Below are 72,089 nucleotides of genomic sequence, written 5' to 3'. Positions count from 1 at the left end.
TAAAATATATGAGAATTTTTGCGACTTTTTTTGGTAGATTTGTTTTCTTTCATATTGGATAATATCGCTCAATATAGTTTTTTCCTCTATTTGCAATTTATCTTTTAATGGTCGTCGAAGTGGTTACAACTCAAAAGCAACTCAAAGCGGTTGCATTTTTTACGAGCAAAATAATTGGGTTTTTATTAAAAAAAAAATTTAAAAAGCATTAAAAGAGAGATAACTCTTGTTATTATCGAGGTAGAGTTTAACTAAGAAGACAAATTTCAAATAGAGAACTTTCCATTGTTTCGTAGCATCAGTCCAGCTGTATAGTTAGTTGTTACTATATGCCATATCTAATGTGTGACCATTGCAGCCAAAAGTCACGATCCTTGGTGGACAGATTTTACTAGGTTGATTTACAATTCAGAATTAGGATAAAGAATTTTTAAAGAAACTAACATTTTTCATTAAAAAAAACAAATATATTGTGCATCTTCTTTTGCTTATATAATTTACAATTGTAAAAGGTTATCCATAATATACACATAAAACATTTCAATGTATTCACTTCACTAGAGTTGAATAAAACTTGAAATTGAGAAAGGGAACGGGGAATGGGTCAAAGAGACAACAACCGATCAAAGAGCAGAAAACAGCCCAAGGCCACCAATAGGTCTTCAACACAACAAAAAAATCCCGCACCCGGAGGCGGGCTTCAGCTGGCCCCTAAACCAAAATGTATACTGGTTCAGTTAAAATAGACGTCATACTAAACTCCGAAACATTTTCTGTCTTTTCATAAGGCAGAAACAATTATTTGTATCGCTTGAAAAAAAATTCATAGCGTTCTAAATAGTATCCGCCATGGTCAAGTCTCCGAATACGGGCATGCCATCTCTTTGCATAAGCCAATGGCAAGTTGTAATCTGCAAAAATATAGATTGTAGTAAAGTAGCTACACTTTAAATGATTGCTGTATCTAGTTATGAGAAAACGCTGATATATAGATTTTGGTGACTTATAACTGACCACTGAAGAAAAGTTTAACTTTCAACTTCATAACCGTATGACTCAGAAAAATTTAGAGCTGACTTTTTTTTCAAAATGACCTTTATTTTCTTAGCAAAAATACGTTGGCAATATGTCTGTGATTTTAAACAATTGAATAATGGACATAGTTTTGATATAGTACACTTGCACCAGCGTATGTAAATCGGGAAGAAAAAAATGTACAAGGAAAATGTTAATTTTTAGGTAATTTAATTTATATCCAAAAGAACTAGATACTAGTACGCCGAGAAACCATGACATAATTAAGATAAAACAGTGACCAAAAATCATGACCACATGTTACTGTAACAATTACAATTAAATTTATTTCACTGTTCATTTCTTATTCTGTTTAAAAGAAATGTTCATGACATGCCCTTTTTCTTGATTTGAACTATATTTCCATCAATGAAAGCAAAAACATTGCAAAAATAGAAGATACAAAGGATAAGTATTATTTATACATAGTTCTCTTAAAACAATGATTTCAATTCAAATCTTCATATCAAAATTAACAAGTACAAAAGAAAAATAAGTTCTTTTTTTCATACTGGATATTTGCCTAAATTTTTTTTTTAAAAAGCTGTAAAACTTAAAACTTATAACAACATGAAAAAAAGTTAATGCCACTTAGTAGAAAAATGACATCTCCTGTGCAAATCTTTCTTTAAAGAGGATAATACTGATCCTCTTGTTCTTTACCAAAGAATACTGAATTTAAATTACAAAAGATCATACCAGCAATTGAATGGAAATTAAGCTTCCGTATTACCAGTCTTTAACTTAATAATCAAGGGGAAATATTAAAAATAAAGGACAGCTGGATACATAAAGTGTATAGTAGAACTAAAGCGAATATTTAAAGCAATGATTATTGACAATGAGACAACTATCCATCAAAGAGCAAATGGTGCATACTTTACATATTAAGAAATTTGATGGTTTAAAGGATCGCTGCACGGATAAATATCGAGATTTTGCCGAAGCAAAACAATAATAAAAAACGGGTGCTTTCAACTATATATAATGTCAGTCTTAGTCCTGTTTTGGATTTGAGCGGACCTGATGGAAGTAAATGCCATAAAGCACAACACAATTTCATGTCAACACAAAAGTGCTGACTATACTGGGCTGGTGGAACCTTCGGGGACGAAACGTTTCCCTGCGGTTGCATCGACCAAGTGGTTTTAAAACTCATCAAAGATACCAGGCTTATAATTTTGTACGCCAGATGCGGGTTTTTCTATATAATACGCATCAGTAACGCTTAAATCAAAACAGTTGGAAAGCCAATCAAATACGAATTTGAAGAGCGTTAACAACCAAACATTCCAAAAAAGTTGCGCCAAATAAAATTGAGGCAATATGTACTTGGAGGTAGAAAACCCTTAGTGTTTTGAGTAATTCAACGTTTTATAAACATTAAACGTACAGAAAAATGAACATTTCAATGATATTTCATGTCAACACTAGTGTTGACTACTGGGCTGGTATTACCTTCGGGGACGAAACGTCAACTAGAAGTGGCATACCTTAATATTATTTCATGATCATTACACATAAGAAGGTGTACTATTAACTCAAACAGAGCTCAAATGTGAAATGACGACTCATCCATATACAAGTTCTAAGGTCATCATCATAAATATGTTTCAGTGTTCCGGGTAGCTCGAAACATTAGATAGATTCTCGAATCCACTACCATCTATTATTCAATAATACCGATTTGTTACACAGATGGACGACTTTTAACTAAAATCTATGACAAACGTAATGATTTATATTTTGATCAAATAACCAATTCCCATTTCTAAGCAGTAATTCACTATAACACCATCGTATGGCGTTTACATATCTCAATTGATGCATTTCGCTCGTGCACGTCTACACTATATGAACTTCATTGGCAAGGGTAACCTTCCTACACAAAAACAGATCCTGAAGATTTATGATGAGTTACGACTGCAATCGACACTACATAAGTTTTGCGGTCACCGTCACGAATTGGTTGATCGATACGATATTCTGTTTTTCACCTCAATAGCGTAAGGTATTCACAGTCTAAGATCTTTAGATACCTGACTGTGCGTCTAATCTGTTAACTGATTGTGTCCTCTCTCCAATATGCGACAGTTTGATTGAGTGGTGGATTGTGCATCCGTAGCAGAAGACTGTTACCGCGTCGACGCACTCGGTCTCGCTCCTCTTTCGAGTTCGGTTATGGCTTGTTGCCTCAATTTGTCATCTTAATCGATTCATAAAACTTGAACATCGGTAAACTACTGTTGTATACATTTTCATATACTTTATCCTGAAACTTGCAATATCAACGTATGATATCTATCTCAGCTAGCACGAGTTATAAGTATAAAAGGCTGTTATAAGTCAAGCACGGGAGAAAGATTGGAAAACTATTTACATAATCATATATATTAAGAACATCGAATCCAAAAAAAAAAACATCGTCTGAGGTCAACCTACTTTTATTTTTTTTACTTGCAATTTACGTGGATACTTCACATACTTTAAATACTATATTACTTAAATTGCATTTGGATGAATGGAAGGATGATTGTAGTATTATAGAATTGAGAATGGAAATGGGGAATGAGACAAAGAGACAACAAGCCGACCAAAGAGCAGAAAACAGCCCAAGGCCACCAATTGGTCTTCAACACAGCGAGCAAAATCCTGCACCTGGAGGCGGGCTTCAGCTGCCCCCTAAACAAAAATGTGCACTATTTCAGTGAACATGGACGTCACACTTAACTCCGAAACATATAAATGAACTAAAATTTAAAAAACACACAAGACTAACAAAGGCCAGAGGCTCCTGACTTGGGACAGGCGCAAAAATGCTGCGGGTTAAACATGTTTTGTGAGATCTCAATCTTCCCCCTATACCTCGATACATGTTTAACATTTGATGCTTACCTCATCGAATCACCTGTCTCGGCGATTCAGGGATTTTCATTACAATTATCTCCTCTTTGCATTTGATGATTTAATTGGCTTTATAGGCGTCAAAATACAGAAAGTACAGAAAACGTACATGTACTTCATGTAATTTTAAGGTTGTTTTGGTTGCTGTTTCGTTGCCCTAATAGAATCTCCATTTATACAAATTTGTTTTTCTTCCTTTACATTTCAAAGATACTGAATCAGATTTAATCCCAAATCCATCACAGGAAAAAATAAGGGGAGCAAAACGCCTTTTCCATATTTCCTCAATCGATTTGATGCTCTTAATTGTTTTACGCATCTTTTTTTCCAATCGTTCTCTCGGGCTACCTTATTACGGCTTTTTTTGCTCAGTAGTCAGCACGTCTGTGTTGATATGAAATATTAATGTTACGGTCAATTTCTAAAACATTTCCGTTTACACAATCTTGAATTGTTTGAAAAACTAAGTTTGTTCTACCCTGCAGGCACAGGTGACCCAATATTTGACATATTTTTCGGAATTTTTAATGCTCTACATTTTTGTATATCATTTGATTCGAGAGAGTCACTGATGAGTCTTATGTCGACGAAACGCACGTCTGGTGTAACAAATTATAAGCCTGGCGTTGTGGTAAAAAAACATCGAGCATGATCATCGTACTCAGACTCAAGAATCAACCAATCAAAATATAGATTTGATGGTTGGAGCAAAAATTTGGTACTGATTATAGTTTTATTGCCGAGAGCCTTGGTATTTTTGATGAGCTTTTACGCTATGCAAAGTTTTTTTTAAACACACTGAAAACAGGTAAAATGATTAATACAAAAGCGTGAATTATCTAACGATTCTTTCTTGAGGCATGCTAAAATAAACATTAGAGCACATGTTTTCTGAAGAAAATTATATTTCCATGTAGACAGTTATCTGATGTGAATTTCAAAGGAAACAAACGTGTTGCAAAATATATTTTAATGCAAAATTAAGGACCCAAAAATTCCGAATGATTTTGCAAAATTCAGTCAACAGTATATATTCCTGGTGTAGAAAATCCTTAGGATTTCTAACAATTCACAAATTTGTAGATCGTTTATTAATAAATATGACCATATCAATTATAATTCATGTCAATTGACCTGTTACAGGAGCTTTTTTACTTTTAAAATTTAGTGGTCAATTTTTTTATTCAGAGAAAAAGATAAAAAGTTTATAGGCCGACAGACGAACGCATGACATATATGCCGGCAACAAATGGCAATAGCTCACAATGGTCATAAGTGCCACGAGAGGTAAAACAACGTCTTGATCATCCATTGATACTTGTTCGACTTGAGCAGTCTGTGTTATCTAGAGTGAGTAATATAAAAAAAGGAACAAATTCTTTAAAACAAAATCCTTTGAGATTTCTATAATCTTATTATCTTTAGTATGATTATTTGGTTTCACTCTTACTGGTATTCCCAAAAGTTAAATATCATGATGTAATATTCTTCTAGGTCCAACTTAAGAGTGAAGCTAACTCTATACTAAACATATGCTGTTTTATATTGGTACAGCAGATTTTTAATGCGTTTATGCTGATTCATTTTATTCTTGTTGTCTGTAGCGTTTGACAGCTTTTCACCTGGTTTTTAAAAATATTCAGATATGTAATGCCCCAATTAGAATATTCCCACCATGAGTAAAAGAACAAACTCCAACATCTGAGGAATATAATTAGAATAAATTATTTATAGGCTGATATTATATATTATTTTGAGAGAACAATATCTGTATCCAAGAGAGGTGAAAGATACCAAAGGGACATTCAAACTCATAAGTCGAAAATAGACTGAAAACGCCATGGCAAAAAAATCGAAAATTCCAAAAACAACATATATGATACAATAAATTATAAATACATGTACAATAAGGGGGAACACGTAAATTACCGATTTCCGTGTTTTTAGCTACCTTCAACAATTCCCTCTCGACAAAACAAAATTAGAAAAAAAAGGGAAGATGTCGATTTCCGTCCGCACGACACGGGTTGCTTTAGTTACCTTCACCAGTTCCCTCGCTTCTTTAAATATGGAATGCAAAAATAAGGAAATATATTTGTAAAATGTTGGTGAGCATAAAATCTGAAAGGATAGACATATGTGAATTTAAATTCATGGTTTAACATGACTTTTGTGAAGAGTTATTCTAAGAAAATGTGATTATATTTCAAATAAAAAGTCGTTAGACTTCTACAACTCAACTCCTAAAGAAGCCTACAATGCCTATCTGGTATTTCTACATAATATTCTCACAAATTAAAACGACGCATTTTGCTTAGTCATTTCAAAATACAGTTCACGTAAACGCCCAATCTCTGGCGCAGAGATCATATCTGTTTCGTTTCATACAAGGTAACACTACACTCAATACGCCATCTGCAATACATTTTTGCTCGTATTATTTTAATATTCAGTGAAGTATTGCAAAGTACGTATAGAACGGAAATAAAATATGTGCCGGAGATTAAAAACGCCACCCAAAAGGCATATAGATTGGCATTTTTTAAGTTAGTAAATCAGTTATATACAGTATTGTGGAACCTCAGTTTAGTTCTTCGGGTATATATATTCACCATATCACTCTAAAAAAAAGGAGGCGGAAGACACCAATGGGATATTCATATCTCATAAATTGAAGAGAAACTGACAAACCCATGGCAGAAATGGAAAGAAACTAGTCCTCATAACACTACACGGAAAACTTGAAACTGACCAACACGAATCCCACGGAAAAAACTACATGTACACATACTAGTATACAATATTGGGTATATATTTATATATCGGATGGAAAACTTCTGTTCTAATATTGTCACATATTTAGACGTGTATAATAAAATATAATGCATGGTTAGTAAAATTATAATCCTTTACGACAGACAAAAACATCTGAATCTGCAAGGCATACCATCTACTTGACACTATACATCATGTACTCTGTTACAACACTTGATAAAGCCGACGAGGGAAGCCATTACTCGACTAACGACAACTATATTTTTATATAGCCTGGTCGGCCGAGTGGTCAGGGTGCTGGGCAAAGTTCAGGAGGTGTTGCCCCGATGTTACAGAAGCAAGCGTTCGAAACCAGCTGAGGGTGGAACAAAAATTTGCTAACTCGAATTTGCATATCTAACGTAGCAGGTCTAATTTTCCGAACATATGAATTATAGTGTTATACCTGTATAACTCGTGTGTTATCTGATGGAGAACGTCTGTCGTTCACTTATATTTAGACGTATTTTCATGAAATAACGTATCAGTTGAGATCATTTAAACACCAATGTCTGCATAAATATATTGTTTTTTGTCTATGTAAAAGAGAGAAGAAAGATACCAAAGGGATATTTAAACTCATAAGTCGAAAATAAATTCACAACGCCATGGCAAAAAACGAAAAACGACAAAAAGACAAACAACATCTCACAAAACACAACATAGAAAACTAAATACTGAGCAACATAAACCCCACAAAAAAATGGGGGTGATCTCAGGTGCTCTTGGGTTAGTAAGCAGATCCTGCTCCACATTTGGCACCCGTGGTGATGCTTATGTAAGTACAAACCCAGTATAAGTCTAATGCAGGAGGTCACATTCGAGGAAAAGAGGACGGGGTTGTCGTAACGACAATTTGAACATATTCGGCGTCATCTGTGAAACGGCCAACCAACTTGTGATGGAGCCCGTAAAATCATCGAAGGGATGATTTCAACTTCGACACTTGAAACTTTTGGTTCAATAGCTTCTTGGTAAGCAGCAACCTACTATCAAGGAAAGCACGATAGGCAATGCAAGCTTAGTAATTTCGTATCAACTGGGAGATATATACTCCATATAGAGGCGCTGCTGGAATGTTGCTACATAGAAATTGAAAGTTGACAAAAGGGAAGCTGAAATCATCTCTTTTGTCATAAAATTTTGTTCTCAACTGACCCTCAATGTTAATTTCTAGATGTAAGTCAAGATATGAGGCAGACTAAACTGTACCTGTTGTATCCTTTGATTCAAGTTCGAGTGGATAGATGCGTTCAACATAGTCACTAAACTTCAAATTTTTTTAGTGAGAGGACATCATCTATTTATAGCGGAACGTGAAGTTTAAGGATAATTCTATCTTCTTCGACACTTGAAACTTTTGGTTCAATAGCTTCCTGGTAAGCAGCAACCCTCTATCAAGGAAAGCACGATAGGCAATGCAAGCTTAGTAATATTGTATCAACTGGGAGATATATAATTCATATACAGGTGCTGCTGGAATGTTGCTACATAGAAATTGAAAGTTGACAAAAGGGAAGCTGAAATCATCTCTTTTGTCATAAAGTTTTGTTCTCAAATGACCCTTAATGTTAATTTCTAGATGTAAGCCAAGATATGAGGCAGACTAAACTGTATCTGTTGTATTCTTTGATTCAAGTTCGAGTGGATAGATGCGTTCAACATAGTCACTAAACTTCAATTTTTTTTAGTGAGAGGACATCATCTTAACATAGCGGAACGTGAAGTTTAAGGATAATTCTATCTTCTTTTCATTCTTCATAAGAAGCTCCTGTATGAAGTCATCCTCATTTAAATAAAGGAACAAGTCGCCAAGAAGAACGATTTTTCCCTCCCTATGACAATATACTTGTCTACGTTGGTCGTTTTTTTAAACAAAGCAGGACCAATTTTTTTCAATTTGTCTTTTAATATGAAATTGGAAATGCTTGTGTAAAGGATAGAAAAGTCAAATTATTACAATTGCAAAAGAAAAGAGACTTAGATTGTATATACTCTAACAGATCTTTGGAATTTTTAAGTTTTAAGTATCCATTTCTGTTCACGCCGCCCCTATAAGTAGGTAGTTTCATAATAACTTTGATTGCTAACGAAATTGATGTCAACAATTTAGAGAGAGGTTTCGTGAAGCATTTAGAAGACACAGCAATATAACATTGTTTGTACGGACACTTGTGTAAATTTGATATCAATACAGTGATGGAAGATTTAGATCTTTATCTTTGGTTGAAATTCCAAAGGAACATAGAACAGACCTATGATTATTCAGGATTTCCCGCTTGGTAAGTGTTGTAGGGTATAAGAAAAAAGAAAAAAAAACTCTTGCAGATTTCTTTAATAATATTCATATTTATCGTTTCCTTTTCCCTTACTATGCATTATTAATAAAAAAAAACCAATGGAATAATAAAGGTATTGAAATAAACTACTAGTACACGTGTATGCACAGGTCAAAATAGTCTTACCTTTGTAATGAATTGATTCTATCTTGTATGTAAAGACAACTAATTTATTTGTTCATTCCGGTAACTTTGAAAATATAAAAAGTAGGAATTTTTTTTCACAATCAACAGCCTCTAATCGTTTACCGAAAATAAAGACTTCTAAATTGGTCACAGTAGAAGAAAGTCTCTGTCTTGATCTAAAGATCATAGATCAACATTTATCGGATGTAATTTCATACAATTTTCAGTACACCAGTTTACGACGGTATCGATAAAGGTGCGGATTTAACCCATGTACAACAATACCTTGACTATTCAAAGTAAAATCATATGCATACAAATCTATCACTTAATATACATTTACTTCTTATGTAAAGCTGAGTATTTTTCCTTTTAGCAATCAGCTACTTTGTAGACTTTTCGTCGTTTTTTTAATTTTTTTTAACTTTTTTTGGGGGGAAGGGGGTGATTGCCATGGTATTGTAAGTTTTCCAGATCATTCCTACAGCCTTGACAGTGATTTGCTAATACTTATTTGAATCTGTATGTAAGTTTGCAACGGTATTGTCGTATTGTCCTTTTTTCTTCGACTTTTGATTTTCGATTGTTCCTTTGGTGTTTTCAGTCTCCTTTTCCGCAGACAAGCCCTGAAACCTGAAATATCCAATTAAACGACACAATTGTTCCTCAGAGAAGAAGGGGAAGACTTGGCACAAACTAGAGATGAAAACATAATGTTACCTTATTGAGAAAATTAAAGGGATCAACTCTGGAATAAAAAAATAGTGCAACTGTGCAAATGAAACTTGACCTGCTTTTATGTTAGATAATAAAGGTGTTACTCCGGAACTATTGAGTTAGAAGGTCGAAGCATAATAGAAAGGGTTCTATTAAACTGTATAATTGGCGTTTCGTTTGAGTTTACCACCAATTATGGAGTAATTCAAAAGGGTGATATTCTTACATTTTAGTACAATTCATAAGAGTTGTTTTGGGGTCTGGGTTCCGAGTACTGAACGTGATAAACTATAGATTGTGTATTAAAAGTTGTCGAATGAAGAGAGCTGGTCGACATTGGTGGGGACTGCTTCCAAACGGTTACCTCATAAATGTAAAGGAAGGTTGGTCGTCTGGGCAATACTTAAAATCAAAACAACCATAATTTTAGTTCTATATCTTGCAGTTATAATTTTTACGTCAATCGGCGGATAGTTATCATCAGTAAGAACGTCTATGATAGAACACTACTAGAATAGCAAATATAAGCTGTATCAATGAACTGCTTGACACAATAAATTGTTTGTTTCATAGTCACTTAACAGACTTTCTCAATAAATTTCGACTCATTGACGTTTGTTAAGGTTTGTAACCGAAAGAATTAGAATACACGGGCGAAATATCTGACAAATTCTATAACGGCACCGAGACCTTACACTTCTTCATTTGCTGATTCACAAAAACGTAAACACCTCAAAGAAGGAGGGTAATGCAACAAATTGGTGTCTTTCACCGGTTTCATGCGACGGTACAAGTTTAATGTGTACGGCCATTGTCGCCTATATTAATTTAACTGTCACCAAATGGTGCATATTGAAGTTATATAGATTTTTAAAGTTTTCCCACTTAACTCATTTCAACAGAATTTTCTTAGTCAACTTTCCTTTTTAAAATTTCTGGTTTAGAAATACCTTAAATTATCAGGCTGCAAATACTGGATCTGCAGTTTTTTTTTATCCTATCAGATCAAGCGAGTTTTTATGACAGCCAATCGGAAACCGTAACACAAACATATCGGACTGCAAAGTAGACATTGCCATTACCTAAACGATGCTTAACGTTGAGTGATCATTTAGACATTTTTTTAAAAGAGGCGGAAGATATTGCAGGGAGAATCTAAACTCAAAACTCGAGAGACCGACAAAATGATGGTGGCAGAAATCGACAAAAAGCCAAACAACGGAAATAGTGTTCTGTTTACAAATGGTTATATGATATCACAAGTTTTTTACACCAATACATTTAGCTTCAACTTTCAAATGAAATCTAGCCAAAGAATCAAAAACCAAGTTTAACAGTGTATCATAAAATTACATTTTGATACTGTCATTCGTCATAACAGCAAACACAACTGACTAAACAAACCAACAGCGTACACCTGGAACCTATCATGATGTAAAATTTTTTGCTGCCTCTTAAGTGCAATACAAAACATTATTCAAGCGATCAAAGTCCATCTTTCGAACCATGCCAAGGTCTCTTAAATTTTATATTTAGACATAACTTCCGTTGATATTGATCAAACCAAGATATATCGTGTATGTAACAAGAAAATGATGAATAGTCAGAATTGCGTTATCTTAGGCGTTAAGTAGTGGTCAAGAGCGCTGGAAACAGTTGAAATGATGTCACAGAAACAAGGTGTGAATACTACTGAGGGAAAAACAAACATTTGCTAACGCAAATTTGAAGATCCTACATTGTTGGACTAAATTTCAAACAACATATACATATAGTGTGGTGCTAGCAGAGCGTCTGTCGTAAAATTGTCACATATTTTATTTATTTAAAAGTTTGTGATGAAATGATATTGGTGTGAATGTATGGTGAGTAAAATTGTTATCCTTTACGACAGACACAAACAGCTGATCTGCAAGGTATTCCATCTACTGGTACTTGACACCATTATGTACTGTGTTCAAACCTTATATAAAACCGACGAGGAAAGGAATTACTCGACTAACGAAAGCTTAATTTTATATATCGTAGTTGGCTGGTCTAGGACACTTGACACAGTGCATGCGGTGTTGCTAAGATGTAATAGAAACAGGGGTTTGAATCAGTCAAGGGAGAAATGCGGTTGTCTGAAAACAGGGTTTTTGGTAAATTAATCTCATTTTACATTTACTTTCGGATATTATGTCAGGTACATATATCTCTAACGAAAAATTGTTTAATTTTTGTACCTCAAGGTCATACTTTGTGTAAGTGCCATATGTTGCATTCTCTCAACTTCACGTCAACATCTAAAACCATTTACCAGACGAGTCAGGGAATTTAACGATTCTGCTGACAAGTTTTATATTGGTTTGAAATCTCACATATTGGCTATATTTGATTATCTTTGAGTTCTGTTTAGAGAAGTGGGAACGTCAGCACTTCGAGTGTATTTGACTTGGGCGATGTGTAATAGTTCAATTGCAGATACTCAACCAGCGTGTAAAGTTGGCTTTCGAGGGTTAAAAAGGTTAACAAGCAAACTCTTTCATGATTTGTATGAACTAGAAATTTACGCATATATACATATAAATCATTGAGATGCTTTAAAGCATTTACAGTTGTCAAAACTTTTCTCTCAGTGACGCAACTATTTCTCTTATTTTCATATTTTGTAGTTAAATTTTAAATAACATCACTGATCACTCTTTCTATATATTCTCTTCGTTTATAGACAAGACGTTACCCATTCCTACATAACTTAATAACCTCTATCCTTTAGCATACATAACTTATATTTTCTAAGTGTTCATCAATTTTTTATGAAACAAACAATTCTGTCATCCAGAAAGACAAAATCACCTCCTTGTCGTATTTTCTATTAGTCTTTCAATCATTGTTGGCTATAGAAATAAGGAGATTTGAAATTTTGGGTTCTCAATGCTCACCAACTTCCTACTTTATTTGGCCTTTTTAACATTTTGATTCTAGCGTCACTAATGTGTCTTTTGTAGACGAAACGCGCGTCTGGCGTACACAATTAGAATCCTGGTATCTATGATGAGTTGCAAAGTGTGTGTTTTACTCATCATTAATATAATAACACACTGATAAGAAAGTTAACTTTTTTTAAAATATAAAAATAAGGAGATGTGGTATGATTACCATTGAGACAACTGAGCCCAAAATCCAAAACCTAAATACATGGTTAGATTCAGCATTTCAAAGAACCCCATAATTCAATTTTTGTTGAAATCAAACAAATTTAAATTTTGGACCCTGATTTGGACCAACTTGGAAAGTGGGCCAAAAGTTCAAAATTTAAATACAGGTTTAGATTCAGCATTTCAAAGAACCCTATATATAGTCAATTCATGTGGAAATCAAACACAGTTTAATTTTGGACGCCGATGTGGACCAACTTGAAAACTGGGCCCAAAATCAAAAATCTAAATACATGTTTATTTATAGACAATATAAGCCTAGTTTTTAAAGGAGTTCTCTTCATCAAAAACATTCATTCTGTGAGTATTACCTGGCAATACATAGTCCCCTCCGGGTTAAAAAAGCATTAGACCGGACCAAAATTCGAACTTGATCTGTAACTTGTCGTGATAAAAGTATTTAACAATCATCAAATCAATGTCTTCTAGCATGACAAAAAAAATGCAGAAAACTGATTATTTGAGTGAATTTTCTAAGTTCAAGGACCATAACTCTGCACAAAATCGTCAGACCAGAACAAAATTCGACACAGAAAATTAGTTTATACAGAATAACAAACAAACAAACCTACCACAAAATTCTTCAAACAATTTACCAAAGAAAAGAAAAAAAAATTTCCAATATATCATTTATCATTAATACAATGTCTTTAAAAGATCTATAAAACTTATCTGTAATTATCTTCAAAATATCTAATAATGAACAGTAAATTTCAAACTATATTTATACGTCCTACTGAGCTTATCATCAAAAACATTTAGGACACACAAAATTTTCAAATAAATCTGTCACTCCAATTATAATTGTGTTATTGACAATTACCAGATGGTGTGTTATCTTGATGAAAGGTGAAAATTATTTAAAAACACTTGGTGTAATCAAACTTTATATATATAATTAATACTTCGCAATATTTTTCTTTCATTTGTCACAAACTAATGTCTGCAACTTACCTATCAATGTCAACAAATTTATCTACACAATGTATTGTAATGAAATATATCCTTTAATAAAAATAGATTATCTAAAAATAACATTTTTTCTTATTAAGATTTAACATAACATAATGTATGGCACAATTGTATTTAAAAACTTCACTTACCTTCCACTTCAACATATGGACAAAGGTCTATTTTAATTTCGAAGGGAATTTTCAACCATAAGAAAATATTCAAACATGTTAACAATCTTTAAATAGAACACAATACATACACAATTATCACCACAATTAATATATCTGAATCAGCAAATCTATTTTAAACTATGACTCAATTTAATATCCCAACCCTCCTATTGTGGTATGGAACCTTGTGCTAAAATTTCTTACACATCCATACACTTATACTAAAGTTAATGTCTGTCAACCAATTTATTTTCCATGAACCAGTGATGAAAACCACAAAAACAGTTCTCTAAAATTAGATATGATGTTATATCTATGTCAACTATGACTCAACTTAAGATTTCTGTTAATTGTGCAATAACATCTCTAAATTTAGATTCTGAGCAAATATGTAATTATAGGATAGTTTCTGACACAGAATGAATGTGGTATAAGTTCTTAAATAATTTTAAGTTAGACATTTACCAATTATGGTCCAATATTCAAATTCTTAATACATGGTTGGATTCAGCATATTAAATAACCACATTGTTTCATGTTTTGTAAAATCAAACTAAGTTTTATTTTGGATACTTTGGACATTTATGGGGTCCAGTTTGAAAAACGGGCCAAAAATTTAAAATTTAAAACACTGTTAGATTGCACATTAAAGAACACCAATGATTTAATTCTTGAAGAAATCAAACAAAGTTTAATTTTGGACCCAAATTTGGACCAACTTTGAAAAGTAAGCACAAAATCAAAAAAATAAAAACACTGTTGGATTTACCATATCAAATAACACAAACAATTTAATTTTGGATGAAATCAAACAATATTCGATTTGGACCCCAAATTGGACCATCTTGAATACTATGCCCAAAATCAAAAATCTAAATACACGCTTAGATTCAGCATATCAAAGAACCCAAACCATTTTTTTTTTTAAATCAAACAAATTTTAATTTTTGACACTTTGGACCTTAATGTGGACAGACCATGACCCGAATCAAAAATAAAAAATTAAAAAATACTCTTAGATTCAGCATTTCAAAGAACCCCAAGAATCCCAAGTTGTATTTTGGACCCTTTGGACCTTAATGTGGACCAATTTGAAGACAGGCCTAAAAATTAAAAATCTAAATACACAATTAGATTCAGTATATCAAGGAACACCAATAATTTTATTTTTAAAGAAATCAAACAAAGTTCAATTTTGGACCCTTTGGACCTTAATATGGATCATTTCAAAAACAGACCCTAAAATCCAAATTCTAAATACCAAATTAGATTCAGCATATTAAAGACTGCCAAAAATTCAAGACTTTTGAATTAAACCCCATTGAAATTGCTAGAGAAATAAGCAATTTATACAAAGTATTGGTTTTGGTCCCTTTAGGGTCATGAAATAACACCTAAAATCAATCCCAAACTTTATTTTATGGTATAACACCTTGTGGCACAATTAGAGAGTAATAAATAGACTTATACTCAAGTTATTGTCCAGATATCAGAAAATCCTAGTTTTTGGCCCCTTTTCAGCCCCTTATCATTAAATGGTTTAGACCATGACCCCTAAAATCAATCCCAACTTTCCTTTTGAAGTATTGATCCTTGTAGTAAAATTTCATACAAATCCATACTCTTATACACAAGTTAGTGTCCTGAAACATGAAAAATGCTTGTTTTTGATCCCTTTTTGGCCCTTAATAACTAAACAACTACAACAATAACCCCCAAAATAAATCTCAACCTTCCTATTGTGGTATGGAACCTTGTGCTTACATTTAATAGAGATCTATGCAGTTATACTCAAGTTATTGCCTGTGAACCAGACAAATAATTGTTTTTGTTAGACCCTTTTTGGCCCCTAATTTCTAAACAGCTATGTCAATAACCCCCAAAATAAATCCCAACCTTCCTATTGTGGTGTGGAACGTTGTATTAAAATTTTGACCAAAGAAATATCTCTTATACTCAAGTTATTGTCTTAAAACCAGACAAATAATTACAAAACAGCTAAGACAATAACCCCCAAAACCAATCCGAACCCTCCTATTTGTGGTTTGGAACCTTGTGCTAAAATTTCTTACACATCCATACACTTACACTAATGTTATTGTCTGCGCACCAATTTATTATCCATGAACCAGTAAAACTGACCTTTTTTGGCCCCCAATTACAAAACCGCAAGGACAATAGCCCCATAAACAATCCAAACCATCCTTTACTGGTATGGAACCTTGTGCTAAAATTTCATAGCGATCAATGATCTTATACTAAAGTTATTGTCTGCAAACCAAAATGTTTTCACACGCAGACACAAACAACACCATATAAACATAATACTACCTGCTTTCGTATAAAAACACAGACCGGACGTGGCAGGGTATTATTCCATCCCTCATCCCTAATAACAAAAAAGACACCAAGTACAAGTCTGAGAGTACTCGCAGTTACTAACAGCTAGTTCAAAGCCAATAACAACTAATAAAAAATGTCATGTATCAAAGACTAAAACATCAATCAGTACACATCCAACATCCAATGGATTTAGTGTAAAGACGTCATTAACAGTCAGAGAAAAACTTGATCTTGTGCAATGCCAAAATATAAGTATCGAAAGATTGTAGTACCATGAACATGAAAACATGTTTTCTGACATTAGATATTGTCTTTGAAGGAATTATACTGGAAGAGATAGAATATGTGATTTTCCAAGTAAATTGTTAGCAAGCATCTTAAAGATCTCTGAGGGGTTCTTTTCACATTCTTTCTTCGTGAAAACACTCAAAGAGAACACAAGAAAGAATATGCACACACAAAATTGTGTTTATAAATAAAAAGGTTCTATTAGTTTTTTGCTCCAAAACCTTTCAAGTTTAAATCATATTAGCAAGATGTCATTTATTAAATTTGTTTTTTCATTTATCAGGTATAAGGGTAATGTCTGAGGCATAGCCATATATTCTTCTACATTTCCCAATAATAACAACGAGATAGAAAATATCATAATTTGTCATATGTAAATTAACATTTATACAACCATGGTGGACTTAGGCCAACAGTGCTATTTGACACTCTATGTATACCCCTATGCATGCTCCATTGTTGTACTTGATATACAGAAAGTGGTTATAAAATACAACAGGAAATGCGTGGCAATCTAATTTTCACATTAAATCAAGGCCAGCTTCAAATCTCAAACTATATATATATATTTATACATATAAATATAAGATCCTAAGTCAGGAAAAAAATCCTAAAACGATTCTGTAATAGCAGGTGAACAACTTCATCGTGTGTGCAATCTTTCTGTGAAGTTTCAGGAACCTGGGTTGAAAATCTGTATGAATTGGTGACAGATAACAAGTGCTATATTTTGTAAATTTTGCTACAAAATTACTTAATTCTCAAACCTGAAAAAATGAGGGAAAATTTCTCAACAATTCCATAATAACATGAACCTAACTCCAACATATGTGCAGTCTTTCTGTGAAATTTCAGGGATCTGAGTTGAAAACTGAAGTTGATTACACAAAACAGGTACAGACTGCTCCCGATCTGCCAAACATCACCATACTAATAGTCGGAACCAATTCAATTATATATATCACGTAAAACAGACAGGTATTTCAGAATCTTCAGTTATTTAGTTGAATACAATTATGTGTTTGCCTAATTAATATACACTTACTGGTTTAAAACAAAGCAAAATTATATTGTTCTTTACAAGTTTTTAAGTCCATTTTTTATGTAAATAGGATCACACATTTAGTATGTGCTTATATGGATCTTTATATCAAATGTACCGGGTAGTTATAATATTATACAAAATAGCTGAAAACTAGATGCCCCCGCACTCCACTCTGAAGTAACTGTATTTGAACAGTCAATGTAGGACTTTCTTTGAGATATTATTGTGTCTGGGAGACACAAATGATGTCCCTGCAGATGCAAAGTGTTATTTTAAAATACACAAAGATGAGCATAGGAGCACATGAGCACATAGGTCTATGGTTCACTGTAGAGGGGGTTATCCGGAAACGTTATGCACCTCTTATGCAAGGTATATACCTGGTACTCCAAAAATGACAAAGTTCAATTATCTCCCACAAGAGCAAATATTAATAAAAATCAAAACCCTGACTACATGCACCTCTTATGCAAGTATATACTCCAAAAATGACAAAGTTCAACTATCTCCCAAAAGAGCAAATATCAATAAAAATCAAAACCCTGACTACATGCACACCTTCAATATATGTACAAACAGCCAGCAAAGTGAAAACTTCCTATCATTCAAACTGTAGGAGTTATCTGGAATACCTATGCATCTATAATGGGACGGAAGGACGGACGGAAAGACGGACGGAAGGACAGGGGTAAAACAATATGCCCCCCAACTTTCAGTTGCTGGGGCATAAAATCATGCGATCAAAAAACTAATTTTTTCAAGTGGTCATTGAACCATGAAAATGAGGCCAAGGACAACTGACATATTCTAAACTAAAACCTTAGACCAAATGGCATTTGAATACCAGATATGAATTATCCTGCTCTTCTACCAATAAAAATATGAATCTTTTACAAAGATCAAATGCCACTGCCAGATTAGCTTTTCTATGTCACATATTCTTACACTTGTCACTAGCAAGACAAGAATGTTCTTACTCAAAGTAAATGTGGCACAAAAAAGTCTTACTTCAACTTGAAGTATGCTATCATCCAAAAACCAATAACTTCAGCATTTTTTTTTAACAATTCAAGGTCAAAAGAACAGGAAATCTGAGAGCTCTTTTTATAGTAAATAGCTATGATTCACAGTTATAACTTAGTGTGCAGCAAACATAAATGTTATCCAGAATTTGTTGAGCAAAGTGCTGACTATATAATGGCCCTAATTTTAAAGGAGCAAAAAAGAAATAAATCTAAGTTTTAGTTTATAAAAGTATAAGTTATTTCAAGGATGAACAATGCCAGTGACAAACAGTTAATAATTTATATGTTTTATTATCATTTCAATGTAACATGACCAATTGTAAGAACTGCAGGGTTGGAACAAAGTAAAAAAGTTTAACATATCATACAAAAATAATAGATAATTGCTACCATGCAAAACAATACATCAACCACTTTTTTTTATATATATTTATAACATCATTTTATTGAAAAAATATAAAAATAGTAATTTTATCACTATGAAGATGTGCTGGAAAAGAATTCTTAGGCATAGTGCAGGGTACAAATCCTTTTATCCTTGAAAAAAACAAGAAAAACATTCAGATTTAATTTTATGCACAGTAGGAAATGCAAAGTTGATAAAACAATTACATACAAATCAGTTGGCAACATATTTGTCTACTCTTGACAAAAGTTTTACCAATTTTCTACAGCGTCTTCTTAAAAAGCCATACAAATGAAAATCAAAGCAAAAAAATAAAACCATTCAATTTAAATATTTATTCATTTCAAGAAGAAGTATACATTTAATTAATACAAATTAGTTGTTCACAGGACTTTTTATTTGTTTGCTGCTAATTATTACTAGTGAACCTTTGATGGGGTTGATAAAGCTCAACTTGTAATCAGATAATAACTCATTTCCAGTAATATGCCATCATCTGTTATCTTTTGTTTTCCCCTCATAAATCTACTGATGTAGGTACAGAATTGCAGTATCGATAACAGAATGACGATGTTGATGATAGTTAAGATCAGAAGAATGTTTGTATTGTTGAATGAATGATCAGTATGTATGAGGCTGTATAAATGTTTCTATTGGATGAATCATTGTGGTGAATAAACATTCTTACAATTTCTAACAAAACAACATGATCCAAAAATAACATTTAAAACAAAGACTAACAAACATTCAATTTTACTTGACATGGTCCAATGAACATTTAATCATATAAAAACAAATGTGAGTGGTTTTACTGTAATAAGGACATTAGTAGTCCAGGCTGAGGCAGCACAAAACTGTTTTCTGCATACGTCAATCTAAATATGTGATTATTTTGTTAATTGTGACAATTAATCCAAAATTTTGGAGGAATTCTAAGCATATTTTGTATATTGTTCCCCAATGCAGTCACTAGTAGCATTAAAACTGGATTTTCATTTATTCTAAATCAGGTAAATCTTCATCATCACTGTCACTGGATTCCTTATCATTCTCCTGTAAAACAGAACATCAAAATCATTAAAGAACCTTTGTGAGCACGCTCACATACCCCACGCCCCCACATTGTCACTGGACAAACAAAATCTCACCAGATTCCTAAGTTCAAAGATTCATAACTCTACAAAAGTCAACTGATAAAAATTTTCTTGTGGATATGCACATTAACATATTATATCCTCATTAACTACAAAGTTTCATGGAATTCTGTTGTGTGGTTTCAGAGAAGTTGCAATTACAAACTGTGCAGTAGTATATTGAGGCAAATAAGTTCAAAGGGGCATAACTCCTAGAAAAATAATTGAATCATAATTTCCTGTCGATATGCACATCTACATAGTACGTCCTTATTATCTACAAAGTTTCATGAAATTCTGTAGTGTGGTTTCAGAGGAGTTGCAATGACAAACTGTGCAGTAGTATATTGAGGCCAATAAGTGCAAAGGGGCATAACTCCTAGAAAAAAAATTGAATCATAATTTCCTGTCGATATGCACATCTACATAGTATGTCCTTATTATCTACAAAGTTTCATGAATTTCTGTTGTGTGGTTTCAGAGGAGTTGCGATGACAAGAACAAGACTGACGGACAGGTCAAAAACATTATACCTGACGCAATCCATTGCGTGGGGTATAATAACAGCAAGTTACAGATATAGAGTAGATATATCAGTTAGGGGCATTACTTAAACAAGTTATATATTTTATTTTTAAACACACCGTAACTTGCCCAAACATAGCTCAAATGTTTGTGGAAATGTTGTGAAAACATGGGAATTTTCTTCTGTGCATTCCTGTGTGACAGACATTCTTTAAAACTGATGTTATTCCTGTCTATAATGAGATGAATATCAAGAGTTGCCTCCCATACACCTTGGATTTGACTATTTCAGGACTAAACTAATGGGAGTAAATTTCAGTTGTCTCACATTAAGAATAGTTTGTGTGGTGGTCCAAATTTTGTGTAAGATATATCTTCATACCATAACAGTCAAAATCAGAAAATCAGGTAAATTTCACCCAAGTGCAGAATTACAAAACTATTCATTTCAATACATTGACTGATAAAAAAAAAAAAAAAAAAAGGAGAAAAGGCTTCTTCATTTCAACTGAAAAAAAAAAGGAAAACAGAAAATTGAAACAAAAAATAGTTTCAAAATTTGGCAATGGATACTGTCTTTTGATCATAAAAAGCTTCTGTCCCTGTTTCATGAAATTCAATGAAGGTTTAACAAAGTTAATGATTTCTAAAAAAAACTTAAACCACAGACTTAACCTAAATGTCTATGATGCCATTGGCTATGCTGAATCAAAAATTGATCATTTTCTAGTTTAATATCTATACTAACCATATCACCACCTGCATCCATACCTCCCATGCCTCCCATACCACCCATATTCTGCATCATCTAAAAAATAACACGTTACTGTCAAAAAATTACGGCTGATTCTTGCATTTAATGCATGATGAAACATGTATATCATTGTGTATGCAGATTCTATTCCTTTTGTGTCACTAATTTTAATATTAATTAAGCATTGATGTCTCTTTTTGGGGGGTAAAAGAAAAAGTAGATAATAAAATATCTTTTACTGTTTATATGTGTTTAACGAGTAATGTGCATATAAAAACATATTCAGTTCTTGGCGTTTTCTATGAGAACTTGATCTGTGTTTTATCGTAATAAGCATTGTGTATAAGTTTCATAACATTTGGTTGAGGCAAACTAAAGTTAGAGACTGGAAACGAATTTATGTTGGGGCATAACTCAGGAATGGTAAAAGTGATGCCACATTATTCAGACTTGATCTGTGTTTTGTTGTAATAAGCTTTGTGTATAAGTTTCATAACATTTGGTCACAGGAAACTTAAGTTAGAGAACAGAAACCAATTTGGGACGTACGGACGGATAAAGGTAAATCTTAATCGCTGCAGTGGGGGCATAAAAACTTTTTTTATTTATAGATTTTTTTCTTACTGATCACTTTTGCAATTTTAAGTTTCTCTCTATCCATCATAATTTTCAACCTAATAGGCAAAATAAAAACGGTAAAATCATCATTTAAGGGCAATAACTCCGATAAGGAGTCGTCTGACAGTTTTGGTTAAATCTACAGAGGTTTTAAAGATAATAGAAAAACTTACATTTTACCTCTATATTCTAATTTCAGCCATGTCAACCATATAAGTTGGTAGACAAGATCATCGGACACAATTTTTAACTAGATACCCCAATGATTTCGTGGCTGTCTGGTTCTAATAGGCACAGTAGTTTCAAAGTAGGAATTTTTTGTAAAAAAAAATGGGTTAGTGAGCTTAAAATGAAATGGTCATTTGTAAGATAAAAATAGGTGAGTCTTCCAGATGAACATAAAAAGTGATGAGAATGATGTCAACTAAAGAAAACAGAAATAAGCTACAATTTCACAGTCAGGACCTACAAAAATTCCCATGATGTTATACTTTTTAAGATCAACATGCTTTCTTTTTTCCCTAAATCATCCTCCAAAATTTGTGTAAGGAAAAAAGTTTTGTGTTATGATCTCATGGGGATTCATTTATTTGCATTGATACCAAAGTTCATGGAATGAGGAAAACTTATATTTGTGCCAAAGCCTGTATACAAGCCTTTATTGAACATTCAAATTTGTGGTTTACCTATACCCATGAGATCAGTGAAAATTAGTATCCCAAAAATTATAATGAGAAATAAGAAGATGTGGTATGAGTGCCAATGAGACAACTCTCCATGAATCCACAGTATTCTCCTTATCTGATTAACTTACAGACTCTAAATCCATATCACCGGCCCCTCCTTCTCCTCCTCCTTCATAATCTGAGTCATCTTCATCTTTCCATTTATTAAAATCTGTCTTTAACCAATGTACCTACAATCAGAGATAAACACACTATTAACACATAGTTCTTCATAATTTATTATCAAATATATGTAACCAATGTACCTACAAACAGTGATAATCAAATCTATCAACACATACAGTTCTTCATAATTTGTTTTACAAAAATTTGTTTCTAGGAATTATTCAACTAAAAGTGTCAAATGTGAAAAAAGAACACACTTGGTCTCTTGTGGAGAGTTGTCTCATTGGCATTTATACCACACTTTCTTATTTTTATATATATCAAAAAACATGACAACTTTTGGACATGATTTCTATCAAGAGCTTTCACGAAATAAAAAGGACAAGACCCAGACCCTGGACCTGTGAGACTAAGTATATTTGATTAAAATTTGAAAGTATTGGTAATCAGGAAACAGCTGCAGGGCAGATAAATATTGTTTACACACTTCATCTCAACAGTATCAAGCTGGAGACCAAATATAAAATAATTCCCTTTCCAAGAAGCCAACAAAAATTTGACAAAAGTTTTCAACCCACGGTTTTAATGCCAGATGGAATAGAGCCATTACTAGAACTGCTTTTGTCATTTGCAAACGTAGGAAAATGTGGGTTTTCATTCTTGTTTTTGTGCTATTACACAAAGGAAGGTAGAATTTTGTTGCTTTTGAGAGATAATTTATTTGATTGCAATGCATCTCACCTGTTTAATTGAACACAATTGTTTAAAAGTCTCCCTTTGTAAAATAATGATAAAATCTCAGTTCATTCATTTGGATTTTAACTGGACAGAATCTGTAGAACTAATATTCAAATCAAACACTTACTTTAGTTTTTTCTTTTAATAATCTTGGCCAAAAATGTTCTTCTGTGGCATCTTTCTTTTTTAAAATCAATGATATATGTCTAGGTAAAACTGCATACTTTGATTCCTGCAAGACAAAAAAAAAATACTTGTGAAATATGTAAAATTTGCTCATATATCCTACTCTCTAAAAAAAGGATATACATATAATCCTTACCAAAATTTAATAAACGGCTTCGCTGAGCACAGCTAGATATGCCCGCAGAGGTCCAACCCTGAACAGTTGGGGCAAAAATGGACACAATATTCAAGCTTGATTCAGGTCTGAATTTGGATTGTAATTTAATATTTGACATATTATAGGTTTCTGAATAAATGTAGTCAAAGAACTTGAAATTGGTTATATGAATTGAATTTATATTCAATTAAAGATTTCTTGCTGTTGTGCAATGCTTAGTAAATCTGTTGTCAAACTATAAACAAATAAAGTTCAATTAATTCTCAATGTCATATTAGAAATTTATGAAAATAAAAAGGGAGCTTACATCAATAGATATAAACAATTCACCAAAGTTTCATGAGAATTGGTGACAGCATTTTTGAGTTATTGTCCGAAAACTGAATAAAATGCTCCGCTGGGGCGCAGCTTGATACGACCGCAGAGGTCGAACCCTGAACAGTTGGGGCAAGTATGGACACAACATTCAAGCTTGATACAGCACTGAATTTGGATTGTAATTAAATATTTGACACAGCATAGGTTTCTGACACAGAATGAAAGTGGTCTAAGAACTTAAAAATTTTCAATTTACCTATTCATACATGTGATGGACTGTGAAACTCAGATCAGGAGATTGGGAAATTTTGGTCAGGAGATTAGGACTCAGATCAGGAGGTTTTTAATCGACATTAATTTTGTTGTAAATGTAACCGTGTGCTGTAAAAATGGTCTTTTAAAGTGTGTTTTCTTCAACTTTCCATCCAATTTATTATGTTAATAGAACCCTTGTACTTATAAAGTTTCTCCATCTTTATATTCTACATGTTCAATCTAACATTGTTTTTTTCCAGTATGTTCTTTAAATTTTTTACTTCATATTCTATAAAACAATCATTGCAACCAGAACATTTGTTTAGCTATCTGCAAATAGTTTTTATTTTTTTTTTTTTCTCTTGCAAATAGTTTTTATTTGCAAACTCAGAAAATCATTTTATCTGTAAAATTAGGGTCATAATTATTATATAGATTTCAATTTAAGCCTTGAAAGGAAGTATAGAATCCTCAAATAATTTTCAAATTATTATTTTTTTATTTGTCCTAAGACATTTAAAATCATTTAATAACCATCCTTTTATGATTATTTGTTCAATTTATATTTTATTTATATTCTTTTAAAAATTTTCATTATTAAAAGGAAAGTAACTTAAAACAGGATAAATCAAGGGAAGTAACCCAATAAATACACAGTTTTTGTTACACAACGGCAGTTAGCCTGAGGTAAAAATCGTTGATTACCTGTATGTTTGACACCCAAGCTGACAAGTGAAGCCATATAATTATGCATGTTAATTGATTTACAGGTAAAATATAACTTCAGGTAATGTCAGTTACACCAGATGCCTGAGATGATATGTTGGGCAGAAATTTTTCATTCATGAAAAATTTCATACACGGGATTTCTCCTCTTCAACGGGAGGTCGGGAGGAGACCCCTGAAAACGGGATTATTGTACTCCCGTCGGGAGGTTCACATGTATGCCTATTCAAACCATATCATTATTATTTGCTTTTATATATAAATCAGAAATAACCAATTTAAAATGGAAAATGTTAAAGAAAAAAAAGGGAAAAAAAATCCTCCCCCCAATTTTTTGAACCCCCTTATGCTTCATCACCCCCAAACTCTATCCCAGCTTTCCCTTTGTGGTATGGTACCTTGCAGTACAATTTCAGAGAGATTCATACACTTGAACACAAGTTATTGTCTGGAAACTAGAAAAATGCTTGTTTTTTGGCCCCTTTTTGGCCCCAAATTCCTAAACGTTTAGGGCAATTACCCCCAAACTCAATTCCAGCTTTCCCTTTGTGATATGGAACCTTGCAGTACAATTTCATAAAGATCCATACACTTACACACAAGTTATTGTCCTGAAACTAGAAAAATGCATGTTTTTTTTGCCCTTTTATGGCCCTTAATTACTAAAATTTTGAGGGAAAACCCCCAAAATAAATCCCAGCCTTCCCTTTGTGATATGGAACCTTGTAGTACAATTTCATAAAGATCCATACACTTACAAACAAGTTATTGTCATGAAACTAGAAAAATGCTTGTTTTTTGCCCCTTTTTGGCCCCTAATTCCTAAAATTTGGAGGAAATTACCCCAAAAATCAATCCCAGTATTCCCTTTGTGATATGGAACCTTGTAGTACAATTTCATAAAGATCCATACACTTACAAACAAGATATTGTCATGAAACTAGAAAAATGCTTGTTTTTTGCCCCTTTTTGGCCCCTAATTCCTAAAATTTGGAGGCAATTACCCCCAATATCAATCCCAGCATTCCCTTTGTGATATGGAACCTTGTGGTACAATGTCAGAGAGATCCATACATTTACACACAAGTTATGTCTGGAAGTTACAAAAATGCTTATTTTTGGCCCCTTTTGGCCCCTAATTCCTTAACTGTTAGTACCATAACCCCCAAAATCAATCCCCACCTTCCTTTTGTGGTAGTGAACCTTATGGTAAAATTTCATTGAGATCCATTCACTCAAACTAAAGTTAGAGTGCGAAAACTAATGTGTATTCGGACGACGACGCCGGACGACGACGACGCCGGACGACGACGACGACGACGCCGCCGACGCCAACGTCATACCAATATACGACCACAAAAATTTTTTTGCGGTCGTATAAAAATCACCCCTTTTTTTAATGAATAAAACCCCATAACTCAGAAATGTAAAATGTAAAATTTATAAAATTCTAAAGGGAGCTTACATCAATACATACAAACAATTCACCAAAGTTTCATAAGAATTGCTGAAAGCATTTTTGAGTTTTTGTCCGAAAACTGGAAAATCCCCCCTTTTTTTATGAATAAAACCCTGTAACTCGGAAACGTAAAATCTAAAATTTATAAAAATCGAAAGGGAGCTCATGTCAATAGATATAAACAATTCACCACAATTTCACTTTACCTTGACTAGTAGATTATTCAATAACACCAATAAAATATATCCTTATCTTTGAATGGAACAACCAATGAATGTTTTCCTGTTTCTCCATAAACTATGACACTAGGCACTTTTTCTCCTATGCAGAAATTGTTTAAATAAATGGAGAATGTGTCCCATGATGATGCTCCTGCTTGCAAATAACATTATAAAGGGACATAACTAGAGAACTTGAGTGATGCCACCCAAATTCGAACTTGATCTGTGCCTTATGGTATAAGTATTGTGTATAAGTTTCATAACATTTGGTTGAGACAAACTAAAGTTAGAGAACAGCACCAATTTTGGGACATAAAGACGGACAAGGGTAAAACTTAATGCTCCCTCCTCTGCGGCGGGGGCATAAAAATCTATAATGAAACTGTTTAAATCATGTTAGTTTTGCTAGAACACCAGATTTAACTTAAAGATGCTATAGACTGATATTTTCTTACTTTGCTATCTATTTCTTTGAAAAATTCTATTTTTGCTTCATGTAGTTTATTTTCTGTTCCTCCTTTGCCTCTGAAATAGAAATATGCTACTGTTTATTGACTTGATAAGTACGTATGAAGTACACTTATCAAAACAAAATTTCACACACTAAATGTAAGATGGCTTGCATATTGTTATACCTTTGTACATTAATTATTTCATAGACCAATGATCTCTGAAACTGAGGTCAAGGTACATTTGTAAAGTGAAGCCTTGCACATGTTCATCTACATGTAGTGAATTCACATACAAAATGTTTTTAATTTCTCATGCATTCATACAGACCTAAACCAAAAGCTTAAACCTGATCAATTACAAATGTAACATCACATTGTAACCCAAAACATGAATAAGTCTTTCGCAGGGTTCCAGTAGCCAATTGCTGAGCTACTAAATTTTTCCATATTTTTTATTGATCAAATAACACTGGGCCAACAATTACAATGGCTGGGCTACAACTGGTAAATTTTAATTTCAATCCCTGAAATTGTTTGCTACCACAGAGCTATCAAAATATCCCTGGAAGAACACTGCTTAGTGGGGGTAAAATATATACATGTATATTGAAATCACATCACCAGGAGTTTGTTCTTATCAACTGACTGATTAAGTCCTAAATGAGAGTCACAAAGAAAGTTCACAAAAACTGATTTCAGGAGTAGTTTAATCGTGAAAATACTAACTTGAAGTGTAAACCTGTGTCTGTTATTTCTATGTTTGGTTTTTTACAATCTTCTAAAACAATGGTCAGTAACACCCTATCTTTTCGTTGTGCCCATTCCATGGGTGTATGTAATGCTTGTCTGAAAAAATAAATCATTCAACATTATACATGTACATACACATGAATCACAGAATGTTGACATGGTCATGTTTGTTTTTTTAATGCAATTGTGTCATTGAGTTTCCATCTCATAGTCAAACATACACCAGCTACACATATTACATTATCTTTACAGTTTGGAGCTTGTTATTATCCATGCAATTCATAGTGTTTCAATGGAAACATAATCCTTCTGAAATAGTCCCATCATACCAACACATACATATGTAAGTAATCAAACTTATATGGCAGTACTCAGGTATGGTCAAGTGAACATAATGACAGTCAAGATTCAATTCTGTCACATACTGTACATTTATGACACTGTCATCGGCTTCTGAATATGTTGTAATAGGCAGAGGATAAGAAAAAGGTCCAAGTCCAATAACTCTCAGAATGTTTAAAACCAAAATGATGGTAAACATTGTAGTATGGTCAACTATATAGCTACATGTCATGAAAAACAATCCTAATAATAGAAAATGGGACATGTACCAGGCATTGCATTCACAAGGTCATTGTGTTTACAATAGTATAGTCTTTTCAGTTGTCTCTTGGCAAAAACTGCCTAAATTATTTTATTTCAGTTTTGTTTCAAAATGAATTGAATGGGGGCATGGGAGGCACTCTATTAAAATTTGATGGAAAGTGGTTATTTCATAAAGATAGTCCGAACAATTAGAGGAAATGATCAATGCCAAATTTTTACGCATGGTGGTGTAAAAATAAAGAGCATCCCATCCACCCATACATTTACATGGAACAACACTAATCATGCTAATAAAATACCTTCATAATTCTTAGCAAGCCTATCAGCATGATCATGCTTATCAACTGATTACCTTTTAAGGGTTATGAAATGGACTAGTATACAAAATAACTCCTATAATTATACCTTACATATGATTAACATATCTATCAGGCAACACAATGAACACATACCCAAGTGACATGGACTTATTCAGTTAAATTCTAATTAAAAGCAATGAATAACCTAATTATTCACCAGTCATTGACCTTTTCAGCTTCTTGATTTGTACAGGACTTATCATCCAATAAATGATGTCACAGACGTATATAAACAAAATGGCAATGTCAGGTTTAAAGCCATCGAGTGACAAGGAAATAATGCTTGGAAATTCATCCAGTGCCAATGCTATCCCTTATAAACAGCCCTTGTCAGGGCCATCAATATTTTACAAACAGAGTCTACCTTTACTGTATAAGAAATCCTTAAGATACAAAATAATTTTCTAACGCAAGTCAATGGTCAATTCTAAAATGTTAGTTCACTTCAATTTGCACGTTCAGGAATATATCCTTTTAGGGTTGACAATTTTGGATATATTCACCTTTTCAACCGGCCATAGTTGTCTATTGAATAAAAAAATTCTGAAACTCAAAAAGCAGAGGCGGATTAAGGGGCCAGCCCCCTTATAAAGCTTCATATGAGATCAATGCATTCTTTTCATTTTTTTCATGTCAATTCAATTACCTGATTATACAATTTTTTAAATTTTAATTTTTTCTAAATACTTTTTTATTATTATTTTGTTTCCCTTTATTAATAAAGCGCCACCTACGACAGTACAACGGAGAAACTTCATAAGTGACTATAATTTCACAAGAGAGAATAATTCACAAGAGAGATTACCCTGCCATCACGACAAAGATTGAAGACAATGCATAGACTTTTAAAAATTATCACTCCCAACGTTGGCTAACCCGGTGCCCCCCTTTTTGAAAATCCTGGATCCGCTCCGAAAAGTGATTGATTCGGGAGATAACTGGTGTAAGCATGTATTTTAAATTCATTTCTATTTCTTTTTTAAGAACAAGCATTCATAAATTGAAAGTACAACTATAAGTATTTCCGCTGGGCTTTATATATGTTTCTGGAATCTTCTATAAATTGTCTTCAGTATGAAACTGCATTTTTAAAATCATGTGGGTCAGATGCCACTATTAATAATTCAAATGAATTATGCCACAAAATATGGTGAATATATAATGATATAAATTCTTCAATTCAAATTATCATTGGTAAGCGGTCATGTTTTCATGTTTTCTTTCGTTTCCACATGTAACTTACTCTTGATCGGCCATTTTCAACGCCATGTGAATATTAGACTGGTCCTCTTATGTTTTTCATGAATAGAGTCTGCTAATAGGAATGGGATTTGGACACCAAACCAGTCTCATAAAGTGCTTAGACTGGTTACCCAGAAATTTTTTAAGAAGGAGTAAAGGAGAGAAAAAAAAGGCCCAGATGGGTTTTTTTTAAGCGAAACCACGTTTTATTGTTAAAATGCACTATCATACAAGCTCGAAGACATATAAGAAAAAAATATGACAGCATGAAATAGCAAATTTAAGTGATTCCTTTGAGGATTTTTTTTTTAATAAAATAATTGACTGCAGAATTTGTTGACCTTGACACTTTGAATAACTGGATAGGTATTTTACAAGAATCATATATTGATAAAATGGAAAGAAAGTGACATGGCTCTCTTTAGGGACAATTTTAGAGTAAGTGACTTCTTGAAAAGGAGTTTGTGTGAAGGGTAAACTTAAACATAATGATTAAGGATATAGATCATGTCTGTTATCATGCATTTAATAGGCCTACTGTCGTACTGAAAAGAAATCTGAGAAATTGTTAATCATGATAACTGGATAATGTTCACATATATATACATGACAACCCTAGTCACAAGGAGGTTTGGGAGGCTATTTCATTTCATTTGCCTTTTCTCCTGTTTTTTTTCAAGCTTCATATATATGCTGATCTGTTGAGGCAAGACCTCCCTAACTAATGTTAGTTTGTTCTTATTTTGTTCTATAACCCCCCTGTCCCAGAATACACCTTATTGCTATTTGTCTACACAATTACTGGACATCTCAAAGGTTCCTTTAAAATGTTGACGTCATAAAAGAAAATGTCTGACGCCACTTAGGAAAAGTGATAGAGTCGGTCCGTGTAATTCCGTATACTTTAGGTCCGAAATGAATCTCATTTGGTTCCCTGTTTGATACTACAATATTTTAGAAGGAAACCGGTAACTAGATCATTCGTAGATAGTATTAATGTTTGACTTTTTCCTTGGCATTCAACGTAAAATACCGAGAATGAGCATATCGAACAGAAAAGTCACTGTGGCTAATATCGTACGGATGTCGTGTATTTCCGTACACCTTGATGTGTAATTCTGTACCTTGATTAAATTCAAAAAAGGATTGCTATTTGGAAATAACTTGGACTAATAAATTTATTACCAGGATCATCTTCAAGTCTTTCAATCTTTACTTAAATTCACAGTATCACAGCTTCATGTCGTGATGTAGATTCTGGCAGTATATTTGATCACAGAATACAACATAATAAACAGTCAAAAGATATCTCAGTCAACTGCTATTTTGATTATATATTGGCAAAATTGAGTATAGATGCACAAAATTGCAAAAGAAGGACCAAAAAGCAAGTGTCCTTAGATTTGTGTTTGTATTAAAGCTTCAAAAAATTATTAGTACGAATTTAGATATGATTATGACGGACTTGTGTTTCAGACAGTAACGTTACACACACACACACACACTGTAACGTTCAGTTGCAAATAATACATGGACATCAAGATGAGAACTTGACAGTATATGTGATATGCATGACTTAAGTTTGATAAGCGATATGAATATAGACCCTGATTTGTATTATATAGACAGATACCTTCATCCAGTTTTTATCGTCCTAGTTCAGTCCGAAGAAAGACATGTCAATCTATTCAGAAAAGAATTCTAACTCTGAGCAAACCGGTCTTTACGATCAAGTACAGCATTGTAAGCTGAGAGGCTGCAGCAGTTTTTACTAATTCTAAGTCGGTTGGTCTTCCTGAATTAAAGCATCATCTTCAATTGTTCCAGCAGCATTTCATGGAACATTTTCTTAATAACGTCTATATTTAACATCTTTCATTGCTGTTTGCGAACTTTTTGTGGTAAAGATTTTTATGTTTTATTGTTCGGGAGGAAAACTGACAATCCTAGTCAACTAATATTCGAACACACCTACCAAGCATGTGCGGGGTTTGAAGTCACAACCTTAGTGTTGACTGGCTAGGGATATATGAGATGACTGACTACTTAGACCACTGGGGCACAGAGGACCCTCGCAATTAAGGAGGAATAGTTTGCAAACACGTCAACGTCTATCTCTATAAATCAATTGGCAGCGGACTGGTGGTTTATAGAATCAAAATTAACATTTTTTACCTCTTTCTTCTCATATCGAATTGATGTTGTTTTATGCATTTTTTTCTGTTTATTTTATTTTGCAATTAATTTGATTATTTAACAAAAATCATTGATATAAGCAAAGCTAAGTCAAAATTTATATCACTTAATGAACATTAACATATTTAAGAGCTGACATGTACGATATTAGACTCCTTCCATTTGTATTTAAAATATCCTGTAGGGTAATACCGTACACCCACTTCCAGTCCGTTTTATTGGAAATTATTGCACTTATACTTCACGGAAAAGTATCTGTCAATTCAAAACTATTTCTGGCATTCAGTTTCCATCAGTTTTCTAAATTTCAATTAAAATAGAAAGTACTTACTTTAAATTAACAAAACTTAAAAATTATAGCGAAAAAATGGGGGAAATAAAATATTTTTAGTATTATAATACTACTAAAAATATTTTATTTCCCCCATTTTTTTGCTATAATTATGAAATCTTCAGGCGACTTTGATTCATGTCACTTCAGCACCAGGTCAAATCCGGACCTGGTTAATTCGGCACCCAAGAGTTACCCATGGTGAACATGATGTCTTGTGAATAAAATACTCCGTTTTTTTCCCATATTTTTTTAAAAAACTATTTTCACTAGATGCCAGTGAGTCAGTTTGGCCTTTTATTACTTCTAATTTTCACAGGATTAAACCACAGGAACTCGGTAAGCGGATATACACACTTTAATTAAGTCATGTAAGTTAAATAGCTTTTTTGTATTTCCTGTCTATTTGTATTAAATAATTTACGTTGGCACCAAGATTTGTATGTTTATTAGCAATGGGCAGTATACTATACAAGTCGGTATAAATGCCTGTTCACTATACGGATCTGGATAGTATACTGCACATTGCTAGTAGACATACAAAAATTGATGCCAACGTTATTCATTTTAAACAAATCAGTTTAAGCAACAAAAGGATTATATTTATAAATGGTATAAGTTCATACATTTTTAAAATGAAAACCAATCAAAACATTATTAAGAGAATATTGGGAAACTTAAAACAACAAACCTATTTTTTTTTTATTGTGTATTCTAACTGCTTAAGGCTACATTTGCTGAATTTTTAACGATGTATGCAATCAAAAGAAAGAAAATAATATAAGGTGCCAAAATGACTTTAAATATATGCCGATTTGACTAGATGCCGATTTCACACTTTCAGGGGTCGATTTGACTTGTACCCCTGTCCCAGGTTTAGGGGAGAGTTAAAAACACATACACATGCTTATCGCACCACATTCTTGTCGGAGTGTCCCACGTTAGGAGCCTGTAATTTAGTGGTAGTGGATAGTTGTCTCATTGGCAATCATACCACATCTTCTTAGTTTTATAAGAATATAGTAATTTTATTGGTTTTGCTCATTGTTGAAGCTGTACCATGATCTATAGTTGCTCAGGAGCAGATCAAGCCATTTTGAAAAAGGGGGTTCCAAACCCCAGAACACCATGAAACATTCAAATATTTTATTAAAGAAAAATTGAAAGAAGGGGGGGTTCGAACAAGATCATCAAATAAGTTCACATTGCTGAAATCTTCAGTTGACTCCTAGGAGTTATTGCTTTCCATGTAAATAGCAACTTTACCAATTTTCTTTGAATTTTACTTATAATCTTGAAAACTGTAATAGACAGAGAAAGACTTTGAAAGGCCAAAATTGTCTGCTTGGCAGGATCTATAAATAAAGTAAATATTGTGGAAATTATTCGGCAAATCCTTATTTGAGTTATTGCTTTTTAATGACGATTTTTACCAATTTTTAGTCTTTCATATTAAAAACTATAATAGATAGAGTTAATGGCCTTTGCCCTTTAATCATGATTTTTACCAATTTATTCATTTTTGGCAAAACAATAAAAAAAATAAAGACAAATTGCTTTTTTAAAAAAAAAAGACAATACGTGAACCTTAGAACTTTTTTATTCTAATTATTAATTCAACTGAATAAGAAATTATATATCAGTGTTATCTTGGCCATGTGTGTGGAGGATAATATTTTCTTTTTGTTGTAAATCATTACAATTTTGGTTGAGAGAAGTGTTAAATATAAAGCAAGGGGAGAAAAAAAAAGATTCCAAGACGTATAATTTCTTAAAGAATAATAATAATTCAAAACATGGAGGACACATGTACCTTCTTCCAAAAAATCATAAAATTAATCTAGAAATAAGTAATGAGGCATTGCGAACTGGTCAGCTAACAGGACACATTAATGTTCGTTACCGACCAATCATCAATAAGTGTAACTCTCCCGCGAGAGATACTTACTTGATCTAATTATAAATATAAAAAAGAAGATGTGGTATGATTGCCTATGAGACAACTCTCCACAAGAGACCAAATGACACAGAAATTAACAACTATAGGTCACCGTACGGCCTTCAACAATGAGTAAAGCCCATACCGCATAGTCAGCTATAAAAGGCCCCGAAATGACAAATGTAAAACAATTCAAACGAGAAAACTAACGGCCTAATTTATGTACAAAAAATGAACGAAAAACAAATATGTAACTGACACATCAACAAACGATAACCACTGTAGTGCAGGCACCTGACTTGGGACAGGCACATACTAGTACATACAGAATGTGGCGGGGTTAAACATGTTAGCGGGATCCCAACCCTCCCCCTAACCTGGGACAGTGGTGTAACAGTACAACATAAGAACGAACTATAAAAATCAGTTGAAAAAGGCTAAACTCATCAGATGGATACAAACAGAAATACTACACAGAGTGGCTGTGGCCGGGTACTTGTATATCCCAACAACAAATAGACACAAAGTACAGATCTGAGAGTACTCGCAGTTACTGACAGCTAGTCCAACTAATTAAAAAAATCATGCATCTAAGACTAAATTATCAATTAGTACACATCCTACATCCAATTATTCGAGAGGCATAACTTTTTGGAGGACGTGTTTTTCAACAGACTGTCGGAATTCCAATGGGAACCAATTGTGCCCCTCTTCTTGCCGACTTGTTTCTTTATTATTATGAGGCTGACTTCATACAGGAACTTCTTAGGAAGAAAGATAAGAAGTTAGCAATATCCTTTAACTCTACGTTCCGCTATATAGATGATGTTCTCTCACTAAATAATACAAAATTTGGTGACTATGTTGGATGAATCTATCCCATCGAACTAGAGATAAAGGATACTACAGATACAGTTAAGTCTGCCTCATATCTTGACTTACATCTAGAAATTGACAATGAGGGTCGGTTGAAAACAAAACTTTACGACAAAAAAGATGATTTCAGCTTCCCAATTGTGAACTTTCCATTTCTATGTAGCAACATTCCAGCAGCGCCTGCATACGCAGTATATATCTCCCAATTGATACGATATTCCCGGGCTTGTGTTTCCTATCATGATTTCCTTGATAGAGGATTGCTGCTCACAAGGAAGCTATTAAACCAAGAGTTCCAAATGGTGAAGTTGAAATCATCCCTTCGTAAATTTTACGGACGCCATCACAAGTTGGTTGACCGTTATGGAATAACCGTTTCACAGATGATATCGGATATGTTCCTTATGTCGTAACTACAATACCCTTCCCTTTTCACGAATGTGACTTACCGAATTAGACTATTTACCGGATTTGTAATAACATAAGCAACACGACGGGTGCCACATGTGGAGCAGGATCTGCTTACCCTTCCGGAGCACCTGAGATCACCCCCAGTTTTTGACTATCCTGTCACTGTTTGGTGTGCGCTTGCATACTTAACAAGTCCAAAAATAATTTTAACAGAAAGGAAATAATTTGTGCTGTAAATAACATTTATACATGGTGCAAATAAAAACATGGGACTTGAAATCTAATGTGCATGCAGTAGTCTTTTGAACGAGTCGAGACTTTCTGCAGCGGTCACTGAAATAATAGTGACATCAATTAATTAAATAAACATTTAATTAACTTACAAGATAACTTAATTGATAGAGAATACTGTAAAAAGGAAACAGTAAAACTTGTAAAAATGTATATTAACGAACAGTCTTTATTCTACTTGTTTTATTTTCATTTGAAACATATTTTTTTTTATCTGATTTGTCAAAATGACAAGTGTGCATAATGATTTTATTGTTACAAATCAAATCCCAAAGCCCACTATAACTCATTATGTAGAAACCACAGCACTATTTTAAAATATCTCTCTGTGAATATCTAGACACAGATGTTTGATACCATAGGTCATTATAATTAAATCTTGACCATTTAACTTTCACTTGTTTATCAAAGGGTACAACTGTCAACTTTGCTCAAGTCAGTAAACCCTTTGCAATGCATAAAATGTAGCTTTACAATAAATATACATGTTTGAAAAGGATCTATAGATTGTTTATTATTATATATCAGATAAGTGAATTAGCGATTTATGGAAATTCTTTATTGTCATGTTTTAAATATCTTAGATATACCGTATGGAGGTGCTCTTAATTGCAGGAAGCTAATACAGATAAGATGAATAGGTGTTCCGAATGAACAATAATTTCGCTTCCGAATATTCCTCCATAGACTATATTTCTAACTAATAAATATGCGTGAACCCTCAGGGGTTCACGCAATAAACTGTTAACAGCAAAAATTATCAAGTCAAAATCTACAAATGGATCAATATACCCAATTTTCAGAAAGGCAATAATAGTAGCCTTTTTCTTCAATTCATGTATCCACATCGTTTACACTTGGATAGGTATGATTGCTCGTTCTGAATGATACACATTTTCATATACATGTATGTGTTGAATTTTTGGGTACAAAATTTAGATTTTCACAAATTTGGATAACCAGAAAGGCCCTATGTGATGTGGTTTCAGCAAGTAAAAGATCACTATTTTCACACATTTAGATAATCTCAGGGAAATTCAGTTCTATTAAAACATTTAACAACTCACAAAGGTTTTACATCAAAAAATCACAAATGGTTAGCAGCTGTTAAACTCGGTCAATTATTAAAAATAGCACCATGCCGATGTCCAATATCATTGCATAGAGATTTTAAATTTGCCTATATAATTGTGTTCCTCATTTTGAGGGGCATTAGGGATATTGACCCAAAGAAAGTCATACAGCTGAAATTGTCTGTCAACTCCATATAAACATGTTGTTATAAGAGTTATTGCTCTTAAATGTCAATTTTACAATTTTTTTGAGTTTGATAAAAAAAAATAAAGAAGATAGAAACTGTAAAAGGAAACAAGATCTAGAAATAGGTCATTTAAGCCAAATTTATCAGTCTACTTCTAATAGCCAGATAGCAGTTATTGTCCTTCAATGCAGATTTTTATTATTTTTTTCCATTTTGGACTAAAACTTGTAGAAAGGGAGAAGAAGTAAAAAGAAAAGAGATTTAAGCCATGAATTATATATAAATTCTATACTGTTGAAAAGATGCCATTGTTGAAGATGCACATTGATCCAAATGTTCCTGAACTAAATGTCAGAAAATGTGTCAATCTAATACTGACCATGCTGACTAACTGCAGTTTATGTAGCTATTTTGACTCTCTTTCACAAATGTCAGAGTCACTTTAATTTGATTTTTCTGCATTGTTCAATAATGGAGGTGTAAATTTTTGTGCTTACTGATTATGCTGATAGGTCAGATTCTCAGTTACTTATAGTAATTGGTGACTACATTTGATTTGATTGATTGTTGTTTGTTTGACTTTGCGCAAATATGTAGTGCCTTTTCAGAATAAGAACATATTAAATACTGCACAAGTAAGATCTACAAAGTGATTTGGATTGGCAATGGAAAATACCACCACAGGAAAAAGAATTGTATTGTTTTAAGGGTTCATTTTAATTTGCAGAGGTATGCACTTTCCCCCAAGCAAGAGGCATAAATACATGTATGTATATCTGGCAGGAGTCACCTGAGCAACATCAAGATTTATTAATACACACAATGAAACCTGCCTGTAAATCTCAGACTGTAAACATATTTAGTTTGAATTAATTGAGGAGTGAAGACATGTAAATTTTTCCAGTCTTGTTATACATGTATAATGAAAGTTAACAGATGACATACATGCATATGACATATATATTATGTATTTCATTAAAAATTTAAAGAAAATGAAAGTTTTTCCTAGATTATCAGTTGACCATTTGAATATTCTGACAGCTAGTATTTGATAAATATATTTAAATAAGCAGTTAATTTATTGACAGAATTTTATTATTTCTATAGACAAATGATAGACTATTGTTTAATACAAATAAGAAGATGTGGTATGAGTGCCAATGAGACAACTCTCCATCCAAGTCACAATGTGTAAAAAGTAAACAATTATAGGTCAAAGTACAGCCTTCAACAAGGAGCCTTGGCTCTTACTGAACAGCAAGCTATAAAGGGCCTCAAAATGACTGGTGTGAAACAATTCAAACAGGAAAACCAATGGTCTAAAAAAAAAAAACGAGAAACGAGAAACACTTATGAACCACATCAATAAGCTACAACCACTGAACAACAGGCTCCTGACTTAGGACAGGTGCATACAAATGCAGCGGGTTTAAACCTTTTAACAGGCGCCAACCTTCACCCTAACCTGAAACAGTAGTGTAACATTACAACATAAAAAGACACACTATAAAATATCAATTGAAATGGCTTAACTCGATCAAAAAGACAACAAAAACAAGTAAACATACACTGAACAAATAAATTTGATCTATGACACTATATAAATACAATGTTAATAAAGAAGATATAAAACAATGTTAAAAAGAAAACTATAACCTAGGACAAAATGGTGTTAAATAAAATAACGTACATAGGTAAATTTAAATATAATAATTTTGTTGTTAGGAGTACGGAAATATTTTTTACAAAATAAATAAATTTGTTGCCCTCTAGATGTCTTTTGGTTATTATTCTTGTTTAGTTGCTGTCCCATTGACAAATACCACATACCTTCTTTTATTCATATTAATTGTATTGATAAGGTTTTATGCCCTGCCGTCACCGGAGGGGCATTAAGTGTTACCCTTGTCCGTCTGTACATACTTGCGTCTCGAAATTGGTTTCCGTTCTCTAACTTTAGTTTGCCTCAACCAAATGTTATGAAACTTATAAACAATGATAATTACCACAAAACTCAGATCAAGTTCGAATTTGGGTGGCGTCACTTTTACCGTTTTGGAGTTATGCCCTTCTTAAATGGAAAAAATGCTGATTTTTTTTGTTACCATTCTCTAACTTAAGTTTGCCTCAACCAAATGTTATGAAACTTATACACAATGCCTATTAGGACAAAACACGGATCGAGTTTTGGGTGGCATGGCTTATACAGTTCTCTAATTATGTCCCTTTATAATGTTATATGCAAGCGGGAGCATCATCTGTGTCCCATGGATACATTCTCCATTTATTTAAGAGCTTGCAAATTTACTTCAATGATAAGCATGATAAGCAGTAAGTTTATGACTAAAATGCTAAAATGAAAAAACCTTCCTAGTGTAAATCATTACCAAAATTTGTGATGCACTATTTATAGAACAGTCTCAGAATGAACCCAAAATCTTACTGTTAAATCTTAAGTTCAAATTTCAGTACAGATCATACAAAGAGCCAAGGTATCTAAAAATTTTACTGTTAACATGGATTAAAGTACATATTTTGTTACTTTGTTGGCATCTAGAAAGATGCAGTAGTTGTTTTTTACCTGACGTGCCAATAAACTGCAAGCCTCATTAATAGTATTATGGATTATAGTACAGGTAGAAGGCACAGGCCAATATCTTGTGTATATGTATTTGGTAAGAATAAAACATGTTGGAAAAGATGTTTTAATATTTTTAATTAGCCCTGGTATATTAACCCCCTACCATGGAAAACTGCTCCCACCATCTTAGAGACCTCAGATTTTCAAATCATAGTTATACAAACTGCCTCATATTGTAACAATGCTCCAATAAGTATTTGGTATACATGGTATAATGAAAGATGTTGCCTTGGACAAGATGTTTTAATTCATTTACAATTCATGGTATTTTGACCCCCCCCTCCACTTTTACCATTGAAAATTTAACCCCCCCCCCCCCCCCCCCAATTAACATGATAAAAGATGTTAGATCATCAAATCATCATAGTTATTTAAAGAACTTTATGTTGTTATTATGCTCTAAAAAGTATGAATAATAGGTCTTGTGAAAGAGTTTTTTACACTTTTACTTATCCATGGTATTTTGACCCCACCATGGAAAATTGAACATATGACACCTGCTCTAAGTCACCAGAGTCTATCATGTCTATAGATGAGTTGTAAATGAACTTAGCAGAGACTACCAAAGATCTGCTTTCAACAACAAATTCTTAACGGACAAAATCACTTATATTTTAGTCAGAGTATGGTTTTTATGCCCCCGCCGTAGCGGAGGGGGCATTAAGTTTTACCCTTGTTCGTCCGTACGTCCCAAAGTTGGTTTCCGTTCTCTAACTTAAGTTTGCCTCAACCAAATTTAAAGAAACTTATACACAATGCTTATTACCTCAAAACACAGATCAAGTTTGAATATTGGTGGCATCACTTTAACCGTTCTAGAGTTATGCCCCTTTACAAATGGAAAAATTGCTGAATTTTTCGTTTCCGTTCTCTAACTTTAGTTTGCCTTAACCAATTGTTATGAAACTTATACACAATGCTTACTACCACAAAAATCAGATCAAGTTTGAATTTTGGTGGTGTCACTTTTACCGTTCTAGAGTTATGCCTGTTTACAAATGGAAAAATCACTGAATTTTTTGGTTTCTGTTCTCTAACTTAAGTTAGCCTCAACCAAATGTTATGAAACTTATACATAATGCTTATTACCACAAAATACAGATCAAGTTTGAATTTTGGTGGTGTCACTTTTACTGTTCTAGAGTTATGTCCTTTACAAATGGAAAAAATGCTGAATTTTTTCGTTTCCGTTCTCTAACTTAAGAATGCCTCAACCAAATGTTATGAAACTTATACACAATACTTATTACCACAAAACTCAGATCAAGTACAAATTTGGGTAGTGTCACTTTTACTGTTCTTCAGTTATGTCCCTTTATAACTTTATATGATATGCAAGCGGGGGCATCATCTGTGTCCCCTGGCCACATTCCCCATTTATTTTATTTACAATGTATTTAATCTCCCTCAGTTTTCTTGATCAGTGGTATAAGGTCAGGTACATAGAAGAATTCTCAGTTAAAGAGTTTTGCCTGAAATACCTGCTTTTCTTAATATAGAATTTCCTGTAATTTTGAATGTGTTTACAGGGATATTCTGATGTAAACTTTCTGTTAAAAATAAAAGATACTGCCAATGTATAGTTGCTATTAATTACATACTGTCTAAAATATTAAAGAAAATAATGCTTTGATTGTGTAAATATTTATCTGTTATCTTCTCGTTGTAGAGATAAAATAATGTCTTATAATGTGCATACAGGGTCTGAAGGTATTCCATCTTTGAAGTTATGAAGGGTTAAGAGTTGAATACTTTAGTCATTTGCCAAAAGAAAAGAAAAAATTGTTGGTCTCAGTGATACTGGGAATATTTCATTACTAATGTAGGAATTTGAAGAATATATTGAAGCATTTTCAAGCATAGATTTTAACTTGTGTCTATGTAAACCCTGTAGAACTGATGTAGAATGATCAGTTTTATTTTAGTAGAAATATGGTATTGGTTCTTTTTAGTCTGTCACTAGGCATGATGATTTGTGACTGTTTGTTGATCGCAAGAATAATGATAAATATATAATGTCTTTAATAGTTGTTTTTCAAAGGATAACAATACCCCCTTAGGAGCCTTTATTACAATCATTGCCAATTAGTTTGATTAACATTGTGGCACTTTTTTTGTGATGTTATGATGTATAAAACAACCTGTAGGCTTATGTTTTACATAATAAAGTTTTCTGTTTATTTCTGATATCTAACCAAAATCTTCAGACTTTTCCTGTAATTAAGTTGTGTCCCTCGGGTCATTTCATGTACAATGTATTTGACTTTTCTGATGATCGGCTATTCATATTTTTTCTAATTGATTGGAAATTATTAATTCTTATTGATGTGTATGTAGGGGGATATGGTGACAGAATTTATGAGTTTGCAAGATGTCTGCTGTCCTGGAAATGACTCTAATCCTAACTGTGAAACCTAAAAAAATGTGGACAATATCAAGATCAATATATGAATTATAATGTCGGAATAAAATTGTCAATACCACATAGTGTAGACGAGAAGATCGCAATTTGTGATTATACTTGGATAGTATTATAAACTGCAATTCCATAAATACAAAGAAAGGCATTTTGAAAATATTTGTCCTGGCAGTTTTTGATTGATGAAACTGGCATATACAACATTTCAACATTATAGATAAATGTTTCAACAATATAGTGAATATAATATTTTTATTCTATAATTCTGATGCTTATACATACATGACATAGACGCTGAATATTTTGAAAAAAAGTGGGATTTAATGATTTAGGAAGCTATAACTTACACAGATTTGGATTTTATTACAGTAATGAAAAATGGGTGTTTAACTTTCATGATAGGAGTTAGCATTTTTTGGAAAATTTGATCAGAAACGAAAATGTGAAAATTCTGTTATATTTCAATCAACAAATCCGTGTTCTAGATCTGTTGCAAATCACATGTTTTCGATTAGTGTAAAATCTATTTTGAAATAGATGATTGTTTTTTGGAATATTCCATTTTGAAGTTGTTAAAATACAATGAGTAATACCCATCCTTTCTGTAAACATTGCCACATATGTAACCCTCCTAGGAATCGTCCTCTACAGAGACAGAGAAGTTTCTTCCCAGAATCAGTTCAAAACTGGATTAGAGGAATGAAATCCCCTTATGGATTAAATGATATAACACAGGTAATTAAGCAATGTTAAGATAGTGCTGTAATTGTACACTTGAAGTATTAATCATGTTTGTACTGATCATCAGGTAAAAATATTCAATACTTGTAAGTGTGTAGAATTATGAATACTTGCTAGCTATCTTAATAACATGATACATACATTTGGTTATGAGGGGGAAATGATTTTTACTATCACTTTTTGGGCTTGGATTGGGATGGAGGCAGGTGAAGTCAAAGAAGCTTAAGGGGGTAAAGGATATATATAGGTTGATGAGTTTAATGTTCAGTAAACTTGATTCTGGAAGAGATCTTGATGTGAAACCAACTATGTATTAGACTTATATCTTAACAGAGATTACATATTGTATTATATGTCTCTGATTTTAATAAGCCCATTGGTGTTGTTTGCTACTTTTAAGAAATGGAAAGTTTTATTGGTGCTTTTATAATGTGTCTCAAACCAAGGTATAACAGTTTGCTAATTTTGAAAAATTCAAGAATTTATTCTTAGTTTAGAGAATTATAAAGCAGAAGTTGGTTATCTGAAATCGGTGGTTGAGTTTTTAAGGGTTCCTTTTTTCAATATTTACTGATGAATTATATTTATTTCAAGATGAAAAATGCTTCAATATACGGCATGTGTTTTTCTCATTGCTGAAGGCTGTACGGTTGCCCATAAATGCTTACACCACTTCATTTTAACTGTGGTTGATAGTTGTCTCATTGGCAGTTATACCACATCTCCTTATTTTTATATTCAGGTTGATGTGTATACATGTGAAAAGTGTATGGGACATTTTTGTCAAGTTTCTCTTACAAATCTTTGCCTGTTACATCAGTATTAGGTCAAAAGTAGAGCTTTTTATGAAAGTCAACAATATCTTCTGAATTCCAACTACAATTAGGCCTAGAAAACATAGTGCTGGGTACAGCTAACTGAATTTTCAAGTCAAATATTAAGTTTCCTATAACAAACATAAATTTTTAAAAATCTTTTATGTTGACGCATGTGCTTTATGTTTCCGGTCCCAAAAACATATTGAAATTTGCATATTTTAATTGAATTTGGTTAAAAAAATTGATTTATGCATGGTGCATTTAATTATGACATCATAAAGTGGGAGCTGATATGTAAATTTACAAAGGACCTATTTCCTATATAGTCATTGTTAAATATATGATACATCATGTACATCTTGATTTTTGCCATTCAATCCTAATTTGAAAATTAAGCTTGAAATAGGAGCCATATAGGGGCCCGATCAAACATACTCCTTGATAATCTCAACAATTTATAACCTGAATTTTGAATAAACAATGTAAAAGTACACTATTTCTTCCTGCTATCTAATATGTCTAACTTCCTGCTTACCTGTATATAGAAATGGAAAATCAGGTAGGACTGTTTGTCTCGATCAAAATGTTTTATTTGATGCTAAGTATCAATCTTTATTCACTTTTGTGCACAAATAAAAGAGGTTAACAGCCTTTAAGATCTTTACATAATACAGTAGAAGTTAAAAGGCATATATTTGAACTTAGGTAGTGTTTATAGTCAGATCTTCTATTGATTCTTTTATTTTTGTTGATATAAAACAGATCTGCCATTGATTCCTTTATTTTTGTTGATACCAGTTTTTGTAGATTGAGAAACAAGTTGTTTTCACTAACAATTGATTTCATGTTTTTTAACAAATTCTACTTATCATCTTACAACTTTTAGGAAATATTTAGTTTTCTTAGAAGCTAAATAGGAAACTTTTATTTTGTTGAACATTTAAATTTATGATTCACTTATAACCACTTACAACCACGAAAAGTACCCCAATAAAGATATTATATACACAGATCATTGAACCTGTAATCATTTCTCAGTAATCATGTAAATGTTTTATTTCAATTTTTTTTTTTATGCTTTATGATTAAAAAATTGAATATATTTTGTTGTGTACCTTTCTTGCTTGTGAGTGTCTGAACTTTTAATACCTCAATTTTCAAATGATTTATGGAGATGGTACTCATCCTCTGGACTAACATCAAAGTATGCACTTATTATACCTGTCAAAAAACGAATTTTGTAGGAATATAATGGAATCAACTTGTCTGTCTGTCTTTAGGAATTAACTTTTGAGTCCTTTGTCAAATTTTAAACAAACTTTGTACAGTTACGGTTTATGATATATCAAATTCGGAGCACACCCAAATTTTTTTTCCCTCAAATATGTTTCCCTTAAGAACTATGAAAATTTGTTACTATTGATGCAGTTTGCATTTTGTGAAAGCCTGCTTCATCAGCTGTTCATGAATCTTTCTATTCAAACAGATTTTAAATCTCAAAGACATGAAATATATGTCTTGCAGCAAAATATCTTGTTTTTGTTAGGTTGTTGCTCCTATACAAACTGAGATGAGTCAGTTGTTCAAAATTTTCATTTTAATGTTGAGCCTGCGACTTTTGTTGCAGAAAGCTCGACATAGGGATAGTGATCCGGCGGCGGTGTTAGCTAACTTTTTAAAAGCTTTATATTTTAAAAGGTGGAAGACCTGGATGCTTCATACTTTGTATATAGATGCCTCATGTTACGAAGTTTCCGTCAGTTCCATGTCCAATGTCCTTGACCTCATTTTCATGGTTCAGTGACTACTTGAAAAAAAAGTTAAGATTTTTTGTAATGTTAAATTATCTCTTATTATAAATAATAGGGTAACTATATTTGGTATGTGCGTACCTTATAAGGTCCTCATGCCCGTCAGACAGTTTTCACTTGACCTCGACCTCATTTCATGGATCAGTGAACAAGGTTAAGTTTTGGTGGTCAAGTCCATATCTCAGATACTATAAGCAATAGGTCTAGTATATTCGGTGTATGGAAGGACTGTAGGGTGTACATGTCCAACTGGCAGGTGTCATCTGACCTTGACCTCATTTTCATGGTTCAGTGGTTATAATTAAGTTTTTGTGTTTTGGTCTGTTTTTCTTATACTGTATGCAATAGGTCTACTATATTTGGTGTATGGAATGATTGTAAGGTGTACATGTCTAGCTGGCAGGTTTCGTCTGACCTTGACCTCATTTTCATGGTTCAGTGGTCAATGTTAAGTTTTTGAGTTTTGGTCTTTTTTTCTAATACTATATGCAATAGGTCAACTATATTTGGTATATGGAAATATTTTATGATCTATATGTGGGTCGCACAGGTTTTATTTGACCTTGACCTCATTTTCACGGTTCATTGCTCAGTGTTAAGTTTTTGTGTTATGGTCTGTTTTTCTTAAACTATAAGCAATAGGTCAACTATATTTGTTGTATGGAAGAATTGTTAGCTGTACATGTCTGCCTGGCATGGTTCATCTGACCTTGACCTCATTTTCATGGTTCATTGGTCAATGTTTAGTTTTTTGGTTAATGTTAAGTTTATGTGACAGTTGTAATAAAGCTTTATATTTAGGACTATCAACATAATATCAATGATTAATAAAGAAGGCGAGACATTTCAGCGTGTGCACTCTTGTTATATAGTTTGAGGGTTGAAACAATTTAAAAGAAGCTGCAATATGCTTATACCTATTTTTTACAAAGACCATATAGTCCACTGAAAGATATGAACAACACTTTTCATATTCAAAATCAAAGCCTTAAAAGTGACTTTAGTACACTTTACCTTAGTACCTTCTCTGATGAAACTAATTGCTGTGACAGCAATTAGTTTGATCAGAGAAGGCACTAAGGTAAAGTGTACTAAAGCCTGTGGATTCATTATTATTCATGGTGAACCAATTTTAGTGGATTTCATGGGTATAGTTAAACCACAAATTTAAATAATCAACGAATTTTAAATTGTCTACAGTATTTTACATGTTGTATGCAGACATTGGCAAATCCACGTTATCAAATATTCATGCAAATAGAATATTTCACCAATCCATGAATACATGTATTGGTATCCACGAAAATAAATTAATCCACTTTAAGAAATGGAACCTTGTTTTACTGGAAAAGAGAATTAGTTGACATTATATATATACATGTAACATTTACCATATTTGTATGCAGATATAGATGATAAATTACTACGTACTATTTCATAGCATTGTTTCGTTTCCATAAGGAAATCTTAATTAGGTATTTTCTCAATTCACTTCAAAATAAGAAGAAAACACTTATAACTCATGGATTAATTCAGAAATACATGTAGCTGTTGTTATATAAAATTGAAAAAGATGAATCAAGCCATGAATTGGATGTGTGGAAAAGTTTCCTTTGTGGAAAATGAATTTGTGAATGAAGAGGCAAACTTTTTAATTTAATCAATTAATTTCTATATATAGCTATAGTAAAAGAAAATAATTACCAGTGTTATTTTCTGTGTTTTAAGTGTATAAATGACAGCATCACAGAATAAGAAAAAAATCCAGGAAAGATGTAGGAAGGAATGGACATTGAAAAAAGCATATTTTCTTACTTAATGAATTGCTTTTAATGATAAATTTTGATTCAATTAAAAATTTTGTTTTCTCAATTTCAGAGCCTTAATGGGTTTGAAGAATTGAGGAAGTACATAAAACATGGCAGCGAGTTCTGTAAAGAAGTGGCTAATATTTTACAAGAGAGGTAAGTCAGTCTATATAATTTACTTAGTTTTACATGGAATAAGACATATGAAAGAAATGGATCTTGTTTGACTTCACCAATACTTTTGGTATTTGTAGCTACATAGATGTCAAATCCGAGGTTGCCATCAAAATGAATCCAAGGTTTTTCATATGTAAAAATTTCACAAATTAAGATATCATTTTTAGGCATGTATTAAATGGGTCATGGGTTGTCATGAAATACATGTATATCTAAACTATGATTATTTTTATTTGTCGAATTGAAGTTCAAATACATATACAATGTAGTACAATATTTTGATAAAGACTAGATTAGTTTTTATCTGTTGTGTTGTAATTTTTGTTGGTTTTTTTCAAGTGTATTAATGATATTCATTACCATACTCTTACATTGTGAGCTAGATGAAGTTTTTTTTTAATTATAGCTTTTTTACAAAGTGAATAATGGAAACAAAAATTAAACCCTATTTTCTTTTTTTTTTTTTTTTTGTTGCAACTGAGTTTAAGCTTATTGTGTTTCAAATATCAGTTGTAACAAAAATAATGAGATGAACAAAGTTTGCTGATTATTTTATTAAAAAAATTAAATATTTTAATGATCAAAGGGGGTGGGGAAAGGGGTACACCCTCTTTGTTCCAACACGACTCAGCAACTGCTTAACTATTAAAAATTACCATATTTAGTCAAATAGTACTGTTCACATGAAAGTTGGTAATTATACAGAGGAAGTGTTTTAATTATTAGTTGTTACAGTTTGTACAGGAAGAAATTCTCTGTACTACACTGCTGTAGTCCTTGGTGAAGTAATGATGTCAGATAAATTTGGGAAACCTCATTAAAGTTTGTAATTCAGGAAGTTAAAATAAATATAAACCCCTTTGACATAGTAGCTTTGATGAAAATTAAAAAAGGGGGGGATAAAACAGAGATAAAAAAAAATAGGTGTAGTAGAAAAATTAAGCTATAAAATACACTGACCAGCAGGATAAGTAAATAAACAAATCAACTCACCTGCAAAAAATGTAAACAATTGCTTAGATAATGAATTTGCACAATTTGACTTGTGGTGCAAAAATCTATCAAATATTGATGAATTCAACTTTAAAACCATTTTAATGGTTGTAATTTTACCTGCATTATCTTTTCCCAAATATTCAGCAGCTGTACGCAGTTGTACGGTAAAATTAATTTGATTGAAATTTGAGGTTAGAAAGACCAATGAGATATTTTAAGATTAAATTGTCCTGTAAGCAGCTCTTGACCATTTAAGATTTTTAACAGTCTATTGGAATAGCTTATAACAGTATTCTTCTAGCTATGTTTCATATTGACAGTGACAACTCTACAAAAACAGTACAGTTATTCCTATTCTAATGAAGTTCTAATCCATTATTTGTTGATGTGCAAATCATATAAGAATTATAAGAAAATGTATAATGTTTTTTAAATTTTATTTTATGTATAATGTGCAAACATCAAGCCTTGTGTAATCATCAAAAGGTAAATGAATAATTTCTTGGTCTCCTTGAAACAGGTAAAATGTTCTTATTTGCATCAGATTTTCTGAACATTTTTACTGTTTAAGAAAGAGAAACTCTTGTGCTCTTATCTGAAAAATGAAAGAAGTAAGTATATTTTTAAGTTGATTAAGTGCAAAATATGGTCAATTGGAGTTAAAAAAAGTAAAATAACAAAAATACCAAACTCCAAGGAAAATTCAAATCGGAAAGTCCCTTATCAAATGGTAAAATTAAAAGCTCAAACACATCAATTGAATGGAAAACAACTGTCATATTCCTGATTTGGTACAGGCATTTCCTTATGTAGAAAATGGTTGACTAAACCTGGTTTTATAGCTAGCTAAACCTCTCACTTGTATGACAGTTGCATAAAATTCCATTATATGTGTGAACAAACAAACAGACATAATAGGAAAAATGTCAAAAATAGGTGTACAGCAGTCAACATTGTGTTTTAATCTTAATCAATATAAAAACAAACAAATATGTCAACAAAGAAAAACAAAATGGCATAAAAACAAAGCACATAAGCAAAAATGAAAGACAAGAATACAAAATATGATCATAGCACAACAACACATTGGAGGGATGCATATGTACCGAGCCACGCCAAAAGGATATTACCAAAAATGGACTAAACAGTAAAGGTTAATAATTTACAAAAACAAATAAAAGAACACTATAACATGTAATTAAGATGATAAACAACTTCAGTACCTAGAATCTATACTTCAAGACCATCATGTATTATTTGTGAAGTTGATACGGAATATTTATCAACAAGGTCTTGGTATCTTCCGATGAAATTTTTTTTAGAAAAAGGACGAGACGTTCTTTCATCAACTTTCTGCTCAGACACTGGTGACGTTTTATAAAGTTTGTGTAGCAGCTGCAAGCTCTTGAATACCAAATGAGTTGGGAAATGTATACCCCATATGCAGGTGAAGTTGGTATATTGCTACTACGGTGGGAGAAATTGATAATATCAAAATTAAAATCGTCTCATTTGTCATAGATTATGGTACTAAGATGACCGCTCTTGTCAAATTCGAGGTATAAGTCTAAAAATGAGGCAGAAGAAGCTGTGTCTGTTGTTTCTTTAATTAATGACATCATTAAACAAATGTTTCTTACTGTGACCTAATAAAATAAGCGTTGTGACATAGGAAATGTATGGGAAAGTGCATGAATTTGAATGTCTACTATAGTATACTTTTATATAAATTAAAATTCCCATTTTCAAGAAGGTTATGAAATCAAACTCCTTAGTAAAGCTTGACTGGTTTTGATCAATGTAAAGTCAGCTTTAGATGTACATAGAAAGTAAATTATACCCACTTCCATATTCATTTAAAAAAAATGGCAGTGTATATTGCTGTTTTCTTTATATTTTTAATTTATATTTACTTTGAAAATAAGTTGTATGATATAAGAAAAAATGATAGAAAATACATCTTGTTTTTCACAGGATACAACATGTACAGTTTTTAGCAAAAGCTAGAATAATGATATTTATAGAAATTTAATGAAAAAATGTATATACTAAATTAAGACTGTTATGACTATTAGTATAAACAAAACATGCAAAAGGAAATATTTGTCAAACAGCAATGAATTTGTTTATATTAATAGGTCCGAGGACACAGTTATCGTCCTTTGATTTTCATTGTCTACAAATATAGTCCCTAGGGTGGACAGTGTATAACATGGAAATTTTTTTCATAAAATTTCCAAATTTATTTATTTTATGCATGAAATATTTTAAAAGTAGGGGGATGAAATTACATGTTACAAAAAATTGGGTGATGAATTTTTATTTAAAGTAGTAATTTGGTCCATTTAAAAAAGGTCAAAAATTAGTATGCCTGAAGCTTACAGTCAAACTGAATTATAGACCCCCTTAACATAGAATTGTCCATATTTTGAGTTAGAGCTGGTAGACTTTTCTATAATTTTGATATTATTTGTCCCAAAAGTAGTACACTACACTGTAAAAATCTTTTTTAGATAGAGCAGGTGCGATTTTTTTTAATTTGAATTTATTGTCTAAAAGAAATGCACTATGAAATAACAGGCCAAGATTTTAGTGTCTGTTAGAGAAAGTATTTTACCCATGAAATGAAAGGCACTCATTAATCAATTAATGCATTCCTATAAATATACCCTTCAGCAGAAAACAGTTTCAGATGTTAAGCATCATTTCTTAATTATTTCAGATCTGATTTAGAAAGTAATTATGCAAAAAATCTGCAGAGATTGAGTGGAAAATTGTTAAAAGTTACTTCTAATAACATTGGGTAAGTATACTACAGTGGATAGAGTTATTAGAGTTGTAGAGATTTATTTGAAAAAGTGTACAAAAGTACAAATTACATATATAAAGATGCTTTGTATATCAAATATAATCATATTTTTAAAAAAGAATTAGAAAGTAAATTTGTAGACGAAACTGTTACACTTCAAGATAAAAATAAGGTTAGTAATCATTATATATACCTATGAAAGATATAAACAGCTGTTGGGGCATTCAGCCAAAACACCCTGAATACATAGTACATTTTATTGTAGTTGATGTATTGAATTCCAATTAAAAAGCAAATTTCTGATATAAAAGTTTATATTTTAGTACACAGATATGGTGTCTTATTGCCTTTTTAACAGTTTAATCAATGTATTTTTACTTTAAGAAACTACTATATTTAGTATATAGATATGGTGTCTTATTGCCTTTAAACTGTTTAATCAATATGTTTTTACCGTACTTAAAGAAACTACTAACTTTTCTGGCACACTGAAAATATGTAGTGTATCCATATCAAGTATCTTATTGGTATATGATTAAAAATGGGGGTTAAATTACTATAGTTTCATTTGTGATTTAAAACATGTGAAAGATGCGGGGAAATGAGAACGATACCAAAAAAATCAGATTTCTAGTATTTTCAGTATGATATAAAAATATAATTGTAATTTAAATATAAACATAAGAAAAATGTGTATTAATTTTATTATTAATGTATGAATACATATTAAAAAAATTACATATCTGTATACTCCAGTTGAGCCCTGTTCAGTAAGCTAATTACTAAAATATATACTAATTTTGATTATGTATGAATCACATTTAAGTAAATGAAAATGTCAAGTAAATTTATGCTAATGAAATAGCAACAAAAGAATATAATTTTACCAAAATTGACATCTAGTGGTCACAACTAAGCACATGGTATTCTTAAATCAACAACCTTCTACATTGTCCTATTGTACGCTAGAAATTGCCAAGTGCAGAAAAGTTATGAAGGAATTCAGATCACATTTATACCAAAGTTCTGATGCCAAAACCAAAGGCAAGGGAGTTTTTCTGAATAGGACAAACAAATAAAGACTTGTCAGGGTTAAAGTATGTTGTGAGTGCTAATATCAAGATCAATGTAAACATCTGTGTTGAGAATGACCATTGATATGTAAATATCTTTTTATCAAAAAAATATAGAGTTGAAGTCTTTTATCCTGTTAATTAGGTAAATTGTGTTGGGTTAATAGTTTTTGAAGAAATATTATTAGCAACAGTTGAAAAATTACAAACTCTGGCATAAATACAGAAATTTATCCAGACTTGATTTATATACTAAGTTTGTACTGTGTTTTTTTTTTTAGAACATTAGCAGAAGGATGGAAGGCTGTAGCTACTATGATGGAACAGGAGTCAGATCTCCATAAGTAAGTTGTCAGACAAAGAAACACATGTATATTAGAGTATCATATAGTTTGTAAATCACAGTGTCAGTTATCAGTTCAATTGAGAACAAAACTCAGATCAATCAAAAAGTTTCTAAGTTTGTTACAGTCTTCAAAGATTTAAAGAACTTTATGGAGTATTGTGTTTTCTTAAATCAAACTGTACAGACTTAGAAATCATTGTACTAAAAAAGAATAATTAGCAGTAGCAAAATAAACTGACCATGTATTTCAATATTTAGTTAATATAGTTATATATAATAATAATTTAGTTAACCTGCGTTTAAAAAGAAAACAGACTTATTGTCAAAATTTGTTACTGTAAACATGGAAATATTCTCTTATTTTCGTGGTAGGAGTTGATACAGGAAAATGATACTACTTCAAATATTTCACTTGAACTAGATTCATAGGACTAAGACTGTACATAAATAAACACCACCAGGAAATCGTAAATTTAAAGCTGTGTTAATTTAAATTCAGGTAGCAAATCGGCAAGAAAAGACAGCAGGAAAATAACCCAGTAAACAGAACATTAAAAAACCAGATTTACTAATATAAATGACAAGTAAAAATTTAATTTTTTGATACTCACTCCCGAACAGCCTCGTTGGTTTCATGGTTTCAAATTTGTGTTTAGTGCCAGAGAAAACAGGTTTTTATCACTGGCATTTTCAAATCAAAGTGATTAAAATTACTATCACAAGTTGCTTCTTCTTTTGCAATCCATTTGAAACTAATGAGTAGGGATGGAAATTGCAACTTAAAGCTTAGTAGTTAACTTGGCTCTAACATATAATATCTAAGGGCCCAGGTTGTAAGAATCTAAATGTCATATCAGATATAGATACATTACATTCTAATGTTAATTTAGTTGACATGTTCTTAGAAGAAGGCAATACCCTGAAGATGAAGAAAGCCAGAAATGTCGTAGTGTAAAGAAATTTATATGACAAACATCTATCCTAAATTTATCAACACATAATAATGTTCAAAAAGCCATTGCATGACTGTTGATAGGTATAAAACATAAAACATTTTGTCCAACTTGCCTATACTATCCATATTCATTGGCTTTATAAAAATTAGAAGATGTAGTGATTGCCAATAAGACAACTCTCCACCAGAGCCCAAATGACATAGAAGTTACCAACTAAAGGAATGTACAGCTTTCAACTATTAGCAAATCACATCCCACATAGCAAGCTTTCAAAGGCCCTAAAATGACAAAATATAAAACAATTCAAAGGAAAAAACTAATAGCCCTAATTTATGTACAAAATAATGAATGAAAAAAAAATGATATACAGCAACAAACATCATCCACTGAATTACAGGCTCCTGACTTTGTACAGGCACATACAGAATGTGGTAGGGATAGACATATTTTGCGGGCACCAAACCCTCCCCTAACCTGGGACAGTGGTGGAACAGCACAACATAACACCAAACGATAAAAATCAGTTGAATGGGACATAACTTATGAGATCGATAAAAAAGCAAAAACAATTAACAAAAAGACCATGTTTACAATGAGTCTTTGATTTCTCTTGCTTAATTATATTGGCAATTGTAACATCATTAGCCAGAAGGTAATTGACCTTGTTCGCCATACTGGGAACAGGCCATACAGACCATACCACTCTCAGTAACAGACACTAGTTTTCCCACTCAGAAAAATAGTAACAGTATCCTTTTTCATTCCCATATGCCATTGTGTACTCTTTGTTGCTTAAGTTCTTTTTGGTACACATTTGGCAATAGATACACTGGCAATATACCTGTAAAATACTGCTACAATTTCAACTTGAAAATTAATTTGAAAAATCAAATTGTGTCAAATATGTGATAACTTGTAAAAAAAATTAAATTTTGGTCATTGAATTCTTGAAATAATTACCATGGTGGTATAAAGACAAGAAACATCAAAATTATTGATTTTGCTTTTGAAATGTAAGCTGAAGTTTTATATGAGCATGCAATGAATTGACAAAAGCTTTGTTTCTCTGATAAAATCATTAATTTATGTATGTCTAAAATGGTTCATAATTTCTAATTCTTTTATACAAAGGTGTTTTGTTTAATGCTACATGAAAGGACCATATGTTTGTTATTAGCACCGGATGATTTTGACCTACACACACACTTATAGACTAAATGCTTAGGTAACTTTGGGCTAATGGAAAAATTAAAATTAAAAGCACAGTTGAATTTTAGTCTTCATAGTTTCTTTTATTCCCGAGGAGTAGGAGCAAAGGCTAGTTGATTCATAGTCAGAATTATGTATCTGAGGGGGATGGCATGGGTTGCTTCACTGTTATCTTGTTTGCTGATATGTTAAAAGTTAGGTTCAGCATCTGAATTTGAGACAAAGCAGGGATAATGTCATATTCAACATGAACACCTTTTCATCCTAAGTGTTTAAAGATTACCTGTTGGAATTTAAAACTTCCTTAATGGTGGTTTAGTACAATTAGATAGTGTATCTACAAAGAAGAATGTGTTCTTTGACATATGATACCCTCTTATTTCAGAAATCTAGCAGTAGCGTTTGTTGAAGAAATAAGTAAACCTTTAAAACTCTTGGTAGAAGCACAGATTAAAGCCAGAAAACCTGTGAGTTTATTGTTAAATAAAACATAGATTAGGTTGACATTACTTACAATTTGAAAAAACACCATATTGTTTTGCACCACCTTGACAGGACATTATAATGTCCATATAAAGCAGCACTAATACCTTGACCTGTGCTATTTATAGTATCTATAGCACAATAATGATACAAATATCTAATAATAAAGAGATCAAAGTTCATGTCCCCAAGTGTTCGGTAAATTGTTTAACATAATTATGACCAGTGATAAAATAATTATTACTTTGTGATGTATCACTTATTGCCTGTAGATAGATATAAAGTTGTTTGATTTCAGTTATTAAAAGAAGATACCGTTCATTTGGTATTCATATATACTCTACTACCAGTTTTCATGAATAAATTTACATTAAGTTCAGTCCATATTTTTTTAATTGATGTAATTTAAGAATTTATCCTGAAAATCAGTGAACTAATGAAAAAAAAAAAGGTTTTAAGGTAAATTTTTTGATTTATTTGTAAAGTATACAAATATTGCCTCCTACTTGTTGAAGACGTTCAGTAACCAGTAAGTGATCATTCGGTCTTAATTGTGTTGTTATTTGTGTTTGCAGATTGAGGTAGCTGTTGATAAAAGTTTAAAGAATCTAACAGATAGAAGGACAGAAGAATATAGAGTAAGTTATATTACAGATATTGTTATCAATATAATGCTCAGATTTAAAAAAAAACAGTCTCCAAAGAATAAACATGAATTATAAAATAGAGAATCACTATACATGTTTACTGTTAGTTCATAAGATAATAGAAATTTTCAGACAGAACTTGTTCAAAGTTTGTGTTTTGTGCTAGAGTTTGCTGACAGTCTGTATCCAAGATAGAAGTATCTTTGCATAAAATCTTTTACAATATTGGAAATACATACTACTGTAAATTCAGAAATTATTGCGAGGTTTTTATTAATGCGAATAATGCGACTTCTTGAGTATCGCAATAATAAGAACTCGCATTCTTATATCAAACACATACATATGTATGTAGCTTTTCCTATCATCGCAATAATTAAACTCGCATTTTTGGTAATTCTTCAAAAATCGCAATAATAAATACACGCAATAATTTCTGAATTTACAGTATACGATTAAGGAGGAACCATATGTATTGAACTTTTTGAACTCCTTTCATGTAATAAGTCTATGCTTATTCTGTCAATAAAAAGGGGGGGGGGGTCAAAAGGATGTCTTTCCAACTGTATAGTACTAGATTTTGAGTTTCTCACATTACAGTAGAAAGGGAGTATTAGATGAGGATCTAGAGAACAATACATGGAGGAGACAAATCATAAACAGCAAAACAGGTGTATGGAGTATACAAAGACAAAGTCAAATTAAAGCTTTTGACCAAACAAATTCCCAGCAATATCACATGCTTTGACCAAACAAATTCCCAGCAATATCACATGCTTTGACCAAACAAATTCCCAGCAATATCACATGCTTTCCTAGGAAAAGTATATGCTTATGTATGAAACATTTCATAAGCACGAAAAATGTAACTTTATTTATGTATTAATCTATTTATATAGGCAAAGAAATCTGCATATGCATGTGCAAAAGATTATGAAAAAGGAGAAGAATCCAAAAATGAATCTAAAGCAGGAAATAAAAAACACTCAGACAAAGATAAAATTAAGGTATGATTCACAAGATATATGAAAATGTAACATTCCTGTTCGGGTTACAATTTTTTCGCCTGATTTCTTGCAATTGATCAAAAGTGAATACAATGTCATTTATTCACATGCAACTAATTTATTGACAATTATGAATAGATTCAGTATTCATGCCCAGAGAAATTCATTTCATGTTATAATTCAGGATAAACATATGTATTTTCGTATGTCTGAACTTTACCCAAATAAAGTGTTGGAATTTACTAAAAACTGACAGTTTCTTGAGTTCTTTTGTCAATAAATTTCCACCTGAATTGATTGAAATTATGTGATATGTTACTGGTATTCCTGAATCTAAAATACCTAAAGTCAGCCTAGTGGGACTCACTTCTGGGTAACTCCATTGCAAATAATTGAACAGAATAGTAACCCTAAATGAAGAAAACTTGACGCAGGGTTACGTTTTTGTATTGTTGAGGTCACATAACCTGTAAGCTAGTTTAAGTATACATTTAGAGGAGTATACAATTACATCTAGGGGAGTATAAAAGACCTACACCTTTTTCCAAATAAGTCACTGATTTATATTCCAAACTTGAGTAAATCTTTACCTGCTTTTTCTGTTACTGCCTCCTTGCTATTATGGTAGCATGCTCTCTTTGAGAGCAGAAGCTTATAGGTTTGTTTTTGGACTTGGTCAAAAAAAGGGACTGTTGAATTAGCATTTGCTGATTTTCCACCAAATATTCAGCAAATAAGAGTATACATGCAGATTTTCCAGAAATCGCAATAATAAATTTTGCATTTTTGTCCATTCTTCAAAAATTGAAATAATAAATTCATACAATAATTTCTGAATTTACAGTATATTCATACCACATTAACATGATAATATGCTCAGTTATCATATACTTATACATACAATCATATTTCTTAGTAATCGAATGCATCTAAGAATATGTCATTGTACTCTCAAGTCAAGCTTTAGGTCCTTGTTCATTTCTCAGATACAAATTTACCAACAACCACAGTGTTATCTTGAATTATGTAATGAGAAGTAAACATAAGTTAAAGTTATTGAAGAGTTCGTAAAGATATTCCAACTAACACTAAATGGATAGTTATGATGGGGAGTTTTTTAATTGTAGCTGGAGAAGAAATGTGACCAGTTCAGTAAGTCCTTAAAGAAAGCTGACAAAGATTACTGTGAATTGTGTGAAAAAGCTGAAGCTGCAAGACAAGAGTGGGACTCTAATGTATTAAAGGTGTGTATAAAAATAGATGATAGTGGGTTTTAAATGTATACAAATCATATATTACAACAGAGTTTGGTCTTAAATGTATACAAATCATGTATTACAACAGAGTTTGGTCTTAAATGTATATAAGTCATGGAATTCAATGGACTGAGGTGTGTCTTAAATGAATATAAGTTGAGAGATTTAGCTAGCTATAAAACCAGGTTTAGTCCACAACTTTCTACATAAGAAATGCCTGTATCAAGTCAGGAATATGACAGTTGTTTTCCATTCGTTTGATGTGTTTGAGCTTTTGATTTTGCCATTTGATAAAGGACTTTCCATTTTGAATTTTCTATGGAGTTCGATATTTTTGTCGAAAAAGCGAGACATAGCGATCCTACATTCCGTTGGCGTCGGCGGCGGCGTCCACAAATATTCACTCTGTGGTTAAAGTTTTTGAAATTTTAATAACTTTCTTAAACTATCCTGGATTTCTACCAAACTTGGACAGAAGCTTGTTTATGATCATAAGATAGTATCCAGAATTAAATTTTGTAAAAAAAAAAAATCCAGTTTTTCCATATTTTACTTATAAATGGACTTAGTTTTTCTGCCAGTTAACATAACATTCACTCTGTGGTTAAAGTTTTTGAAATTTTAATAACTTTCTTAAACTATCCTGGATTTCTACCAAACTTGGACAGAAGTTTGTTTATGATCATAAGATAGTATCCAGAATTAAATTTTGTAAAAAAAAAAATCCTGTTTTTCCGTATTTTACTTATAAATGGACTTAGTTTTTCTGCCAGTTAACATGACATTTACTCTGTGGTTAAAGTTTTTAAAATTTTAATAACTTTCTTAAACTATCCTGGATTTCTACCAAATTGGGACAGAAGCTTTTTTATGATCATAAGATAGTATCCAGAAGTAAATTTGTAAAAAACAAAATTCCATTTTTTCCGTATTTAACTTATAAATGGACTTAGTTTTTCTGCCAGTTAACATTACATTCACTCTGTGGTTAAAGTTTTTAAAATTTTAATAACTTTCTTAAACTATCCTGGATTTGTACCAAACTTGGTTAGAAGCTTGTTTATGATCAAAAGCTAGTAGCTTGAAGGCAATTTTTAAAAATTTTGTACCTGTTTATCAGTATTTTACTTATAAATGGACTTAGTTTTTCTTCCAGTTAACATTACATACAGTCTGCAGTTAAAGATTTAAAACATTTATTAGATTCATAAACTATCCTGGATTTTTACCAAATTGGGACAGAAGCTTCTTACAATCAAAAGATTGTATCGAAAGTAATATTGTTATTATTTTTTTTCCTCATTTTTGTTGAGCCTGCGATTAACAGCAAAAGTAGGCGAGACACTGGGTTCCACGGAACCCTTATGAATTTTTGTTATTTTACTCTCTTTTTTTGTGTATTATAACAGACTGAGGTATGGCTTAATATATAAAATGTGTATTACCTAAGGCTGAGGTGGTACTTAAATGTATGTAAGGTAACGTCTAGATATAAAGATACATAAGATAAGTTATAACAATAGACTGGAATTGTATTTGAAATATTGGAGTATTAAGTTTTTAAAAGGAAATAAAAATTTCTAATGATGAAATAAGACTTGCAATGCAGAAAGTAGAAATAAGCACACCAATACAAATACATTAAAGAAATGGTCATTATACACTTATCCAGCAAATAGTTGAATTTGGATTCTGCTTTGGTGCAGTAGCTTATATGAATTTGAAAATCACAGCAACCAAAGACCCTCTCTCTGAATGTGAAGTTTTTGTTTATATTGTTTATTTCAAAATTAATTTTTTTTCCTGAATTTAACAAAAATATGTTTTTAGGGAAGTGCCCAGCTCCAGTCTTTAGAAGAGGATCGAATATCAAAGATGTCAGAATATTTAAACCAATACAACAGTCACATGTCAGTGATGGGTCCAAAAATAACTCAGGTATGATCTGTTTTTCCAAATAAATTTATGAAAGTTATTTTTCATTCTGGGATGGAGGAACCACAAAAGCTTTTATATTTTGGATGGAATTTCTTTTTAATATCAAATCTTGATTTTTATGCCCCCGCTGTAGCGGAGGGGGGCATTAAGTTTTACCCTTGCCCTACTGTACGTTTGTACGTCCTAAAATTGGTTTCCGTTCTCTAACTTTAGTTTGCCTCAACCAAATGTTATGAAACTTATACACAATGCTAATTACCACAAAACACAGATCAAGTTTGAATTTTGGTGGCGTTACTTTTACCGTTCTAGAGTAATGCCCCTTTACAAATGAAAAAATTGCTGATTTTTTCGTTTCTGCTCTCTTACTTTAGTTTGCCTCAACCAAATGTTATGAAACTTATACACAATGCTAATTACCAAACAACACAGATCAAGTTTGAATTTTGGTGGTGTCACTTTTACGGTTCTAGTTATGCTCCTTTACAAACGGAAAAATTGCTGAATTTTTTGTTTCTGTTCTCTTATTTTAGTTTGCCTCAACCAAATGTTATGAAACTTATACACAATGCTTATTACTACAAAACTCAGATCAAGTACAAGTTTGGGTAATGTCACTTTTACTGTTCTTGAGTTATGTCCCTTTATAACGTTATATGCAAGTGAGGGCATCATCTGTGTCCCATGGACACATTCCCCATTTATTTGCTTTTGATTGGAATGTAAATGAACATGCTTCAACCATTACCAAGATAAACCAAATTTTCCTGAGTTTTTCTGTACAATGTGATAGCCATTAAACCAAATATCTCTGAGATTTTATATACACTTTATGAGAACAAGTTAAAACCAAATACCCATGTCTGTAGATAATAAGCTGCTTATTAGTGTGTATTTATAATACATTAATATTAAAGTTCCAAGTATCAAAAAAAATATTTGTTTATCTTTTTGTTTATACAGAGTTGTGATAGACTAAATGAGGCTGTGGTGGCAGTTGATTTACAAGGAGACCTGAGGACAATAGTGCAAAAGAAAGGATCGGGAGTAGCAGCTTCAGAACAGATATTAATTGACTGTTATGTAAGTAAATGTATTCAACCTAAGATCTCCGCCCTGTATTACTTTTTCTTCCTTTGTTCTTATAAAATAAGGAGATGTGATACGATTGCCAATGAGACTAATATCTACCAGAGACCAAATGATGTAGATATTAGCAAAAATAGGTCAAAATGTGATGCTTAAAAAAATGGCAGAAGATACAAAAGGGAGAAACAAAATGCAATAGTAAAAGAGAGACTAAAACAATCATGGCAAACAATGAAAAACCAAAAGATAACAAACAAAAGTCTACAAAACTAAAGAATTCAGCAACACCAGTCCCACATAAAACAGTGGTGAAAAATGGTGCTCAATAAGTGTAAGCAGAAACTGCTCCATATATGACACCTGTCAGGTTGCTCATGGTAAGTACATTACAAATCACATGAGAGAATTTTGTTGCATTGTTTTGTGTTATAAATGTTGTAAACCAACTAATTTTGGCGAGCTATTTATTTACACAGCTTTCCTGTTTAGAAATATGATGTGACTATAGATCATCGCCAATATGTCAACCTTGGAATATATGAATACACAACATAATTTTAAAAGTCAAGAAATATATCATGTATTGAAATGTTTATTTTGGCATTTTTTTATATTTTCAGGCAGAAGATATGCAATTTTCTATGAAACCAGAACGACGAAAAAATTCATTACAAAATTATTTATTATTTATAAGACAATCAATAGAAAGAGAAAGAAAAGGGCGAGAAGGTATGGACATTTATGGCATTTTATTGAGAATATAAAGAGAAACAAAATGAAGCAATTGAATGTTAAAACTAAAAATACAAATAAGAAATTACTTGATGGTAGGTCTCAACCATGTTCTAAGAAAGAAATAAAAATTTAGGTTTATCTTATTGTGATAAATTCTTTTATTCTAATCTTTAAAACTATATTTGTTAAAAGTGATCAGAACTGGTAGAGAACATACTTACATGCTTATTTATCAAATTTTTTGCCATATTCAGGTAGATTTACTTAATATTTGAAACATTATTTAGACATGATATTGCTGTATGATTTAGTCCCAATAAATATTTTTTGTAATTTTGAGTTTTCATTTGTAAATTTGTAATGTAGAATGGAATGCAGACAAAATGCGTACTATAAAAGGTCAATAAAAAAGCAATTATTAAACTAGTTTTGCTATTCATTATGTTTGTTGTACATCATGTCTAGACATCCCTGATAGTCAATCTTGAGCAGGTTTCAAAAGTTAAATGCTAATGTAGAATTAAATTCTAAAATTATTGGTGGGTATTTATTATTACTCTTGATATCTTTGGTCCTGAAGACACTTATCTAATTGAATAAGTCAAACAATATAAGTTATAACAGTTAACTTCAGTGTTGTTGACAATTTAGCAATAATTTAATACCTTTGTACAAATTCATACTTGTTATTTAAATTGCTTTTTGAAAAAAGAATGCATAAGGTATTTATTACCAAAGCTCTTCCACTAGTAGCTGAAACCATATTTTGAAATTAGAAATATCCTGGATTTTTTGGCAAATAGTCATTGTGACTTAAACCTCTATCAAAGTAATAGCGTTTAATAAATTGTACTCAGAGATATAGTTCAACTTTCTATGCATCTTAGCCAGTGAGCTATTCATACAAACATTTTAATATAATTTTGAATGTTCTTAGGTGTAGAAAAACTAGTAGAAGTATATAACCAAAGACCTGGTTTTGCAGACCCAGAAACACAAATTGAGACCAAACAGAGGTTACTGCAGGTATGAAACTCTCTTATTTACTAATTCTATGTTAAAAACAAGTACAAAACCTGAATCATGTTGTAGTTCTATTAAATCCATTGAAAATTTGTCTGCTACCTTTATATAAACCAAGGCAATTCCTAAAATCTGTCAGATACCTACTTTCTGTTTGCCAATACTTTGAATTTTTGAACCAAATGTTAAGAAACTTATACACAATGCTTACTACAACCAAACACACATCAAGTTCAAATTTGGGTGGCATCACTTTCACCAATGAGTTACGTTCATTTTTGAATTGCTGAATTGCTGTTTCAGCACTTTAACTTACTTTGCTTCAACCAAATGTTATGAAACTAATACACAATGCTTATTACAACCAAACACAAATGAAGTGTGAATTTTGGTGCTGTCACTTTCACCTTCCTCCAGTAACCCATTACTGTTTGTTATTGACCAATGAAAGCACTCAAACCCAGGGGCAATCTCTAATAACAACTTGCAGAAGCAAATGTCAAAGAAAACAAAACGTCAATGGTTTTAATTAGTACATTGACTCTTGTATATTTATAAGTGGGGCATCTGTGTCCTATGGACACATTCTTTTATTTTTTAAAATTACTATTCTTTATAACTTCGACAGAAGGAAACGGGTAATATTTATTTTTGAGTCAAAAATCTGAATTATGAAATTTATTTTATAGGTTACATATATGATGAATTTCTTAGAAGCCAGCCATTTTAAATTAGCCAACAGTTTTGCTACCTTAGATAAACAACAGAAAATGGAACACAAATTTGCCCAGTATATAGAAACTACTAGAGATAAACAGGTAGGTCATTGAACATGAATTAGAATCAATTTGACTATTATAGAAGTTTGCTGTCAGAATCAGAATGTTTAGGAGTATTGACAGATTCATTGGTTGTACACTATAAATAGGGATATAATTTGGTTGATTATTTGTGTGTAATTGTGTCCACTAATCAGATTCACATCAAATCTAGAACGTTTGTTATTCTGCAACAGCAAATAATAATATAGATTATCTAAATTTGGTAAACAGACATAAATTTCAGAAAACTATCCAATTGCTGGTCAAAAGTCTGACATAAGTATCAGTCAATGGTCAGTGAATAGTATTGGAAATCAAGTACTGATCAAAAGTCACTCAAATGAAAGAAGTAAAAAATAACATTGAAATTGTAGAATAAAGTTCTTATGCAATTTTTTTTTACTGAGGTAAAGATATGATTTGCAACTCATACATTGGATTCATCACTATTCATGGGATAATTTCTATGGGCTTCCAATTATATGCAGACTGGCAAAACCATGAATAATAATTTCCACGAAAAATTGGTGCTCACGAAAATAATTTATAGGTGATATTTTATGGTTCATTTGTTTATATGCAATTTTTGCAATTGGGTCCCTGGTATATGTTTGCAATGACCCCATGTAAATATGATATGTTTAGTATTACCTTGACTTTACAGACTTTAAACATAGTTTTAGTTATCATAAAGATATCAAGACAAGACATACACTCTTTTATAACACTGTGATTGAAAAATGGTACAATAGAATTTTAAACTGAATTGTATAAATGGTTAATTTGAATTTATATGTGACTTAGTTACCAAGATACATTGTAATATCTATCTTAATTATATTGATTTTAACAGGGAGTAGCAGTATCAACATTACGGTTACCAGCAAACCTGGCCAATGAAGGGAATTCAGGTTATGATGTGACATCGGTTACACTTACTACCCTTGCTAGTCAAGGCAATGAGAATGAAACTGGTTTTGGTAGGTGCAAAATATGAGATTGATATTTTTTACAGAGCTTTGTTATATTTGAAAAAAAGTCATAAAATAAAATATTGGTTAATTTTATATCCCATTTGAACATGTTGAAGATGACATATGTGATGGTTTACATGATACTTTAACTGACAATATGTTATAGTGTACATGATACTTTAACTGACAATATGTTATGGTTTACATGATACTTTAACTGACAATATGTTATGGTTTACATGATACTTTAACTGACAATATGTTATGGTTTACATGATACTTTAACTGACAATATGTTATAGTTTACATGATACTTTAACTGACAATATGTTATGGTTTACATGATACTTTAACTGGACAATATGTGATGGTTTACATGATACTTTAACTGACAATATGTTATAGTTTATATGATACTTTAACTGACAATATGTTACAGTTTACATGATACTTTAACTGGACAATATGTTATAGTTTACATGATACTTTAACTGACAATATGTTATGGTGTACATGATACTTTAACTGACAATATGTTATAGTTTACATGATACTTTAACTGACAATATGTTATGGTTTACATGATACTTTAACTGACAATATGGTATGGTTTACATGATACTTTAACTGGACAATATGTTATTGTTTACATGATACTTTAACTGACAATATGTTATTGTTTACATGATACTTTAACTGACAATATGTTATAGTTTACATGATACTTTAACTGACAATATGTTATAGTGTACATGATACCTTAACTGACAATATGTTATAGTGTACATGATACTTTAACTGACAATATGTTATAGTGTACATGATACTTTAACTGACAATATGTTATGGTTTACATGATACTTTAACTGGACAATATGTTACAGTTTACATGATACTTTAAGTGACAATATGTTATTGTTTACATGATACTTTAACTGACAATATGTTATAGTTTACATGATACTTTAACTGATAAGCAGCATTTCTAGGAATATTCCTACTCTTCTCACCTACTTGTTCCTTTATTTTCATGCAAAGTTTTCTCAAAGAGAATGATATATTCCGCTTTTATCAATGTTAAAAAAAAATATCATATTTTATTTTTTCGTCTTGTTGGAAGCTAATGCCCCTTAAATGTATTTTATCTTCTTCAGCTGATGATGAGTTTGAAACAGAATCTATAGGACAGTGTAAGGCCTTGTATGATTATGAAGCTACACATCATGATGAGTTGACCATATCTGAAGGTAAAAAATTACAAATTACAAATAAATATGATAATATCTTCCATTCACTAAACATTTTATTTTGAAATGTACTATTTTTTTCTTAACAGTTTCTTTATACAGTATGGGTTTGACTTCTTGTAAAGCTACCACTACGGCAGAGGAAATATGGCCTTATAATAGGGATAATGTGTGTCTTATGGATAGGGTTGAATCACAAATTAATAATATAACTGAGCTTGAAAGATAACTGCTCAAAAAGCAAGTTTCATAAACTCATCAAAATTCATTGGTGTCAGTGATTTTGATTTTGTTATAAGCCTGAGCAAATAAATGTTGTGTATGACACTTTATATGTTAGTAGTTTAGATTGGTGTTTATCAGCAGTAAATTGCCAATTAGTTAAAAAAAAAACTTGTGAAGAATATGAAATCTTATCTGGCTTAACCAAAGTATGATCTTTTGCCATCACTTGTCAAAGATTTTCTTTTTTACCATTTTAAAATAAGACTTTAGGATGTCTAGATTATAGTATGTTTATTATGTTACAGACCATCAACCAACTGTAAAATTGATTTTGATACCACTATGTCAACAATCAGGGACATAGTTACTTAAAGTAGACTGAAATTTGTGCAGAAAACAGAAAAATCTATACTATCAGGTTATAAGCTATTTTTAGGGGGCGTATGTGAGCTTGCTCACAAAAGCTTCTTGTATCAAATTTTTTTTGAGTGAAAACGAGTCAGTAATTTAATTTGTTGAGCTGTGATTCAAGGGGAACGTTTTATAATGAGAGACAAATTGATTTGAATGTTATGTTTTACAGGAGATATTATAAACTTGTATGATAAACAACAAGATGGCTGGTGGCAAGGAGAATGTGGGGGTAACATTGGTATATTTCCAGCAACTTATGTACAGGAATTCTGATATTCTCCATGAACATTTGTGTAAAGATATAAGTGGTAACAGATATTAAATATGGCATTGACTAGTTTTTAAAGTAAGTAATTGTGAACTAAGCTTGTTAATTAACAATTCCAAATATTTTGGTGTTAGATATGATGAACCTATTGTACTGCCTTTATGTTTTTAAGATAAGAAATGCTGAATTATTTTAAAAAAAAAAGACTTGATACAATTTATGTAAAGGAAAAGGCCTCAAAAGTTTTTATCTGTAAGTATTTTTGAATCTTAATTCAAATTTTGAAGGCCTTACTTTGGATTTAAATACAAAAAGAATAAATTATTTTGCTAAAACACAAGTAAAAGTAATTGTAGCGGAGGGGGCATTAAGTTTTACCCTTGTCCGTCTGTACGTACGTCCCAAAATTGGTTTCCATTCTCTAACTTTAATTTGCCTCAACCAAATGTAATGAAACTTGTTACCACAAAACACAGATCAAGTTTGAATTTTGGTGGCGTCACTTTTACCGTTCTAGAGTTATGCCCCTTTACAAATGAAAAAATTGCTGAATTTTTCGTTTCCATTCTCTAACTTTAGTTTGCCTCAACCAAATGTTATGAAATTTGGGTAGCGTCACTTTACAGTTCTTGAGTTATATCCCTTTATTAAGTTATATGCAAGCGGGGGCACCATCTGTGGCCCATGGACACATTCCCCATTTATTTATAAATCATCTCATTACAAACAAAGAAAATATTGTAATATTATAAGTACATTCATTACACATTTTAAATGATTCGTAGGGGAAAGTAGATTACCAGTCAAGTCCATTTTCAAGTATCCTACATCAACTTTATATAGATTATTTAGCCTGCCATTTTTCACTTTTTTTTTATTTTATTATAAATTAGATATATTTAGGCTTTAGCTTTATTATACAATTTTGTTGTATTCTTTAAATCAAAGCTCTTTAGTCATTCAGATTTTGAAAAGGTCCGAAGTGTGTCAGAATGTATTGTAAGAAAATTTTTACTGTGTTGAAATATTTTTTTTGATATTATTTTAAAGTTATGTCATATCAGAAAGTGCAATATGATTTTGAGATTTGCCAGTTAGCATAATCTTTCAACTTACCTCAAATGCATGTTATGAATGTATGTTAGAAACTCTACTAAAATTAACACACTGCTGTTATATTAGAAAACTTGTTGTAAAAGTTTCTGAATTGCTGATTGATTTATTGTTAGTTTCTTGACATTTCTTTGTTACAGTTAAAATCTATGTATAAAAAATGCAAAATGTGTGCAAAAATATAGAAAAAAATTGATATTAGGATTACATTAATGAATAATGCTGAAGAATTACTTCCCCTTAGTAGGGTGCAGTGAAATAAAGGTAAAATATAGACTTACAATTTTATATCATAGAACCCCCCAACAGATATTTACACTGCTGTCTTGTGTGTAATTTCCAAGTTTAAAAAATTAAAATCAAAGAAGGAAACAAAATGAATTATTGTATTTTAGCTTAATGTATTGTATATATTGATGATATATCAGGAATAAGTGCTATTAATGTAGGTGTTCTGTTTGCTTTGTGATACATGTATTGTTCTATCACAGATTTTTTTTCATATTCAAAAGGAATTTTCTGTTTTTCAGTGAGATACATGTTGACATGTTCTTATTTCATTATTTTGAATAATTTCCTTAGTTTTATCATATTTCACCAAATATTATTCTTCAAATATCTTTTGTATCATTTCATTTTTGTTCACTTTGCTGAATGGCATCACCTTATACCTATAGTCTGTTAACTAGTTAAAATAATATATTGGAAACACCATACCAATTTGAACTAAACATTTTAACAGTCACAAATAAAGTGTCTATCTTCAAAATTATATAGATGTTTCATCATCATTCATCCAACATGACTTTGATGAAATTACAAACACCAATATTGATTTTTTTATCAGAAATTGCTGATAATTAATGTTGATTCATTTATTTATGTTGGCTCCAAATTTTTGTGATTTAAAGAAAATAGTGTGGTTACTTGATTCTGTGGTTTCAACCAGTTCTACTTACAAGCTTACAGGGAATTTATTGTTCAACTACAGCTATGAAATTCTCAAAAATATTACCCCATGAATAGTTATGACTCCACAGTATTGAATATTCCAGTACATGTCTTGAATGAATGCTTACATTATTTTACAAAGTGATACTTTTATGCTGTATGTCAGGATTAAAAATGAGGATCCCTGTCTGCCTATCAAGATAGCCAATTGTAGTTTGCTTTTAGATTATTTCACCCATATAACCACTTATTTTTTTATATAGTTTCTAAATCACAGACATGCATTTGTTACTAGAATTAGATTTCTGTTAAAAAGATTTTAATTTCATGAATTTTCTCAAACTGCTGAACTTCTTTCTTTTAATATGATATACTTTTCCTGAAAAAAGTCAAATAGTATTTGAAATGCTTGTCACAAAACATTTTTGTATTTATTGAATATTTCAAGTATTGGAGAAGAAAGATTAATATTTTTAAAAAAGATTTAGATGAAGGTACAGTATCTCTGAAAATTCATAAAAAAAAACTCTGACATAGGAGGAAAATTCACAGATCTTTTAAAATGACTTATTCCAGATACTAATTACATGCAGAACGCTTTCTAGACAATAAAAAGGTAAAAATATGATGTAATTTGAGTTTGAGTTTGAGTTATTTCCCTTGGCCACCACATTGGAGGTTAACTAAATGATTTTTTTTTCTAAGGTCTAGGGGTCCGTATAACAAGATGAATTTGGCTGATTTATGAAGAAATATGTTCATGTTGACCTCCAACATGGTGACAAAAGGAAAATAAGCCTACTCAAGTTGTGTCAATCAAAAACTATCTATTTTCTAATTGCAAATTAGATACATGTAAATTTTTTCCTAATTTCATGAGTATATTACTTCATAAACAAAATAAGCCATTGTATTCAAAAAGAAGTGATTATCTAGGAATATCTCTAAAGTCTGCATATGTTTACAGTATGAGCCATCAGGATCTTTCTTTAAATGATTTAACATAATTTACTCGTAAATGAAGAACAACAAGAATGAAAGGTCACTTGAATATCAGTTTATTCCTAGTGTACATCAATATCATATCCCCCCTTTTTTCAATTGATCATATCTATAGCTCTTGTTACCTGTTGTTTATGTCTCATAGTGGTTTGTAATAGTTACAAGTTTGTATCTTCTTGTTATATGTAAATAATGTTAATTGTTACTCTGAAACTCATTGCAGAATATATTATATTATTACTGCTTATAATATATATGTGTTCATGTTGTTATCAAAAATTGTGATATATATCATGTTTGGAAACCCTGTTTCATTTAAAAGTAATGAAAAGCTGTTGACCATGTTTTATATCACCAGATAGCTATTTGCAATAAAAGGAAGAAAAAAAAACATCTACAAATATGACAACATAAAATTCAATACTGTAAAGAAACTTTGTTAGTTGTACTTATTAAATGATACTTGCATGAATAAGACAAAATTGAAATAAGGTTTTCATAGTGTTATTTCATAAACTATTTGATATATAAATAAATCTATTAGCAGAATAAATGCTTCAGTATTTGTTTGTTTAGATCTATTAAAGTAGCTGCCTGTTATTATGTTGCATGGAGGCAAAGCTGTAGCAACACATAGGGATCACTTCTGTCGTCCACATCCCACTCCTTAAAACCGGCTTGATCTGACTGATTTTTTGGGTTTCCTTTACTGAAAACATGGACTTCTTCTTATATTAAATATTTTGGGTATACTTTGCTGCATCTTCGCTAGCCAAGGGTTACGATCTAGTCCCCTCCTCTCCACCCTTGGCGGATTAAGATAGAATTTCGGATCTACGAGTAATGAATTCCATTGGTTGCAGTTATAACTGGCTGCATCCAATCAAAAAAGCACCTTTAAGATAATCATGTGTAAATGTAGAAAATGTAAATAAACAATTGCCACGTGCTGATTGCGCAACAAGTTTTTACCCCAAAACATAGGACGATATTCAGTGACAATTTTAAAGTTCTTAATCAACTTATTGAAGC

At 31.8% G+C, this 72,089-nt stretch overlaps 2 protein-coding genes across 4 annotated transcripts; one reads left to right on the top strand and one right to left on the bottom strand.

The window, feature by feature from the left end:
- Window positions 1-19,725: 19,725 nt before the first annotated feature.
- LOC127730456 (co-chaperone protein daf-41-like) lies at window positions 19,726-30,851 on the bottom strand. Its single transcript, XM_052238886.1, has 7 exons — window positions 30,757-30,851; window positions 28,525-28,644; window positions 27,802-27,871; window positions 24,152-24,256; window positions 23,250-23,351; window positions 21,812-21,871; window positions 19,726-20,458 (listed from the first exon to the last, which is right to left on the bottom strand). The coding sequence occupies exons 1-7, from the start codon at window positions 30,780-30,782 to the stop codon at window positions 20,402-20,404; spliced, it is 540 nt and encodes a 179-aa protein (XP_052094846.1). The 5' UTR covers window positions 30,783-30,851; the 3' UTR covers window positions 19,726-20,401.
- Window positions 30,852-31,096: 245 nt separating this feature from the next.
- On the top strand, window positions 31,097-71,622 carry LOC127730443 (nostrin-like). 3 transcript variants are annotated; one of them, XM_052238865.1, is made up of 16 exons: window positions 31,097-31,193; window positions 48,369-48,454; window positions 52,194-52,274; window positions 53,635-53,697; window positions 56,250-56,331; window positions 56,923-56,985; window positions 57,894-58,001; window positions 59,129-59,245; window positions 61,088-61,195; window positions 62,159-62,278; window positions 62,905-63,013; window positions 63,957-64,045; window positions 64,732-64,860; window positions 65,717-65,843; window positions 66,992-67,084; window positions 67,893-71,622. In XM_052238865.1, exons 1-16 carry the CDS (start codon window positions 31,167-31,169, stop codon window positions 67,994-67,996), a joined length of 1,506 nt encoding a protein of 501 aa, XP_052094825.1. In that variant the 5' UTR covers window positions 31,097-31,166; the 3' UTR covers window positions 67,997-71,622. The 3 variants fall into 3 exon arrangements, with proteins under 3 accessions (XP_052094825.1, XP_052094824.1, XP_052094826.1); XM_052238864.1 differs by lacking the exon at window positions 31,097-31,193 and adding an exon at window positions 43,718-43,855; XM_052238866.1 differs by lacking the exon at window positions 31,097-31,193 and adding an exon at window positions 45,203-45,238.
- The last annotated feature ends 467 nt before the right edge of the window (window positions 71,623-72,089 follow it).

Source organism: Mytilus californianus, unplaced genomic scaffold (assembly GCF_021869535.1).
Source record: "Mytilus californianus isolate M0D057914Y unplaced genomic scaffold, xbMytCali1.0.p SCAF_2, whole genome shotgun sequence".
Lineage (NCBI taxonomy): Eukaryota > Metazoa > Mollusca > Bivalvia > Mytilida > Mytilidae > Mytilus > Mytilus californianus.
This window is presented reverse-complemented; position numbering and strand designations above follow the sequence as displayed.

Excerpts from the sequence above, each read along its gene's own strand:
- LOC127730456 (XM_052238886.1), bottom strand. The coding sequence starts at position 30,782 with ATGGCGTTGAAAATGGCCGATCAAGA. Across the intron at positions 27,872-28,524 it reads GACACAGGTTTACACTTCAA|AGGCAAAGGAGGAACAGAAA; the intron begins GTTAGTATTTTC and ends TTTCTATTTCAG. Across the intron at positions 20,459-21,811 it reads TGGATGCAGGTGGTGATATG|GAGAATGATAAGGAATCCAG; the intron begins GTTAGTATAGAT and ends TCTGTTTTACAG.
- LOC127730443 (XM_052238864.1), top strand. The coding sequence starts at position 43,820 with ATGAAATCCCCTTATGGATTAAATGATATAACACAG. Across the intron at positions 53,698-56,249 it reads CAGGAGTCAGATCTCCATAA|AAATCTAGCAGTAGCGTTTG; the intron begins GTAAGTTGTCAG and ends CTCTTATTTCAG. Across the intron at positions 61,196-62,158 it reads TGGGTCCAAAAATAACTCAG|AGTTGTGATAGACTAAATGA; the intron begins GTATGATCTGTT and ends TTGTTTATACAG.